This window comes from Vicugna pacos, chromosome 26 (assembly GCF_048564905.1).
Source record: "Vicugna pacos chromosome 26, VicPac4, whole genome shotgun sequence".
Taxonomy (NCBI): Eukaryota; Metazoa; Chordata; class Mammalia; order Artiodactyla; family Camelidae; genus Vicugna; species Vicugna pacos.
In genome coordinates, this window is record NC_133012.1 from 8,871,893 (window position 1) to 8,943,575 (window position 71,683).

Genomic DNA, 71,683 nt, shown 5'->3' on the forward strand with positions numbered 1-71,683 from the left:
ACCAATTAAAAGCAGAGATTGGCAAAGAGGATTTTAAAACATGAGCGAGGGCAGTCTACGAGAAATTCTCTTCAAATTTAGTAATATATGGTGATTAAATGTAAAAGGATGGAAAAATACATCATGCAATAGTTAATTAAAGAAAAACAGAAGGGGCATGTTAATATGAGATGAAATTGGTATCAGAGAAGAGAAAAACAACCAGAAATAGAGAAGGACATTATGTAATGGTAAAAGGGTTGATCCACCAAGAAGTCATAGCAAACCTAAACGTGTATGCACCAAACAAAAGGGCGCTAAACATACAAAGCAAAAACTGAAAGGAGAAATAAATCCACAATTATAGCTGGAGACTCTGCCCCCTCTCTTTCGACAATGGATAGAACAGCTAGACAGAAAAGTAGCAGGGATATAGAAGACCACAACAACAGCACAAATGAACAGGAGCTCACGAACATTTATAGGTGACTCTATTCAGCATAAATAGAACACATTTTTTTCAAGTGCCCACAGAACACGTACCAAGCTCGATCATATCCTGAGCCATAAAACAAACCTCAACAAATTTAAAAAGAATTGAAATCACACAGAGTATGTTATCTGACTATAATGGAATCAGACTAGAAATTAATAACTGGAACCATAACAGGAAATTTTCCAAACATTTGAAAACCAAGTAATACATTTCTCAATAATCAAAGAAGTCTCAAGGGAAATCAAAGTGTACGCTGAACTTAATGACAGTTAAACTACAACATATAAAAATTTGTGGGACACAGCTAGAGCAGTGCTGAGAGGAAAATTCATGGTATTAAAGGCATACAGTAGAAAAGAGGGAACGTCCCAGTAATTGAAGCTTCCAACTCAAGAACCAAGAGAAAGAAGAGCAAAATTCAACCCCAAGCAAGCAGCGGAAGGAATAAGAAAGATATGAGCACAAATCACTGAAGTAGAAAACAGGAAAACAACAGAGAAAATCAGGGAAACAAACTGCGGATGCTTTGAAAGTTCAACAAGATGGACAAACTTCCAGCAAAACTGACAAATTGTAAAAAGAGAGAAGACATGAGTTTCCAATATCAGGAATGAAACAGAGGATCTCACTAGAGATTTCAAGTGGATAGTAAGGGAATACTATCAACAACTTTACACACAAATTTGACAATTCTGGTGAAATGGAACAATTCCTCGGAAAATGCTAACTACCACAATTTCCTCAATATGAAACAGTAAAAATGAGCCATGGAAATGCCTGGGGAAAGACCATCCTGAGCATATAAATTAACAATTTCAAAGCCCCTGAGTTTCGGCATGCTTGGTGAGTCAGGGAGCAGCCAGGTGGGCAGTGTGGGTGGAAAGGAATGAGTAAGCTGAAGAGTATTGGGAAAGGAAGCTGGGGAAGGAGCCAAAAGCCAGATCACATAGGAACTTATATTATATTAGTTTATTATTATTTTTTAAAGTTTTATTATTAATTTTTAAAAAGTTTTTTAAATTAATTTTTAAATGGAGGTACCCAGGACCTCGTGCATGCTAAGCACACCGTCTACCACTGAGCTATACCCTCCCCACAATGGTTTTATTTTAAGTGGCTATTTTTGAATGGAATATTGGCATGATCCGATTTATGATTTGAAAGCATTAGTCCAGCTATCATGTGGAGGCGGGTGTGGAAGCAGGGAGCTGTTGGGGAGGTATGACAGGAGTCAAGAAGACACAATGTTGAGCATCTTTTCACATGTTGATTTGCCATCTGTATGTCTTCCTTGGAGATGTGTCTTTTGCCCATTTTTTAACTGGGTTGTTTGCTTCCTTATTGTTAAAACTCAACAATACAATACAAATACAAACACAGGAGTTCTTTGTGTATTTTGGATATCAGATATTTTCAGATTTTATGCAAATATTTTCCCCTACGCTGGGCTTGTATCATTCTGTTGACCTTTATTATCTTTTTAATGCCCATGGGGTCAGTAGTGACGGCCCCTCTTTTATTTCTGATACTAGTTATTTGTGTCTTCTTGCTTTTTTACTGGTCAACCTGGCTAAGGGTTTGTCAATTTTATTGATCTTTTCAAAGAATCAATTTTTGGCTTTATTGATTTTCTGTTAATTCCCTGCTTTCAATTTCATTGACTACTGCTCTAATTTTTATTATTTCTTCTCCTCTGCTTACTTTGGATTTAATTGGCTCCTCTTTCTCTAGTTTCCTATGGTGGAAGCCAAGAATATTAATTTTAGATGTCTCCTTTTCTAACATTCAATAATATAAGTCAATGCTATAATTTTCCACTGCATCCCACGAAATTTGATGTTATATTTTACTTTCATTTACATTAAAATATTTTGATTTCTCAAGAATATTATAGAATATTTTTGTTATTTAATTGATTTAATTGGTTTAATTCCACTGTGGTCTCAGACCATGTTTTGTATAATGTCTATTCTTTTAAATATGTTAAGGTGTGTTTTTGTGGCCCTGAACACTTGTGTTTCGATGTACGTATGTATGCATGTTTATTAGGGATATACCTGGCGGTAGAATTTGTGGATCACAAAGCAAGTACACATCTGGCTCTAGTAAATACAGATAGACAAGTTTTCCAAAGTGGCTGAAACAATCACACCCCCACCAACAGTGCACAAGACTTCCACCTGCACTACAGCTTTGCCTTTACTCTGTATTACCAGTTTTATACAGATGTGCAGTACATTATTGTGTGAATTTGCATTCTCCGGATGACTGAAGAAGTTAAGCACCTTTTCACGTGCTCATTGGCTATCCGGATTCCTCTTTGGTGAAGTGCTGTATGTCTTTGGTCCATTCCCTCCCCTTTTTATTGCATTGTGTTTTTCTTATTTCATTGTAGGAGTTCTTGCTCCATGCTGGATTATGAATTCTTTGTTAGATAAATCTATTGCTAATCTCCTACTCTCTGGATTTTTTTTTTATTCTCTTAATAGTGTCTTTTGATGAACAGAATTTCTGACTTCTAATGACATCCTGTTTGTCAGTCTTTCCCTTCCTTGTATTCGGTGTTTTCTAGAAGGTGACATCATTATCAACCTGCTTTCACGGAGAAGTTAATGGAGGTGCCTGGCCCTGGAGCCCCCGGGCCTGGAGGAGAGTGAGGCGGGCCTGGGCAGCAGTCACACCCGGGTTCCTGCAAGTGCGCCCAGCAGGTGCGTGACTCTGCGGTCAGTCCCTCAAATTTTGATTCCTAGTCCCGACCCTCCCACGGTCCTAAATGACCTCCCTCGGTTGGTTACTTGCTGTTCAGACTAGTGCAAAACAATTTTAAATGGAGTCTCTGAATTCGGAATTCAGTAACGTAAAGTCAGTCAATTTTCCTTCGCCAGTGAAATACAACTAAACCATCATCCTGCTCAGTGGCAAACACTGGTCCCTGATTCAAGGTACCCAGGCCTGTTTTGCTTAAAAGGGTCTCAATTTTCCTGAATACGTGACTTTGAACGTGCTCCAGTCTTAGTGTTTGGGAAGCAGAAAGCGTCCTGTGACTTACGTAAGAGGGTCTCGGGAGCCTCCCTGGAACTTTCCAGAGGGTTGCGCGCCCGCGGCGGGCGAGCGGAGGGCGAGCGGCCGTTTCCCCGGAGCCGCGGTCCCGCTGGCTTTTAAACCGGGCGTCCGCGAAAACCTGGAGCCAGGATCCCGGGCTTGGACGCGGGACGGCCATCCCCTTTCCCAAATCTCCTTCTCGAGTCTTCGCCGGAGCTCCGGCGGCGGCGCGAAGCGAAAGTGGGAAGCCGCGGGGCCGCCGCCCGCGGGGCCGGCCTCCTCCTCCGCGACGCGGTGAGTGGGGGCCCCTGGGCGTTTTGGACGCGAGGGCCCGCCCGGTGGGAGCGGGGTCTCGGTGCGGAGAGAGGGAAAGAGACTTCGCTGACGCCCGCCGGGCTCCCAGCGGAAGGAAGCCTCTTCTTTGTGCCCAGAAGGGAGTGCGTGTCAGAGGAAGACCGAGCGGTGCTGAGAAGGGACCCAAGTTGGTTTTGGGAGACCTCGGGCAGCGCTTCCCGGGGACGCCGCCGTCTGGGTGCCCAGGGGCACAGGTGGGAGGCAGGGGACGCGCAGGGGCCCCGGCGGGAGCCCGGGGGGCGCGCGGCGTCCCGCCGCCTCCGCCGGGCCTGGCGGGCTTCGCGCCCCTGCGCGCCCGCCGCGGGCTGCGCGGCCCCCGGCCCCGAGCCTGCCTCCGCCGCTGGGGCCCGGGAATGGCTTCCTTGCTCGCGGAGCGTCACTTGTTGCTCCAACTGTGTGCTGAAGTCGGAGCGACTCTGGCTGTCCAGCTGTCCAGCGAACTGTGTGTTGAACGGAGGTAAAAAGGGCCCGGGGAGAGCCCCCCGGCGCGGCGGACTTTCCTGATCGTATACAAACCATTTCTTAAGTGTTCTTGCATCCGATTAGCGCCCTCAGGATAGTACTCATTTTCTGTGAGATAGAGACATAACATTGGCGTGATTTTAAGACATGTTCTGAGGAGCTTTTAATGATCCTTTAATATATAACAAATGCCATGCAAAATGACGCTTTTCTTAACACTACAGCTCCAACAGACCAGCGGCCCTTCCCCCCCACGCCCCCAACCCCCCCCCCACGGCTCCCTGAGATTGTTGGGGGAGAGTATATTCATGTGTGTTGGATTGGTAATTTCATTTGAGGGCTGCGTGCAGTTTTGAGCGTGGCAAGTTGGTCTTCACGACCCCATTCTCCTTGTACATCGTTCTCTCATGATGAGACACTCCAGAAGCTCATGACCACTCGCGTGGGCTTGCCAGTGATGTCACACTACAACCAGGGCATTGTTTCTCCTGCCTGGTCCACGTGGTCTCACAAGGAGGACTCTTAATTGGGTCCTGGCTATCTGCAATGAATAAGCAAGCCACATATTTGCACAATCAAGTGGCAGGGCCACCAATCTAGCCTCAGTTTTGGAACTTTCTCCGTCTCCTGCCCAAAAGCTAAAGGCAGTGTCCAACAGAGGATCATTGAGGTCTGCCCCATTTTTGAAATTGCTGTCCTGAGTCTTTATTTGCTGGGCTTCCTGCTAGATGGCAGTGTGTAACAGGGAATTTAAATACACAATCTCAGCTGTTTCTCTTCCCGTGGCTCATCTTTTATTCTCCAATTAAAAAAGAAAAGTAGGAGGTTTTCAAGTTTTATCTTACAAACAACATTTTTGGAAAAAATTCAGACTAGGGCTAAATTTATGAGATAAAATGAACATAGTGTTTGGACAATGATGTTATTCATATGTGTGTAAGTACTGCTCAGTAGGCAGACATTTCCAACTCATATTTAAATGCTCTCTAAATTTGGAATGTAAAGAGTTGACTTCAGTAAGAAATCCAATACCTAATTCAATTATCAGCATTCTACAATAAACATTTGTAATAGTATTCTTGATCATGTGTTTAAAAAAAATTGGGGGGAGGGTATAGCTCAGTGGTAGAGTGCATGCTTATCATGCACGAAGTCCTGGGTTCATTTCTCCGGTATCCCTGTTAAATTTTTTTTTAGAACTGAGATTATCTTTATTTACAGTGTTTTCCAGATATTTGTTTATTTGAGAATAAGATTTGAGTTTTCAACAGTTAGTGTTGAATTACTCAAAAGGAGAATGAAAAGCAGTCAGTCCTAAACTTGTTTTATGGAAGTATTTCTTGTTTTATATTTACAGAAACCTTAGTTTGCGATAACAGATTGTTTTGATTACTGTCTCTTGATGACTTTTCTTCTTTGGAGACTTTGCTCCTATGCACTGTTCATGGGATCAGAGAGCTTAATTTTGGGATGAAACCTCAGAAGATGTTCTGGTCCAGCCCTTTGTCTTTAGGCATGTGAAGCATTAGGCAGATACTGTCAGTATTACTGAATCAGTTCCCCCACGCACGATTACATAAGCGGTCAAAGCAGTTGAGGGATTTGAATTCAGATCTTTTTGCCAGCAAGGAAGATTGTTACAGAGTAAACAGTAAGCCTTCTTGGAGAAAGAACAGTTACAGAGAACACCTCCCAAGGAAAAAGATGAGAGAGAATCTTGTTTTTGAGAAGCTGGTTCAGCTCTTAGTGTGATACAGAATCTTCACAGTCTTGGGCTCCCTCCTCCATTTAAAAAAACCCATTCTTTTTTTTAATGCTTCTATCTGGGGCTTTATAATCAGTCTTTTTCTGTAGTTGTTTGCTTGTCTGGGTATGTTTTTGTTTAGTTTCTACGTTAAATAGAGCCACTAAGTTAGACTGTATTACTCTTGTGTAATTTGAGTACTTCAGTATGTGCCTGGAATCTAAGAATTTAGGAACAGCACCAGCTTGAGTTCTGCAATAGAAAACGAAGGTGTTTGTGCTACAGCCTCTCTCCCCTCATTAGTCACCGCCATTAATCACCAGTCTTGGTTTACACGGCTGCCAGTGTCCCTTGCTCTCTTATTATTCTTTTTCTCTCCTGAAATGTGTGCTTGGTTGAAGAGGATGACCTTCCCAGATAGAAATCTGCAAGCCAGAGCACTCTTCACTTAAAAATAAATACTCAGCAAAATGTGAAGTCCATTAAAAAAGACAGAGAGACACATTAACACAAATAAACGTGAATAAAGAAAACTGGATGAGAGTGGAAACTGTGGAGCCATCACAACATGCTCATCAGGTGCCCAAGGGACAGTCAAAGGCACTAAGGATGTCTTCTGCAAATTAACAACATTGGTCGACTTTTCAGTGTTCGACAGTTGTTTTATATGCACCCAATAAAGCAGCTTTAGAGAGTTCCCTAAAATCCCCCAGCATTCTCTCTGCTGCTGTGATAGAAGCAAGCACAATGTGCGGCTCTAGGTCTCCTGACTTAGCACTGGGAAGGAGTAAGGCTTCCCAGAGCAGGTAGCCTCGAAAGCTCCGGGAGAATGTCTGGGAGAGTGAAAGAGTTATGGATATTGTAGGCAGGGACCAGAGCACAGAACAGGGAGCTGTATTCTAGGGACAGCCAGAACAAAGGCTATGTGGGCTGGAAGCCAGAGAAGTAGGGGGGGTCCAGAGAGTCTTGTTTTTCTAAGCTGATGAGTTTGATCTTTATCTTGAGCTCTTTGGGAAGCCGTTGACGGATTTTAATTGGAGGGGAGATATCCAGTCTACATTCCAGCAACATCTCTACAGCTGAGTGAAGGATGCCAATGGGTCAATCCGGTAGATAGCCCAGTTATCAGGTTTTGGGGGGTCACCAAGTAGGAATGGATGAGGAGTGTTGGTGAGGACAAATGAAGTTGAAGGAAGTTAAAAATTGCCTGGAGAGTTGTCCAAAGCCCTTAGACCTTCCCATCTGGCTGCCACATCATCTGTCTTTCCCAGGACTGCCCCATTTAAGGGATGCTCTGAGGATCCATACATTATGAAATGAAAACATCTTGGGAGTGCCAGCCTATTTGAGAAATTGCACTTTAACATGAACAATTTAAGTTTGGTGAGTAGACACATTCCTTCCAAAGTTTCTCCCTGGTATAACCTTAAACTCAGCTAAGACAGCCGCTTGTTAACCCCAGTGGCTCACCAGTGACTAGAGGAATGAGCAGAGGAGCCTTCCCGGAGCTCCCTGGCATGTGTCACCTGGGGTTGGTTTCTCATTTTACACTCGGAGGCACAGGGCAGGAATCATCTTCATCCCATTTCTGAGACCCAGCCCCTGTACCCCGGACTGGCCCCGTGTGACCGACTTTTGCAGCTGGCGTCCTCAGGCTGCTCCTTCGCTTGAAGATCCTCCGTCTCTCTTCTGTCCATTTTAATTCAAAGTAAAGTGGGGATCGATGAGCTTCTTCTGGAGTGAAAGTGGGGCAGGTTCTGATGGCACAGCACCTGCAGGAGCATGAGGTGGTCAGGCCCAGCTCCAGACCGCCTCTCTGGGCCGCAGACGGCCAGCCCCCAGCAGTGCACACAGCCCAGCAGTGCGTTTCAGGAGCTCAGTGCTTGGGTCAGGCGGTTTGGCTAGTGAGCCCATTTCAGATGTTGTCTACATGGTGGTCTGAACAGCCACACAGCTCCGCCGGGAAGGAGTGTTCTGGGGCCCTTTCTTAGAGGACTCTGAGATTCACCGTGGGGGCAATGCCGACACAGAAGGGAGCTTTCTCCTTGGAGTCCCATTGGAGTTCCATTGTCTTGAAGCTTGTGGGCCTTCACGGTGCTGTCAGCAAGCCATCTGTCCCATCAGTCGTGGGACTGCTGATCTGATGACAAACTCCTGGGTAATTAATTCCGTACATAGATTGATGTGGCCCACGGCCTGGTTGATGGCTGCATGCTATGAATCGTAATACCGTCTACACTAGTTGCATCCATTCTTTAGTGGTGGGTATTTAACCACAGCTCAGTCCTTGAGACCCTGCTGTGTACTTCTGGCTTGGGGAATATAACCTAAATTGAGATTCTTTGGATGGAAGGGAATTTGTAACCTGAAATTCTTCAATAATAATTCGTACAGCCATGTAAAGACTTAAAAAGACCCCAGGACAGGCCTGTGCCATGTGGTAGCTGTAAAACTATCCCAAACGGTGTCCCCACACTCTCTCTCCATCTTTTTTCCCTTGATTCCTGACTCTTTTGTACCCTTAACAAGACGTCACTGCTCCTTCTCTTTCTTTTCCACTGATTCTGGAGTCAGGTGACCTGATTTCTAGACCCACTTCAGCCTTTAAAAACTATGTTCTTGGGCAAAGCACTAAAACTCACCGAGAGTTGGTGTCCTTGTTTGTGGGAACTGAGAATAATAATAACCACCTTGCCTCTTTTACAAAATGGCTAATAAGATTGAATGGAGTGATAATATCGAAAACCCTTTTGAAAATGCGTAGGCTTTATACTCACTTAGAGTGGTAGTGTTATTTTATTACCCAATCTGGGTTACATTAATTCTAGTTATAACAAATTGCTTTTGCATGTAAAATGAAAAATTGATAATCCCTGTGTTATAAAAGGGAAAGAAATATAATGATAGTTAACGTTTATTCTCTCCTGTGAAGAAACTGAGGCTTTGAAGAATTTAGTACTTTGTCCACATTTACCTTACACATCAATGGCAGGGCCAGGATTGAGGCCCAAAGTGCTGGCTCCCCGTTTTATGTGGTTAATAGCTACTAGCATCTTCTGAGTGGAAGGAAAGGCCCTTTTCAGGTTCTCAGGGACTTTTGTTACTTTTTTCTCTGGGACACCATCTGACAGAGAGCTAGTCTACACAGGTTTTTTTTCTGTGATTTAGCTAGATAAGCTGTGAGTGTTAGTATTATTATCTGATGGCAATTTTACAGCCTTAGGGTTAAAAAATACAAAAAGAATGTGGGAACTTCAGAGTCTAACTAGTTTCTGGTTGCCGTACTTTTAAGTGTTATAATCTTGGGCAAGTTAATTTACTTCCTTCAAATTCATTTTTCTCACCCTTAGAAATGAAGCTAGAAGTTGCTACCTCATGGAGTTGTGGGGAGGACTGAATGAACTCACACGGTGCAAGGCCTGGTACAAGGAAGGGTCATAATAGGTCACTCAGCACGTATTAGTGAGCTCCTTTTCCTGGGCAAAGTGAGTATTTCTCCTTGTGAAGTGCCAGTTGGTCAGGCAGCATCATAATTTATTTGACTTCAACTCCTCTTGGCACTTAAAGCTATAATAAAAATTGTAATAAAATTTAAGAAGGAGGATAGCAAACATTTATTGGATATTTATCATGTGTCAGGCTCTGAAATAAGCGTTGTACCAATTTTATCTCATGTAATTCTCACAGTAACTCTCTGATTACGCACTATTATTATCTACATTTTGGGAATCGATTTATGGGAGAGGCTGAGGAGTTGAGATTTGAATCCCAGGGTGTTGAGCCTAGAGGCCATTCTCTTAGTCACTGTGGATTGCAGGACTTCTGTGGAGGAAAGAAGAAAAATGCACTTTGGGCTGTTTCTCAGTCCAAGAGTCATTTCGTTGCCAAGGGGAAAAAATATCCTGGACTTAAAAGTAAATCAAGACAGATGGCTGAGAGGGAAGCACACCTTTAAGACGAAGATTTTAACCAGAATTCTACATCATGTATATATTTCTCATTATATCCATATTTGAGAGGTGTACAGTCAGATCTTAGGGTCAGGTCCTCAGAGGGCTCCCTTCCTCTGGAATCTTTATCCTTACTCCACTCCGAACTCCACAGGGCCATTTGCTCAAGACATTTGACTTCATAGAACCCTGGGAATAAAAAGCATCCTAGTTCAGAATAGTTCACTTAAAAAACTTTTGGGAAAGATCACCCATTTGGGATAGATGAAAATCTTATTTAAGACATCCCGAGAATCATATTACCCACACCACCCACTGCGTTGGTACACTCACCATAAAAGATGAAACAAATAAACCGAATTCCTTCTGTTGTGGCTGAAGTTCTTTTCCTTGGGGAGAGCTGGGGTCAGTCGATCATTTTCCATTTCTGATCAATGCCTGAGACTTTTATTGATTTTCCCCTAATTTTTACAGGAATGGGTGGACAGTCCAGGCAATTTTCTGCTCCACTCCTCTGCTCCTTTGAAACCTGGATGGTAGGAAATGACTCCATGTCAGTGACCTTTGGGATTCAGGTCTGATGGCAGAGAAGATTAAGTGGGAGCAGAATTTTAGTCCTGGGACCTGACTGTTGATCGGTCACTCTCCTCTAGGGGACGGTATGACCTTGAGCAAGTGCTTTACCTATCTGGTCTTGTTTCCTGATCTAGGAGTGAAGCATTGGGTCTGAATGATCTCAAAGGTTCCTTTTAGTTTTGAAGTTTCAGATTTCTGCACGGTAACCTGTTAAGACTACATTTATGAAATCTGCGCTATGGCTGAACTATTATTCGTTTGTGACAGATTTCTATGGATGCCTTCTGGTTTAAAGAATCTCCAGCTGCTCTGATGATAGTTTAAGAAGACTGCATGCTGTATCCTTTCAGTGCCAAGCCAGGCCCACTCAGAACCTCGGATCTCAGCCCTTCATGGAGGCCGGGCCCCAGCAGGAACGGCGGTGGAGGAAATTGGCACCCAGATGGTTGCTCCATGTGAAGCTGTCGTGGGCTGCGGGCCGACTAAGGAACACCTGGTAACCAGGCGAGCCCTCTGTCAGTCACCCAGGGCCGGGCGGCATGGTGCGGGTTCAGAGGAGGAAGCTTCTGGCGTCTTGCCTGTGCATCACAGCTGCCATCTTTCTGCTGGTCACACTCCAGGTACCAGGAACTTGGGTCATATGGTGCCTTGCCAGCCTCCACCCCTCCTATCTAAGTACTTTACTCTTTTGCTTCATTCTCAGGATCAGGGTTTTCTGTCTAAGGCAGGGAAAATACTTTTTTTTTTCTTTAACAGATGAAACTGGGGTTTAGTGAATGTGTGTGTCAGGCAGAAACAAAATCAGTGAGTTAGGGGATCAGTTTCTGAGCCTTGCCAGGGTCCTGGTTTTAAAAGGACAGAAGGTAGAACTCTGTCTTGCTGGTTCAAAGTTGAATGGTGTCCTCAAAGTCACAATCCCTCCTGGAAGACGGCATTCTCGGAGAACCAGTGACTGTTCTGAGGACAGGCTGGTCCGTTCTGCAGAATACAAACTTCGGCGTTAAGAAATCTGTCTGTGTTAGGGTGAGTGAACTGAAAGGTTTCTTCACTTCTCCTATTCATGTCATTTAGTGGGTTATTCTGAACTTCATTTGCTGATTTCAAACTGAAATAAAGATAAAAATCCAGTGAGAGTTATGGACCCTCCCCAGGGAGGTACAGACTCTGTCCCATGGGTGGGCAGGGGCCCTTTACTGACCCACAGGCAGCAAACCCATAAAGAAGGCAACCCCCTTGGCTGCTGAGAGTGGGGCCTGAGGGCCACACAGGTATGTGCGTCCTCTGTTGACTGGTAGACCAGTTAATACATGAAAATAGGCTTTCTTTTAATTGCTTTATTTGTTGCATAGTCTGACTACTAACGTTTTGTTATGTATGAAACATCAGCCCTGGGGGAGGGTATAGCGCAAGTGGTAGAGCACATGCTTAGCATGCACAAGGTCCTGGGTTCAATCCCCCGGAATCCCTATAAAAAAATAAATAGTAAACCTAATTACCTACTCCCCCCCTCAAAAGAAACAGACCAGCCCCTACCTTTACACTACTCTAACATACTTTTATAATGCTGTATCAACATCAGACCTGAAAGTTTGATGAAAATAAGCATTTTGGGAGAGCAAGTGCCCCTTCCACTCTGCCCACCCTGCCCTCCAGATGATGTTACTGGCAGCCCAGTTCTCCAGGACCCAGACTGTCCTGAAATAAATAAAAATACATGTTTTTCTGGGGGGAGGATATAGCTCAACTGGTAAAGTGCATGCTTAGCATGCACAAGGTCCTAGGTTCAATTCCCAAAACTCCCTCTAAAAATAAATAAATAGACCTAATTACCTCACCCCCAAATAAATAAAATTAAAACAAAAATACATGTTTTTAAGTGGGAGGGAGCCCAGTACTCATGGTCTACTTCACTATCTCCATGCCTAGGGGATATTATTATAAGTAGAAGACGCATGTCATGACCCCTTTAATTGTACTGAAAAGAAACCAGTTGGTAGTTTAGAACTCGTTTTCCTTAGAGTGTAACCTCCAGCAATTGCCAGGTAATACAGGTTTCTTTAAGGGACAGAACCACTTCTGGATTCTGTATATGCCTATGGGATGGAGGAGAGATGTGTTTGTTATGCATTTAGTAGAATAAAACATCCTTGTTGATAGATGTTTTGGAGGCTGTGTCCCTAACCTTAGTCCCAGGGAACTGTGATGTTATTTGGCAAAAGGGATTTGGTGGATGGGATTACAGTGACACCCCTTGAGATGAGACAATTACCCTGAATTATCTGTGCCGGGTCAGTGTAATCACCTGAGTCCTTAAAAGTAGGACTCTTTACTGGCCGTGGTCAGAGAGAGCTGTGGTGACAGAAGAAAGATCAGAGAGATGCAGCACTGCTGGCTATGAAGGTGCAGGTTGAGGGTCACGAGCCAAGAATGTGTTTGGCCCTAAGAGAAAAGCTCAAAAATGAACCCCCCATCAGTTTCCTGAAAGGAACTTAGCCCTGCCGACATCCTGTCGTTAGCCCAGGGAGACCCATTTCAGACTTCTGGCCTCCCAGAATTGTAAGATAATAAATTTGTATCATTTTGAGTTGCTGAGTTTGTGATGATTTGTTAGGGCAGCGACAGAAAACTAGGAAGCGGCTAAAGGAGTGGGAGGCGTGCAGAAGGAAATTAATCAGTCTGACCCTGGTAATAATTGTCGTCTCTTTTAGGTAGTGGTTGAGCTGGGAAAATTTGAAGGGAAGAAGTTTAAAAATTCTAATTTGAAAGATGGACAGGCAAAAATGGAGGGCGAGCATGCACAGCTCCAGCCATTCTTTGAGAAAGAAGGACTGACCCCGAGTAGGCAAAAAACACTGACGACTGAGCGCTACCCCGTGATGCTCTGGTGGTCCCCGCTGACCGGGGACACCAGGAGGCTTGGCCAGTGCGGGGCAGACACTTGCTTCTTCACCATCAACAGGACCTACCTCCATCATCACATGACCAGAGCCGTCCTCTTCTATGGTAAGCTGCGCTTTTGCTTTTTGCCCCTTGTTTGCGGACATCCTGCTTCAAAGCTGATTCACTGCTCTCCCGCCAAGGAGCGGGTGGTGGGGCTGCCCTCGAAAGCAGGGCTCTTTGCCTGAACCATATTTGCATCTACACTGTGACTGTAATGAAACCTGGATATTTGGGTTTTCGAATCGCTTGCGGTGCATTGTTTTTAACCAACTGAATTAGAAGTTCAGTTCATTAATGAGGTCTGTTGAGAAAAATAGAGTGAAGACAGTACACTTTTCGGGCTGCAGCTTTCCAATTCTAACTAAGTAGGTCACATAAGCTGCAGATGGGACTCTGGTGCAGCAGGGTTGACAAAGAAAAGACAGGAAAATGATTCGGGTATCCAGAGCTGACCTAATTAACGAAACTGGAACCTCGAAGGATTATGCAACCGTGAAGCTTTTGTGGACCAGAATATTTTTGACCTTGCTGCCTTTGTAGCTTACTTTTTCTTCTTTTTAGAGACGATTCACTTACTTAATGTAAACACATTTCTGGAGGTAATAATTCAAGACTTTCACCGAGAAATACAGTGAATCCTCTGTCTGGTTTGAGTCGTTTGAGATCACCAGTTCTCTGACACGAAAATTAAGCAGTCACAAGTGAATACATTATTTTTTAAAAACAAAAGTCCATAGAGTTACAGAATTTATTCTTAGAAACCATCACCATAGTGATTTCAAAACACAACTCTGCGTTTTTAAGCAGCTCTCTTGAAGCTTGTCTGTCGTGATGGAGGGGTTGGAGTACCGTGGGGACAGTGAGGGTCGTTCGAGTGAGGAACTGCTTGTGTTTTAGGTGAGTTTCTACATAGAAGTTTTAGTAACTATAGCTACATGGACAGAAAGAGGAAAGTCAGCTACTGAAATGTCTTCCCTGGGAATGTGGATGTTAGCACACCTTGATGAAGGCTGGGGGTCGTGAATAGGAAGACCATGAGGTTGGTCTTCCTCACAGGACGAGTACAGCTCAGCTCTGAGACTGGATCCTGAGTGACTGGCATGGGGCCTGGTACCTGCGCCCCCAGGTGCCGGCTCCTTGTCCCCCTCCACAGATTCCAAAGCACTTTCTTGAATGTGATCTCATTTGCTTTTCAAAACTGCCTTGTGGGTGGGAGTTATATCTGTTTTATTTTATTTTTAATTTTTTCCCCCATTTTTCAGTTCTTTAGGTAGAATTGTCACAATTTGCACATATACAATATATTGCATGTAAATACATATACACAATATGCTGCACATATTTTAAAATTTGCACATAAGTACTGTTCATTGTGTCTAAGAACGTTTAGAGCTTTAGCTTTGTAAACTTACATAGTTATCAAAGGAATAAAGCCAACCACAAAATAAGAATTAATTCAAAAAGATACATACAGCTCGCTATTAACAGCAACATTATTTATAATTGCCAAGATATGGAAGCATCCTAAGTGCACATCAATAGACAGATGGATAAAGAAGATGCAGCAGATACATAATGGAATACAGGAGTTATGTCTATTTTAATGAAGAGGAAACTAAAGCACAGAGTTAAAAGGCTTGTCCTAGGTCACTTACGTGGGTGGTAGGAGCCAGGACTTTCTCCTAGTGAAAGGTGTGGGACAGAATGGTCTGAGTTACATTTCCAACTTTGGAGAAGACATAAAGGAATAATCAGAGGTAGGTCCTATTATTCAGGAAGACGTCTTGAAGGATGTGAGTTAGGAAGGTTTTAGAAGAGACGTGGTGGATACAAGGAGAGAGTGTGGAGGGCTCAGATACAGAAGAATCATGAGTAGAGCAACAAGCATCAGCATTCTGGTAAGCTCTGGGGCCCAATATGTTAATGAAAAGGTTTTAAAAATGTCTCCTAAGTTGCAGGGTCCCTACAGGCACCTGCTGTGGATTGCCAGGTCTCAGAGAGTTGTTGTGGGATGGGTTTAGAATGTATGGTGCAAACACAGCAGACATTGGGGATTTCTCAGTGTCCTCGTGTACCTGCGTATAATGGGACAGGGCTCCCAAGGTGGGTCCTCTCTGGGAGCCTCATGCCTCAGTGTCTCCTCACTTTTTCCAGTTCACCAAGCAAGCATCGGCCAGACCTTAAAGAACCGCATGGTGTTGATCTAAATAGGAGATTCATGCTTATACCCCAAAGCTGATTTATTAGAGTGTTTTCTTCACAGTAACGGGAGTACTGCTGTTCATTATTCAAGGTGCCTCCTCCCAGTGGTCAAGTTAGCCAGAAAATGGAATGAGAATCATAAGGCTGCTTGGTGAGCTTGGAACTAGAGTTAGCATTTTGCTGGTCTTGAGGACTAGATCATGCAGAAAGGACATCGCCTGCTTGGCCTCCTCTGTCCCTAGCAGACTGTTGGTAGTTGTGGTCACTGTCATTATGGGTCCCCACTCTGTGCCGGCCACCAAGGATCCACTTTCCACATGTTCTCTTATTTAAAGTCACACCACGCTGTGTGTCACCCTTGGTGTCATGACCATGTTAGAGATGAGAGAACGGGCTCAGAGAATGGAGCTGACTTGCCCAAGGTCACATAGATGGTGGGTGCCTGGTCACGTACCCAGACGGAACCTCTGATTCTACACTTGTGCCCTGCTTACTGATGTTCCACCACACTGTCTGCACCGGGGGCCAGAGCCAGCGTCTTTCTCCTTTAGAAATGCTGGATGAACAGTGAATCCTGTTACCACCATCTCGCCATCTCCCAGGTTTCACGCAAGCACTGACGCTTTTGTTTACTCATTTCCTTTTAGACACTTCATTCATTCATTCATTCATTCATTCATTCATTCATTCATGGCCTGTGTGGTGAGCAAGCATGATGTCCGGAACGAGATGAACACACATTCTTCCTTTATGCTTCTTCCTGTGCCTTGAAGACCTCGTTCAGGGGGTTAGTCTTCCCCTGACTGACTGACTAGCTGAAGAGCCCCAGCCTTTGTGCTCACTGTCAGGGAATGCACAGTAGTTTTCAGAATTATTCGGTCAGGCCTGGGCGTTCTCTTCCCCGTGTTTCTGGCTTAGCCTCCCCCACCCTTCCTGACCCTCTCTGGTCTTTGAGGGCATGTAGGAATATAAAAAAAAGGAGGAACAGAAGCGGCTGAAAATCTGCACGCCCGTCTCGGGTCAGGCTCCAGAGTCTGAAAGGAAGCGCAAAAGTGATGAGTGCCAAGAGTCGGGCGCCCTCCTGCTGGCTGGCATCAGGAGGCAGGGACAGACTGCACTCCCGTAGCTTCAGCAGTTTGGGCCAGTGGCTCCGCTGGCGCCCATCCAGTCCTTGGCAGATTCTCTGACACCCGCTGAGACCGCCGAGACCACCCGGCAGCTCATTCTTCAGAGCAGACAGCCACACTTCGCATAGGCACCCAAAATAATACCAGGCAGCTTTAATGGATGCCTTCTCTTTGCTTTTAAAAATTAAACAAAACAAAAGCAACTGCAGCTGAAGGGTAAGTACAGCAAAAGATTTCAAAAGTTTTCAAAGAGTTGACATTCACAGCTTGATCCACCGCATCTAGATAAGTTCCAGGGCACAGACGGGAGTGTCCTGCCCTTCGAGAGGTGGGGGTTCGGTGGGGCAGTCACCTGCGTGTTGCACAGGAATGGCCAGCGTCTTTCTGTCTGTCTGTCAGCTAGCTTTGTGTTATATTGCTGCATAGGCTGGAAATCTCCTGAAATATTAAACACTATTAGTGAAAAAAAAATGACCTCTCTGGAGGAAGGAAGTAAACTCCTGGCGCTGAATAACAGAACTGAAGACAAAGCGGAGTGTTTCAGGGAACAATGGTTACCCGGCAGAAGTTAGCTATTGAGAAGGATTAAGAGTAGAACACTGGACCAACTTTACGCTTTGAGTCTGTGTGAAATAGACCATAATACTGCATTTTTTTGAGGAATTCAGTGCTGTGTATGGTATTTGTGATTTGGGAGCATTTGAGAATGTCTCAGGATGTATCCCTCGCCGATATCGGGGCCTGTACCTTATTCATCTGTGCAGCTGGCATCTAAGAAACATTTACTCTGTGTGCAGCCATGTGCTGGGTGCAGGGTTACAGTGGTTCTGGGACCTGGTTCTGTAAGCTGGTCTACAACGTGCTCTGCCCTCAAGGAGCTCGTGAAATGGGTAGATAGGACGCTCCCAGGCAGGGTGGTCAGGGAGGCCTCTCTGAGGACAAAGCATTTGAGACTGAGGCTTGAAAGATGGGAGGAAGGTGGAGGGAGTTCACTTCAGGCCCAGGGAACAGCTGGCACAAGGGAGAGCGGGAAGGAGTTTGATGTGATGGAGGGTCAAGGAGAAGGCCGCTGGGCTAGGTGCCCCGTGGGTGCAGAGGAAGACAGTACAAGATGAGATCTGGATGGGAGATGGGGGCCGGGTGATAAAAAGCTCCCTAAGACAGGTGAGCGGATTGGGTATGTTTGAAGGGCAATGGGGAAAGAAGAGGTTTTTTTTTTTTAAAGTTATCTTTTTATTGGCTCCAATTTCTCTCTTTCCATACTTTTAAAAAATTTATGTATTTATTTTGTGGGGGAGGAGACAATTAGGTTTATCTAGTTGGTTATTTAATGGAGGGACTGGGGATCGAACCCAGGACCTTGTGTATATTAGGCATGTACCCTGCCACTGATCTATATGCCTCCTCTGCTTAGAGCAGAAGGTTTTAAGCAGGGTGCTGTGCTCTGATACTTGTTTTGTTCTGTCCTGATTTATGCTTTAAAAAGATCCCTCTGGCTTCTCCTTGGAGAATGGATTAGAATGTGAAAGAAAAAGCAAGACACTGTTTCTGTTAAACACGGGAAGCGATGTTGCTCCGGATGAAGGTGGGAGCAGTGGAGAAAGAAATGGGTAGATTCGAGTTGGGATTTCAAGGTAGAATTGATGTCCTGGTGTCTTAGTGGGATCTGTTTTCTTTATGCAGGTGTCCAAGGAGAAGCATTCACTGTGCTTATTGACTTAACTCCTTGGCCTCACAGACACTTAGTTCAAACTCACGTTACCAACTTACCACAACTGTGGTGCATGAAAAAACACAAATGCAGGTGTTCCTTTCCTTCTTGATGGGTGAAAAAAAAGTCCATAAATGACTGATCACTAAATATTTTGCTCCCATAGGCATGTAAATATTTAATCCTTAAGGTTATTGATATCTGCGTATTTTACTGTCCTGAGTACAGACGTCTCAATTTGACATCCAGATGACTGGTGACTGTATTTCAGTTCACGTGAGGAGCAGTAATTAAAATCTAAGTGTGCAGGGGTAGTGATCTGACTCACTGCCAAAACTTTAACATCTACAAATGTGAATGCAAATTAATCAGACTCATTCATCTACTGGTGAAGCCATTGGCATTTAATCTGTAAGTCTAGGAGAAAAACATGCAGTATCATTTATATGGGTTACACCCTGTCCCGCCCCTTCTAAGAATCCTGAGTCACCAGGAAAAATTAAAAGGAAAACACAGCATTTTGTTTCCCATCCCATAATGAGGTCCAGGATCTGTGTTCTTTACGAAGCTTCCCGGGAAGCCGTGATGGGGCCAGTCTGGGGGAGAGGAGTACCGGGGACAGCGCTCAGATGATCTCTCCGGTGGCTTCCACCACTAACATTTTATGACTTAATGTGAAATCTCTAAGTTCCATCGTGGGAATCTGTAGATGTGTCTTTGCTTTTGTATCCTGTTGTCACTGATGTACACCTATGATTTATTCGATACTTAGTCTTTGGTAACAGAATATCCAATTATGACATTATGCCTCTGGGAAAATAAAAGCCCCTTTAAAGACATCTGCCTTGTGACAATGTTTCCAAGAATGTTTTATGTTGAGACTGGAAAACTGTAAGTGAAAATGTAGATTTTGATGATTCCTTCAAAGGAATTGTGCAAGTAGGGTGTTCTTTTAGCCACATGGGCACAATTTAGTCTTTTGGGGGTACTTAGTTATTGGACCAGGTGATGCCTGAAGGTATCAGGACCAGGGACCTCTGTTAGACTGTTAAGATTTTCATTATTTAGCTGATGCTGAGCAAAAGCATGGCGCCAGGAGGGACGAGATGGAAGTTTTTCTCTATTGTCTCCACCCAGCAGCACATCGACCTAGAATGCACATCCTCGGGGGACGTGGGAGAAGGAGTCTGCCTGTTGCTGTAAAACGATTGAGTGAGGCTGGCAGGGGAAGGGGGGAGCAGGGGTTCAAGGTCATTTGACTCAGCTGTCTGCTGCTGTGCACACGTTCCTAGATTCCTTTAAAACAATCCCTTTAAATTCCCCATTGATCGATGACTAAAGCTCCTGGTTTCAGACACTCAGGTCTTTGCTACGTGATCAGCTTGCGTGTCCCATTTTCTCTTTACTCTCAAGGCAGTGAAACTCTAGTTTGTATTTTCATACGTGACATCAAGCAGTCTGCAGGCTTCCTGGTTAAGCTGTCCCACAGTTTGAAGTGAAGGCGAATGCTCACACTCTGCTTTCTAAAGTTGCCTACTTTCTGCCTCTAAACTCAGCTTTCCTAACACTCCCTGGCCTGGTCAGCAGTGTAGGGAGAGGAGATGAATGCACAAGGATGAAAGGAGAATTTTTGCTTTTCGTGGCAACCGAGTGACTTCTGCCTTTGCTCATCCTGTACCTTTGACCCCTTAGCCAGTGCTCTGTCTTAAATGACATTTGGTGCCAGGACACCACGAGGCTCATATAAGGAGTTGACTTTCTAGGTCACAGTCTGTGAAAGGATGGTTGGTCATGGCATTGGGGGCATGGTGGTGGTGAGTCTCAGCACATGTGAAAGATTTGCTGGGCTTAAATATGAACTAGATTATTTCTTTTCATTTTTGTTAAGGTCGAGTATTTCTCCTCCTTGTTCTCTGTACTCATACCTCCTCTGGCCAGCATTTTTGTCCTTGTCTCCTCTTCCTCCTCAGTTGCTCCATGCATTTCTGTCATGAACTATAGAAAGTATATATCTCCTTGTAATCTAGGTTCTAGAAAGACTAAAAGGGGCATTTCTCCGTGGATTTCTTCTGTTGTAGCCACCATTTACATGTGGTTCTTGAGCACCTAGTCATATGCCTAGTCTGGAGTGAGACGTACTGTAAGTGTAAAATACTCACTGATTTCGGTGACTTAGTACAAAAATAAGAATAGAGACTATCTTGTTAATGATTTCTACGTTTAGTATTTGTTGAAACGATGTTTTAGATATTGGGGTCAATAAAGTATTTCATTTAAAATTAATTCCACCTGTTCCCATTTGCCATTTTCAAATATGACTACTAAAAACTTAAAATTGTTTTTGTAGCTCTCATTATGTTTTACTGGCTAGCACTGCTCTAGACAATAATAGTAACTAACACTTACTGAGCACTAATATGTTCCAGACACTGCTCTAAGCATCTCTAAGCATGTTACATGTAACTTTTTTTTTTTTGTATTGAAGTATAGTCGGTTTACAATGCTGTGTTAGTTTCTGGTGTACAGCATAGTGATTCAGTTATACATGTATATTTTTTCATATTCTTTTTCATTACAGGCTATTACAAGGTAAAAAATAGAGATAGTTTCCTGTGATATACAGTAGGACCTTGTTGTTTATCTGTTTTATATTTAGTAGTGTGTATCTGCTAATCCGGAACTCCCAGTTTATCCCTCCCCACCTCTTTCCCCCTGGTAACCATAAGTTTGTTCTCTGTGTCTGTGGGTCTGTCTCTGTTTTGTAAATAAGTTCACTTGTGTCCTTTTTTGTTTTTAGATTCCACATGTAAGTGATATCATATGGCATTTTTCTTTCTTTTTCTGGCTCGCTTCACTTAGTATGTCAATCTCCAGGTCCATCCATGTTGCTGCAAACGACATTGTTTTATCCTTTTTCATAACACATGTTTGAGCTTGGGCCTTACATTTACTTGTGTGATTAGTTGATTAATGCCCGGCTTATCCACTGTCTACCTTAAGCCCCGTGAGAACAGGGCATTTCTGATTTTGCTCACTGCTGTGTCTCCAAACCTGGCACAGTGCCTGGCACAGTGCCTGGCACACTGCAAGCCCTCAGTAAGTGCTGAGCATTCCTGAAACCTGGAAGGAGATTCTGTGGCCGGAGCGGCGGCCTGTTCCGTTTCGGGAGGAGAGGGGGCAGCAGAGAGCCGCCAGGGGAGAAACCTCTGGTGTGCCTTTTAGGTTGGAAAAGCCCAGTTTGTCCACTGCTTAATCAGGAGTGGGGAAAGGGAGGGGAAAATGCTCCAGTGGAAACTAAGAAGCAAAAGAACAGATGATCTAGAAGAGAAATGGAGCCAAAGGGAGAATTCGTCGCTGGAGTTTGGTCATGGAGGCTGGAGGGCCAGCTCAGATGGGACTTGGGCAACAGTTAGTGACATATGGCTTTTCAGGGGGCCTCTCTAGGATTGGAAAGATTCCTGCCCCAATAAATCAAAAGGGCATAGTGGTGCAGTGGGGGGTAGTAAAGGAAGAGGAGAAGCCAGTTTCCTGTTGCCACCACAGCTTTGTTTGGGAGCTTATGGCAGGTGGTGGTAGTCCTTCCCCTTGCTATCATATTCATGTGGCTCACCTGAGTTTTAAGCCCTAACTCCCTTGTCTCAAAGACCTATGTTCTTTCCCTGATATTCTGGTGGCTTTCTAAAGATTTTGGCAATGGCCTTTTTTCCATTTGCTGTGCCTGAAGAGACACAGACCCTTTCCAGTTATGTGCCAGGTTGGTAGATTCAGAATTTATTCTAGAAACTATTATCCCTGTTGATGGACTTGTTGGCTCTTGGGAAGACTAGTGTACCATCAATATAAAATATTGCACTTTAATCACTATGAGATGACAGAGGTTCACTAAGCTTGTGGGGATCATTTCATGATGTAAGTCAGGTCATTATGCTGTAGACTTCTACTGTGCGATGTGTCAGTCGTATCTCATTAAAGCTGGAAGAAAAAGAAAGAAAGAAGAAAAAACAGAAAAAATAATGGCAATTCAAGTGACAGTTTATCATCTCTGATTGCCAACAAAGACTCAGAATCTGAAATGTCCAAGGTCTCTGTGGTGCATTTGTGAAGGTCAGAAGTTGCAAGAATTGTCTTCCCGATTTTATATGGATGAATACAAATTTATCATATGATTTTCTTGGTCAACATGTTAATCAAGTGAATACTGATGTAGGAATTAGGATCTCTGCTCATAGATCAGGAGCCAAAGTTAGAATGACTTAGAGCAAGTTAAAGAATTTCTGACCTTGAATAGAACTGCTGGAGAAGGAAGATTTGTGTGAAACCCTGCAAAAGAGTGCTTCTCTGTAAAACCCAGCCTATGCTGTTGTAGGTATTGACACCGGCATGACTTGAACAGCTGGTCCATGCACATCTCTCTGTGATTAGAAAAGCAAGTGTGGGAAGTGGGACAGGAGGTGGAGTCTCAGGGAGGAGGAACAACCACTCTAGAAGGAGAAAACAGTTGAAGTCAGGGGAAGTTCAGGGCTCCTCCTTATCTATGAGCAGAGGAACAAGGCTTGGGACTGAACAATGTCAGTGCTTTGGCAGGGAGAGATGCGAGATTTTATCAATTAGTAAATAAAGCTTAGGAAGAAAATGCATTCTTTTCATTGCAAAACTGGTGAAAAGTGAGTGGTTGTGTGTGTGTGTGTGTGTGTGTGTTTTCTTTTGGGAGGGGATGGAGGGCGATGGGAGATGTCATTTGATCTGTCCATTTTCTCTCCAGGAGTGAATTAGATTATGTCATCTGTGTTGCCTAGTCCCTGTTCCTTAAATATTTGGTTTTGGCAGTTATTAATGACCACAGGGGTCACTCTGTGACACGTCATCCCTCCAGGTGGTCCACAAATAGCAAAATGAGTTCTGAGATCAGTCACCTACCAGACTCACTCACTATGTTTTGAGCATCTATGTGTCAGCCTTGTGTCCAGCACTGTATTTGGTTCTTCAATCCTCAAGGAATTGAAGAAATGACAAACAAATGGATCCTTTTCCCCAACTGAATAAATAGTTGTTAAGGAACTCAGAACACATTTCCCCATTAATCATGACCAGGTTCTAAGACCCTCCCATCAAAACCTTTTGAATTCACACCAAAGCCATATCATAAAACTAATAGTCCAAACCTGAGTTTTGGATCCTAGAAATAGGAGACTTACTGCATGGAGAGTGTAGAAGATCCAGGATAAAGAGAGCGTGCGACATTTGAAGATTTAAGTGTATCTAGAGTTTATAAAATTTAAGATGCTTTCCCACGACTTGACACTAGAGGGCAGTATGTACAGTCAAACCTCATAATGGAAGCGGCTATTGAATTTTTATCATTTCCAGCTTCCCTTTTTTTATGTTCACATATTACCCCTTAATTCTTTTCATTTCATTGCATAAATAAAGGGAAAATGACACTGAAATTATATACCACCATAACAAAAAATATCTTAAGAGGATGAAGAAGTTTGTTAATTTTTACCAAAGTAATGCATAAGCAATTAAAAAAATCAAATAGTATTAAAAGTGTTTTTAAATTAAAAAAAGTTTTTTTCCCTCTCCTTTATACCTCTCTTTCCTGGAATTTGTGTTCATATTTCTAAATAATATGTGCATACTTGTATTTCTCGAGACAATTATAATTTTTTTTAATGACATTCCTCAGACACACATATATATATGTTCCCCCCAAATCTGTCTAATATAGCCAAATTTTATTACATCAGAAATCATTGTCTACTATATAATTATTAGAAATTGAAGTTTTCATTTTGGTACTTTTCACCCAGCTTCAACAATCATCAATCTTCTGTCTCTTTTTTTTAATTTTAATTTTAAAAATTGAAGTATAATCGATTTATAATGCGTTAATTTTTGTTGTCAAGCATAGTGATTTATTTATACACACATATATATTCCAATATTCTCTTATTTGTGTTTGATTATCCCACATTCCTCACCCTCTTATTTTAAATAATTTCTGAACATCATAACATCTCACCAGCATTGTTTACATTATTATGACTATGAAATGTTGCTCAGCATAGAGCCAGGGATTACATTTCCTTTTTTGATACTTTATTTACCTAGAACTAATCATTGTCTTTAAAAAATTGCCTAGTTTTTATTAATTACTTGTCACTAACTTTATTTTAACAGTAGTTCATCAGATACATCACATGCCTACCTGTGTATGTAGAATTTTTATGTGTATCAAACAAATAAATTTTAGGTACGTACGTAAAGTTTAAATAAGTGGTCTGACATATTAGATCGTCTGTCAGTTTTATTTCTCCGCTAGGGAACATTTGTTCTGCACCCTCCTCCTGCTCTAAATTGGACTTGTTACTAATCCTGCTGAATACACTCACCCTGGGTTTTCAAATACCCTGAGGATTTTTTTTTTTTTTTGCTGCTTTATGTTGGATTTCCTGTTTCCTAGGTCTGCTTCCCGCTTTCTTGATTTACTTCCTTGAGTGACTGCAGCCCCCTTCTATTTCCCAAGAAGAGTATAAGGCAAGTTTATCTGCTCTCAGAATTTTGAAGGGTTTGCTCCACTGTATTCTAGAAGTTCGATGTCATTCTGATTCCTTTTCCTTTGTTAGTTTGGCGTATTGTTGTTTTAAAGCCCAAATGAAGGTTTTCTAAAGATTCCCATTCTTGTTAAGTAATGGCACTCTGCAGTTTTTCATTCTGAGATAGAGCCGTTCAGTCAAGCTGAAAGCTGCACATCCTCTTCGGGGTGTCTGCTGAAGAGCAGACTGATAGAAATACTGCTCGGTGGTTCATCCGGGCCTCATTCCAGCTGTGCTGTGGGTTAAAACTACTTCAGCATTTCCCTGTCTCTCTCCTTCATCCTGATTTTGTGTTATTCTATCTTAATTTTCTTACGTACCTTGGATCTGTGAATGTGCTATTTTTCTCATAACGTCATTCACCGATTCTAATCCTCTAACTCCTTTCATGCAAGCGCAGAGCTATCTCTGTGGTGCCATTATGTTTCCCTGAGCACTAGCTCCAAGTTACAGGGGGAGGATTTATTTTCAAGGCTTGGCATCGGAATGGCCTTGGACCATAACACCCAGCGGCTATCCACCGCTCATTATTAGACAGAGGGGACCTGACGATGTGGTAGGAAACCTGAGTGAGACGGCTGTGCGGGATGGCCTTCAGTAACCGGCGGCCGGCCTGAAGGGCCTGGCCAGGCGGATGGCGCTGCCCTGGAGCCCCTGCATGCCAGCTCCGCTCGAAGGTTGCAGGGGACAGGATTGGCTCTGGTGTGTCCCTGGGCCGGCATCTCAGCTATGTACTGGACTTCATTACACACCATCAGACGGGGGAGGCAACCCAATAACTTTCCATTTCCCTGTTGGGAAATAATTCTGGGAAGATGCTTGGCTCTGCTGGTGCAGTGCCAAGAGCGGCTTTACTGGCTAGCAGGGACCAGCGGACACTTGGCACATGGAAATGTACACGCAGGCACACACCCGAGGCTTGAGTCTTACTTCTTCTTTGCCGGATGTATGTCATGTGGGAGACTTCTGGCTTTTCACTTGAGAAATTTCCAGTGTGAATTCATGGAAGCTTCCCTACAGACCTTTTAAAGTCTGGGCTGCTCTCTTCTCCCACGATCACCACCAGTGGGCAGAACTTCCCCTCCTGTGGGTGCTACAGGATCACAAAGCAGGTCCCATCAGTTCAGCATCGGATGCCTTCTATTTGCAGTGCATACCAGTTCTCTGGGTAGCATTGGCATCAAGGAAGAGGTGGAGAACGGAAAAGTGATGGGCAAGATAACATTCTAAAAAAATCAAATATTCAAGGACTGTTTCCCTTCAAGGGTCACTTAGTGATGCAGTGAAGGACGTCTGTTTGAGTCCTCTGGACCCGCCTCAGGTACTCCACCCTTCCATCCTGGAAGTCTCTGCCTCTGTCCCCTAGTCTCTAGACAACTCTAGATGTTTCCTTGAAGGAGGTAAATACAGCGGCAAGCTCAGAGAGGAGACCACCTCCTGAACAGAAGCCCCTTCGCACGCTTTTATTAGATTAGGTTCCCACAGCTGGGGTTACCTCTGCGCTCGAAGGTGTTTATCTTGGGCTGCCCTGTTGCATTATTCAGAGGCACTGAAGTCTACCCCCCTGCCTTTTGTTGTACCTCTGGGCTTCCAGTCTTTGGAGGAGTTCATAGTTATAACAACAACAGAGCAATGTAGAATGGGAGAACATTAGCTATGCTTTTCTTTCGATATTCCCGGAGAAGGAATCTGTACGATTTCCTGTAGTCAAGGACTGCACAAACTCTGAGTGAAATTTGAATTTATGTAGGAATGCGGGTAACATGCTGCTCCCTTAGAATCCTGTAAGCACAGACTTGAGAATGACCGTCGATCTTGGATCTTCCCCGAGCCCCAGGAATCCCCCCAGCAGTATCCCTAAAAGCGTCTGCTCCAGTCTGCCCCGAATCCCTTGAGTGACAGAAGCTCTCACTCTTTAAAATCAACTCTTGAAAGGTGGAGTTTACAGACAACAAATGCACACATTTTAAGTCAGCAACTGGTGACAATATCAGCCAAAGGACAGAGCACTTACCCACTCCGGAAACTTTCCGTGTGCCCCTCTGTCAGTCCTCCTCCCAGCTTCCCGCTCTCTGCCCCCCCCCCCCCCAGGAGACCACTGATCTGATTTCTGTCACCAGAGGTTGGTTTTGCTGGTTTAGAGACTTCATATAAATTGAATTGTCTGCTTTGGGCTCTCCTTTGTCTGGCTTCTGTCTCACAGCACGTATTTGATGCCTCTACTTTCTAATCAAAAAGAGATGGAAGTCCAATTTGTAGCCCACAACATCGACTTACATGACATAAAATAAGACACATGCCTCTCATGCCGTCCTGCAGCTATCGAGGGCCTGGATATGTTTGTCTTGGATGAAACTGTGGCCTTGTGGGGGTGGTGACTAACCGTCCTGAGTCACCCAGGACTCAGGAAGTTCCTCTGGTCTGGAATTTTCACTGGTGAAACTGGGTAAGTCCCAGGCAAATTGGGACAAGTTGGTCACCTAGCCCCTCCAGGAGACATGGTACAGACAGTGGGGCAGCAGGAAGGAGCTTCTAAACAACAGAGGAAGGGCAAGAAGGATGGACATTTTGTGTTTCTTCACCTTGAGGCTCAGCTGCGAGGGACCCAGCTCTGGGAGAATCCTTCTGGAAGCCATCCAGCTGGAGGGTTTGCTGGGTTTTGTGTCACTTACCTGATTCCAACCGGTTTTTTAAAAAAATATTTTTTATAGTTTGGTTTCCTATCTTGTTAAGGACGCATTATGTTTCATTACTTCTCTGCTTTCCAGAATGCTATTTTGAGGGCTCTGACATCGCCAACGTTGAGTGCTTTTACATATCATCAAGGTTATGAAGCACATATTGAAAGCACGAAGATGAACAAATTCAGTTAAAAATTATTGTCATTTCAGGGTGCTTGGTTTGATGGGCTCCAGCTTGATTGTCTTGATATGTTTAATTTTAAAAAATCTAACCACTTTTTCAACTGAATTACAAGGCATTGCTCTAACATGGCTTCTCTGAGCATATGTGCTAATCTCTCGTTTACACAGGAACTAATTTGTTAGCTAGATGTTAGCAGAGCACATTCACCTGTTGATATTCTAGTAAACTGTAATCTGCCAGCTTTCCTTTTGGGGCTGATGAAATTCCTGACAGTTAACTGTGCTGTATGTATTTTCCACGTAAATTCTGAAATACGATACTCTTAAAAGCATGCCGGGTTCCAATGGCAGTCTTTCCTAAGCAGCCCTCTGGATGACACGCCTTTTTTGTTGTTTTTCTTGTTGTTTTGTTTTGTTTTTAATGGAGGTCCTGGGGAATTGAACCAGGACCTCGTGCATGCTAAGCATGTGCTTTACCACTGAGCTGTACCCTCCCCTGCCCACCTGGCAGTGTTGGGCTGTATCTGTGAGCCTTTACGTAATGTACACAGTTTGTGAGACTTTTTCATGCTTCTCTTGAGAGAGGTGTCTCATTTTTCCCCTTTAATTTTTTGATTTTTAAAACTTACCCCAAGTAATGCATGAATATATCAACTGATGCAGTTTAAACAATAAAGAAATCTACTAAGCCAGAAAGGACATTTCACCCTTACTTTCTCAGTCCCTGTCCCAGTTAGATTAGTGGCTATCCTTCCAGAATTTTTATGTGTAATGGAATTCAGCCTGTTTTTTTTTTTTGTCTGTTTTCTTTTTTAAATAGAATCATACTATAGATATATATTGGTTTTTCCATTTAAAAATATGTTTTAAAGACTGTTTTTTCTTGTTAGACTGTATCAGTTTACTTCATTATTTTGAAAGCTATGTTGGTTCAGTAGTGCAGAGATGCCTAAATTTATTTAACGATTCCCCTGTCAATGGGTATGTATGTTGCTGGTTTTCTGTTACATTACCATGAACATACTTGTATGTCTCTGCCCATATGTTTTACTCTTATTTCTCTAGATATTTGAGAATGGAGTTGCTGTGTTAATGGAAAAATTACATTAAATTTTGGTGCCTACTGCCAAATTGGCCTCGACAAGGCTGTACCAGTTTCCCCTCAACGTTTGAATTCTTTTAACATGTGAAACACTTGAAACAAAATGCAAATAGATAATTAAATTTCTCCAGCTCAGACAGCAAGTTGGGAATTTGCTCTGCTTTGAATAAAATCTTATTTGTTGCTTACTTATACTTTTGATTTGTATAAAGGTCAGAAAAAAACTTAAGACACTTGGCTTATTGACTTAACTTGCAAGTTATAATTTCATGGACTTCACATGAGCTCTGGATTCGAATGATTTTTAGTGTTTTTCCATGACTGACTGCTAAGATGTTTCCACGTAATAAACACTGTTGAAAATGTGGTCAGCATGGAACACTCCAGAAGTGCCCTCTGCCTAAAGGTCTTCCATACCGAAACTTAGGTTAAGAGTCTAGTTCTTCAGATGATCGGACTGATTAGCTTTCTACTTCCATATTCCGAATGTAGACAATTTAAAAATTATGAAAACTAAGGAAATTCATATTTATTTAACATACTTGTTAATCGTACATCACTGTTTTTTTCTCTTTCTTTCTTTCTTTCTTTTTTTTTTTTGGTGTTCTCTGTATGTGAGAGTCTAGAAAGAAAACTGGAATCAACATTACTGTTCTAAAATACTTTTTCATTGTCTTAGCTCCTGTTCACCTACCTCTCCCTATTACATTTGACTTTTTCCTAAATAAATCTTAAGTTTTTGATTAAAAAAAAAATCTAATTCTTCAGCATTTCTTCACTATCCCATTTTTGTATTCTCAGAACTCATTAATTCTTTCTCAAATCATTGACTGTAAATTTTTTTTTTGCCAAGAATTAATGACTGGATGCCAAATTGTTGCTAAGACTTCATTATTATTTAAATGAGGTAATAGTATCACTTACTACTTTACCATGAAGTATTAACATAAGTAATTAAAATAAAATTGCTACACTTGTCAGAGTAAATGAGGTAGGAGAAAGGGCCTAAGATCATGTGATTGTCTCACCAATTCATTTTCATTTCTTTCTTCCTAACTTCATGCATTCTTTTATGTTTACAGAAACCTGTTGACCACATTGGGTGGAGATGCTGGTCATGAAATCAAACAGTTAGGACTGTGAACTGAATTTCCTGTTTGCTTGGAATGGGACTGATATCATTTGTAGATGACACTTGTATGAAGGGCTTTCAATGCTTTGACTTAATTTTAAGATTTTTTTTTTAAAGAATTCCCAGTGGTCCCAGTGGAGCGCTATCCCCTTGACAAATACTTGCTATTAACACCCAATTTCTACTTTTACTTGTTGCTCTTTCTCTACCTCTTCTTGCCCAAATAAGCTTAAGCCTGACTTTGGCAAAATAAGACCAAAAATGCATTTGTCTTTATTTTCCCAAATATCTTTGGGTACCTGCTACATCCCAGGCACTATGTTAGGTTCTGTAGGCAAAGATGAACAAGGCATGGGTCCTCGAAAGTCTCCCTGTCTGCTGAGGGGCTAGACAGGTGCTCACATAATGACAAGTGAGAATGATAAATGCTATAGTGCAGGTCCATCCAAAAAGCCAGAGGGTAATTGAATAGGGAGCAACCACCTATATGCATTTGAGTAATTCTATGTTGAATTTTAACTAATGGTTTAACATTTACGTTAATAACCATAAGAGCCCTGGGGCTTATTTTGTTCATCTTTGAAGCCCCAGAGTTTCCAGTTTAATGCTTTCCAAATAGGAGGATTCCTAGAACTTTGCTTTTTAGGGATCGCTGTCCTTCTCTGTCTCCTGTCACCACACATGTTGGCCGCAGTAGAGGGAGTCAGAAAGTGAGATGTAGAAACACCCTAATGTGGCTTTTAGTAACGGAGAGTAAATTCTTCCGAGTGCCTTGAGAAATATCACAAACCCTAAAGAGGGCCACGAGAGTTCCCTGTCAGAGTTCGGCAGAATGTTGCAGGACTTGTCGAAGCTGCTTTGTTAACTGGCCCAGGGGACTGCAGCTCCTGTCTCCCCAGGGAGAGGAGGGCAGTGCTTTGGGTGGCATTGCAAACTGTTTTTCCCGCTCTGCTTTCTTCTTGGTCTTCACAAGACCTAACTCTCCTTCTTAATTCTTACTGTGGAGGAAACTGAATTTCCTTTTCTGTTTAGATTTAGAAACCTTCGAGGACTTGAATGTGCTGTTAAGCTTATTGCAGACAGCTGTGGCAAGGAGGTAGCAATTGTAACAGTTATCTCAAAAATGGAAAGTTGTTTGAGCTTTATGAAACAAATTATTTAATCCAAGGCAGGAAATGAGAACAGAGACTCTGTGAGGTCACTGTGAGTCCAGCTTCAGCTGAGGTGAGTCACAGTAGGTGTGATCTATGAACCGCTGCCATCTCCCACGAAAGCTGTGCTTTGCCCATTGTTTTATAAGCTTGAACATCTTTTGGCCATGGAGAGGTTCATTTCTGATGGCTCTCTGATAAAATCTTTTAGCAACAAGGAAGTCTTCATCTCTCTCAACATTAAAGGTCAAAAACACAGTGAAGAGGACTTGTAATTTGTGATACAACTTAGAATGTGGTCAAATACAGCTTTCCTGTAGACCTTCACCTCCACCTCATCGTTCTTTGCGCCATCTGGTTCATCAGAATTCTGCATATTTTAATTAGCAGCTCAGAGGAGGAATTTTCAACACAGTACCTGAATGAGGAGTGTACTTTTGGTTTCAAGTAATTTGATAGTTCCTTTCTAAAAGGGAGCCTCATTTTCTGATTTTATATTTTCCCTTCTTAAATAGGCTTTTTTTCTGCTTCTACATTCGCACCAGATGGACTAAGAAATAAGAGAAAGGTGGTTCTCAGAGGGGAAAACAGAAGCTTGGCATGGTGGTAACAAGGGGGTAGAACTGTGAAGAAACGTAACATTTTTAGAAAAATCAAGGAGAAAGCAAGAGAAAACTTGCAATGGAACTTGGAATAAAGTCACAGTGAGTTACGCCTCAAGCTTTTGGAATGGGCTTCTGTGTCAATCATAGTCTGATAGGAAAACAAATTATTCTAGGTATTTCAAACAGTAGGAATTTACTACAAGAATGGATTACAAAGGGGTTGAATAGTGGAGCAAAAGAAGGGGAAGAAATTCAGGCGGACATTTCTAGAATGCTGTTAGATATCCGGTTGACGCTCAGGGAAACAGTCTGGATGGAGTGTAAATTTAGGGTCCATCAGTAGCAGTCAAAACTTGAGTGGGGGTGGAACCACAGTAGTCATGTTGGCTTGTTTTAGAATAAATCATTGGAGGAGGAGGAGGGTATAGCTCAGTGGTAGAGTGTGTACCTAGCATGCACAAAGTCCTGGGTTCAATCCCCAGAACCTCCGTCAAAAATAAATAAATAAATAAACCTAACTACCTCCCCCCTCAAAAGAAAAAAAAACAATAAAATAAATCATTGAAAAGGAGTCACTTTGGGGGAAAGTGCTAAAAGGAAGTAATCATCCTCCGGCTCCTCTTCTTGCCCAACCGTATTGGGTGTCATTGTTCAGAGGTTTTAAATCTGAATTTGTACCCTTGGTTTAAGGACTCAGAAAAGGTGCCTCAGGCCTCTGTTTAGTTCAGAGCATGACTTCCAGACTCCCAGTAACCAGGCTTAAGGAGGATGATTGGCAACTTAATTTGGATAGTGGAACCTTTAGACTCAAGAGGACCTTTAGACTTCAGGAGGAGCCTACTTTGGCCTTCCTCAGATGTGCCCCTTCATGCAGGGTGAAGAGTCTACAGACCTAGGTCACAGAGCCCACGCCTCCGCCTTAGACATCATGCTTCACATACCAGGATCCCAAAACGCCCTGCCCCTAAGGCCAAGGTGGAGCCCACTCTCTGAGCCCGCCCTGGCTGCTTCTCTGGCTTGTCCTCTGAAGGGCAAGCCGGGCTCTTAGTATTCACCCCTGGATTTGAGGATTGGCCAGGGGGTGGCTGCAAACGCATGGAATATAAAGGAAAAACTTTGCCCTGGACACTTGTTCAAAACAGCAAGGTGGATTTCATTCGAGTTACTGGAGGAGAAGAGAGAGACTTCAGTATAGAACTGAGCTCCACTCCAAGTACAGCAGACACAGCTGGGGACCGACAGCCAACAAGCAGAGGGAGGGGGGTCAGTGGATGGAAAATTACTAAGAGGTTATCAAGGGTGGGAAGATTCTTGCCAAACTGGCTTAACAACATTGTCTTTTTGGAGGAGAGGAGGTAACTCAGTTTGTATTTATTTATTTATTTAAATGGAAGGACTGGGGATTGAACCCAGGACCACTCAGGACCTCATGCATGCAGAGCACACACTCTACCACTGAGCTATACCCTCTCCCAACAAGATTCTTGCTAAAAGCAGGCCGAGGGCTTAGGCATCAAGTGTGGGGGATGAGGAACTTGATCAGACATCCAGGGTGGGGGATTCTCACTAAACCAGCGGAGCAGAATGCTTTGCTGACACTGGGCTCTGCAGGCCAGGGGAGGGCAGCCGGCCAAGGCTGAGGCACAGGCACAGTGAGAAGAGGGCCTGATTACCGTTTGGTCAGGGAGGGAGACTTTGCCAGGACGGACCTTGGACTTGCAGATAGAGGCGTCCGTGTCCATGTGTGCGGGGCCGCCCACAGTGTGGGTCAGAGCCAGGGGTGGGAGGAATGGGGGCCAGGCAGCCCTGCATTCTAGCCTGCACCTCTGCGGGACCCGAGAGTGCTGAATTGAACCTGGCCTTCCAGCTGCAGGTTCCTTGGAGGGACTGAGAGGCTGATGCCCACGGAGCTGGGGCGGAGGTTACTTGGTGGGGACTCTCAGCAGAGGAGGAGCCTTAGAGGTGACACACTCAGGTGCTTCTGGAGGGAGGGAGGGACAGGGCCCCAAGGAGGGAGAGCAAATGACGCTTCCCCTGTGGTGTCCTGAGTGAAAGGAGGGGAAGGTTTGGGGGGTTAGGTGAGGGAGAGTCTGCAGGTGAGGAAGGAGCCTCGCCCTTCTCCTCTTCTCACCCCACGCCGAGCCCCGAGGAGACTCAGTCATGATTTGTGGCAGAAACTGTTATCCATATTTGCTGTGAACTGTTGCTCTGCACATTAAAAAAAAAATCATGAATGTATGCATATGTAAAGGCAGAAAGATAAAACATTTAACAGCTTGTTAGACTGACTTACAGCCTTTAAATACTGAGGCAGAGGATAGGCAGGACTCTATTTGTACTCTTACCTCTGGCCCTGTGCTGTTAGGAAGGGGACCGCAAAGTCCTTGACTGGCCTGCAGCACAGGCTCAATAAGGGGGCTTGAGGAATTTCCATGCCCGGGGGTAGAATGGACAGACGCCTAATTGAACATGTATTACTGAGAGGGGGTTCCACGTTATAGGACTGATTGAGGGGCAGGTAGAAGGACTCATGCAGGGAGATGATGGGAGGGGAGGGAAGAATGTGGTTGAGAAGTTAGCACAAGAGCATTTGGGTCGAGTGGTCTGCCGGGGTCCCTCTGCAATTTCTAGAGCCAGGCTGTCTGCAGAGACGCACGTGTGACATCTTCAGTTAACCCTCAGAACCTTGGAGAAAACAGATGAACTGCTGGGGTGGTATGGGTGAGTCGAGCAAATGCACGTGAAATGGCTTTAAAAATAGCAACAAACTGTGCAAATGCTAGATGATAGTATTATGTATGAGGCAACCCCTTGGCTTAAATTGTTTCCCCCCCAAAGTTTTAGTTCCCTCTCTTGGGGCACTTTTTACGGGATCACATTTTATGGGACACACTGTTTTACAGTAGAGGTTCTTTCTGAAACCAGAGATGACCTTTGGAGGACACTGTGTTGGAGCATTTCTTTTCCTGAATGAAGAGATGCCACCTCCCAAGTGGACTGGGTTTCAGCTGGGTAATATTTCTGTGGGTGTCTTGGGAGCACCAAGAATAAGTTATTCCACAGAATCAACACTGTAGTGGGGCCAGGGATTCCTCTGGTCCTTTGCCATTAGCCAGTCTGAAAATTCTGGTCCCCACCAGGGTTTATTTTAACTACAGATACATGACTCAAGCTAAACGTTCTTAGTAGAGTGGGGTTGATAATCTGTGTTGCCTTCTGTTTTCACCAGTTTGTGTGGGAATAACAAAAGAAGAGTGTATGCTCCCGCAGAAGAAACGGAGCACGTAAAAGTATCACAAAGTATTGTCACTCCTCTGCTTGTCTGCCATTGCGAATTCAGTCTCCAGAGCCAGCAGTCTGGCACCGTTTGCCAGCATTAATTTTATTCCATTTGCACTCCAAGCTGTGACTCCCTTTACAGTGCACTTTTAGTGCTGCAGATCTGTTTGTCAGCTGTTATTTAAAGGAAGGAAGGAATTTGTCAGCACTCAGCAAACACAAAATAACCCAGAGAAATAAAAGTTTGAATCTGAAGTTGTTAAATGTAAGAGCCAGTGAAGATGAGTATCTAAAACTACTGAACCAGTCACACGCAAGTTGGTCGCATTTTTATGGATTTACCATAGTTGAGTTGATTTTCATTTCTTTAAAGACCCCTAGTTCCAACTCTTGTTATAACGGGCATTGCCCTGGAGTCAGAGGGAGTTAAAGGAGTCAGAGGCACTCAGCTGTCTCCTGCCACATCCAGTACCTTCTAGAAATTGCTCAATATCGGCACTCACATTGGAGGCAGCGATATCCTCAGTAAAGTATTTTCGGTCTGTTATGGTTCTAACTTAGGAATTCTTGAGTATTTACCATCTGAAGTTCTGAGTTTGTGGGGGAACTCGCTGGGCAAAGGGACATACATTTTTTAACCTTCCTCAGAGAATTTTAGTTTGGAAGAATCTGATAAAAACTCTATTTTAATGTGATCATGTGTGTGTGTATCTTAAGGAAGTAAGTAGGAAGTACTCTTTAAAGTAGCAAGTAATGGGAAATGCTTCCGGAAAGTTCGATGCCTTTAACTTTCCTCTATTAAAGAAGCGTTCCCCTACTATTACAGATAGTCCCACTCCTAAAACTAAACAGAACTGAGATAAATGTATGAGAACCTCACACTCTCATTTTAAAAAAGGCATGTTTCTTTTTAGAGCATGTACATAAATAAATGTTTCTTGCTTAGATTCTGCAGGCTTTTCTTTATACTGTAGATTGCATGTGACCCTGAGCTCGCCTCTCCTCCTTCCCAGCATCAAGGTTCCAGGAACAGCTTGGCTAAAGGAATAATGAGCCCGGAAGCCTGCATCTCCTAGTTATAATGAATGGAAGGCTCATTGTAACGGGCACCAGCTTCAGGTCCCATTCCTGTTACCAACACGCGGACCTAGATATTGGCCATGAAAGGTCTAGACATAACCATCTTTAGTGTCTCTTGTACTTCACTAATGTAGATGAGCAATGATGGGAGTCAGGCCCTCTCCGTTCTCCAAAGCACTGGAGGCAGGTTTTGTGTCTTTCTGCTTCTCTGTTCTGCATTTTGGGTCTTTGCCGTGGCAACCACTAGGTGAGGCGGATTGAGTCACCTATGTGCCACCCAGCAGTTAGCAGCGGACGGCCACTGGTGTTTGCGTCACTCACTCAAGGCGTCTGTGTCTGGTCTCCCAATTAATTCTAGACCCGCTTTTGTTTTAACTGTGTCCCCTGCAGTCTCTAATCTTACGTCTTGATCCCTGCCCCTGACTCCTATGGATTGGACTCTGGGTCTTCCTCACCCAGGCAGATGGCTTTGATTCTCTGCTCTGCCTTGGGTGGAAGCTTGACGTCCTAACTCAAGTTTGCAGGTTACGTTCCCATCATTGGCCACTTGACCAGACTAGAACCTTGATGACAGCCACCCATTCAATGCGATGAATTGCTTTCTTCTCATGTTCTCTTTCATGTCCTCATATTTGTCCATGAAGCGTTGCTGACCATCCAGCTCTACATGCCATAACATTTCAGGTGTGTGGAGGCGTGTTCTTTTTGATGCTAAAGGTGCAATACAGCAAATGCCAAGAAAACAATTATATAACCATTTTAGATTTTATTCTTTCATTCCTGATCATTGAGAATAAAAGCTTATTATCAAGACAGTAGTGCCTACTTACTTTAGCAGTTACTCTGTGCTCAGTATGTGTCCTCCAGAATAATCTTATTTGGTCCTTAATGGTTTAAAAACCTTTCGTGATTAATTGATTTCTCATTGATGTCCTGTTGGCACCAAAGAGTATATATTTATCTGAGAGAGTGTGCACTGGCATTACATAATTAACTTTTAGGAATTTGACCAGAGAATGTGGTTTAGTACACTGAAAGCATTTATTTGGTGTGGTTTTTCCCAGTGGATGCTAGAAGATGGATTTTTTTGTATGCTATGCCGTTTTACATGTAAGAAGTCAAAATCACTGGGCCAAAAAATCATCAGTGTCTGGAACACTTTAGAAGTTCTGTATTATGTATTGTGATATTGTCTTAATTCTTCTTTCTCAGTTATGGAAAAAACTTCTTTCTGGTTGGGTCTCCACCCACACGGGCAGGAAACAATGGATTACCACATCCATCATTTCTGTCTGCACGTTATCATGTTTCAAAGGTTTCCCCGGTCAATCCTGAGGAAGCTGGAATCGCTCATAATTATACTCCTGCTATCCCGTCTTTATTTCTTGGTATGCTTGTTAACTCATGACCATCCTGCAGCAGTCTGTAACATGGTGCTGTTATCAGCTCTTAAGTCTTTAAAAGCCTCTGGTCTACCATTTTGACTAAGATTGATTCATTGCACTTTGTTGGAATTGATCATGTTGGATTAAAAAAAAGTCTATCCTGTCTGTTTGTTCTGGCTACTTTTGCATGATTTCACTTTTTTTTCCCTCAGTTAATCAATCTGCCAAGCTGGTTGCATTTCCCTTTTTGGCTTCCTTCTCCTTGCTCTTTTCTTTTTTAAGAACTGTCTTAACTCTTTATTTCTCTTTCCCCATCTTAGGCACCACCTCTGGGAAGAAAAGCCAGTTGCAGGAGGCAGTGGAATAAATTCCCCCCTTAGGATCAGGCTAGACACACCTCCCATTTCCCTTTTGATAAAATGAAAGAGAAGGTCTCTCTCCTTAGGGTTCCTCTCCTGAACAGTTTCTTGGGTGAAAGCTTCGTGACTGGCTGCCTGGCATTTTGCAGACACTGTAATGTGCTTCTTACTTACGGCCTCAAACTCCTCTGTATTCTAATGTTACCAGGTGGACTCCAACATAAACACTGATGTTCTTTTAAGTGGTACCTTCTTTTTATTTATTTATTTGGCGAGGGGGTGGGGTGGGTAATTAGGCTTGTTTATTTATTTAATGGAGGGACTAGGGATTGAACCCAGGACTGCGTACATGCTAAGCACGCGCTCTACCACTGAGCTATACCCTCTGCCCCCAACACTGACATTCTTTTGGACAGACTCACATTTTCGTTTCTTCTCCTAGGTACTGACTTTAACATAGACAGCTTACCTCTGCCTCGGAAGGCCCGTCACGACTGGGCCCTGTTCCATGAGGAGTCTCCGAAAAACAATTACAAGCTGTTTCACAAGCCAATCATCACCTTGTTCAACTACACCGCCACCTTCAGCCGGCATTCCCACTTGCCACTAACCACCCAGTACTTGGAGGGCGTGGAGGTCTTGAAGTCCCGCCGATACCTGGTGCCCTTGCAGTCCAAAAACCACCTGCGGACGAGACTTGCCCCGCTGGTGTACGTGCAGTCCGACTGCGACCCGCCCTCGGACAGGGACAGCTACGTCCGCGAGCTGATGGCTTACATCGAGGTGGATTCCTACGGCGAGTGCCTGCGGAACAGAGACCTCCCTGAGCAGCTGGCGGACCCGGCCTCCATGGACGCCGACGGCTTTTACAGGATCCTTGCCCAGTACAAGTTCATCCTGGCTTTCGAGAACGCGGTGTGCGACGACTACATCACCGAGAAGTTCTGGAGACCGCTGAAGCTGGGCGTGGTCCCCGTGTATCACGGCTCCCCCAGCATCGCGGACTGGCTGCCGAGTAGCAGAAGCGCTATCCTGGTCTCGGCGTTCTCCCACCCCCGGGAGCTGGCCGGGTACATCAGGCAGCTGGACCGCGACGACGGCCGGTACGCGGCCTACATCGAGTGGAAGCTGAGGGGCGAGATCTCCAACCGGCGGCTCCTCGCGGCTCTCGCGGAGCGCACGTGGGGCGTGCACGACCTCAGCCAGCACAACCACATCGACGCCTTTGAGTGTATGGTGTGCACCAAGGTCTGGGACAACATCAGGCTCCAGGAGAAGGTGAGCGAATCCGGGCCTGGCCGCCCTGATGGTCCCGCTGCTCTGCCACCGTCTGCTGCAGCTGCCGCCTCTCTGCTCCTCATTTCTGTCCGAGAGGCCAGGCTCGGCAGAAGGTTGAATATTCCTGTTTTTTTTTAAAAGCTGTTTTTTTGGTGGGGGGCGGGGGAGTGGGTAATTAGATTCATTTATTTATTTTTAATGACAGTACTGGGAATTGAACCCAGGACCTCATGCATGCTAAGCACACACTGTACCACTGAGCTATACCCTCCCCCACATGCGTTCTTTTCTATTGAAGTATAGTCAGAATATACGATATTGTGCAAAAAGCATTTATTGATGAATGATCCTAACCTCAAAGAGGCTGTAATAGGGAGACAACATGTAATAACCAGAAATAAAACTTTACAGAATTGGGATTAAACCTTAAAAAAAAATTAGCTTTACTGAGGTGTAATTGACGCGTGTAAATTGCATGTGTGTAAAGTCTACAGTTTGATTACATCATCACAGTCAGGAGGACAAAGATTTCTGTCCTTCCGCAAGTTTCTTCTTGTCCGTTTGTAATTTCTCCCTTCTCCACTCCCTGCTTCAGGCACCACTCATCTGCTTTTTGTCACTCATGACAAAGAAGCCAAAGCAGTTTTCTAGAATTTTATGTACATGGAATCAGGGAATGTATATTCTTTTGTGTTCTAGCTTTCTTCACTCGCCACGATAATAATGATGTTTGTCCACAACGTGGTGTGTATCAATAGTCTGTTTCTCATTATTGCTGAAGTTTGGGTATACCGAAATTTGCTTATCCATCCACCCGCTTCCAGTTTCTAACTGTTACAAATGGGGCTGCCATGAACATTCATGTACAGAGCTTTGTGTGGATAGATGTTTCATTCCTTTTCCGTAAATACGTAGGAGTGGAATGGCTAGGTCATAGGGTAGATGCACATTCAGCAGTTTGAGAAACTACCAGATTGTTTTCCAGAGTTGTTCCATCTTACATTCCTGCCAGCACTGAATGGGAGTTGCACTCATTAACAATTGGTGTTAGCCAGTCTTCTTACTTTTGCCTTTCTAGTGGGTGTATAGTTGTATCTCACTGCAGTTTAATTTACATTTTCTTAATAACTAATCATGTTGAATATCTTTTAATGGCATATATGCCATCAGTATCTTCTTTGGTGAAATATCTCTTTAAGTCTTCTGCTCATTAAAAAACGATTGGGTTGTTTGTCTTGTTATTCTTGAGTTGTAAGAATTCTTTATATACCTTGAATACAAGTCATTTTGTCAATTAGAAAAGTAACAAATGTTTTCTTTCAGTCTGTGGGTTTTCTTTTCATTTTCTTAACAGTGTCTTATGAAGTGTGAAGTTTTTAATCTTGATGAAGTCTGGCTCATAAATTTCTTCCTTTATCGTTTGTGCTTTTTCTGTCCTGTTTAAAAAAAAATCTTTGTTGAACCCATGGTCACTAAGATTTGCTTCTGTTTTCTTCTAGAAATTTTGCAGTTTTAACTTTTACATTTAGGTCTATGATCCACTTAGAGTTAATTTTTGTAATGTGATACGATGTAAGAGTGGAGGTTTGTCTATTTGGATAGCCAGTTGTAACAGCCCCATTTGCTAAAAGATTATTCTTTCCTCACTGAATTACCTTGGCTTCTTTTTTAAAAAAATCAATTGGCCATATGTGCACGGGTCCTTTCTGGGCTGACCAGTGTGTCTGTATTTGAGTACTGTTGCCTTACACGAAGTCCTGAAATGAGGTAGTGTCAGTCTTCCAGCTTTTTCTTTTTCAAACTTATTTTCACTATTTTAGTTCTTTTGCTTTTCCACATAAATTTTAGATTCAGTTTGTCAATTTCTACAAAAAAAAAATCCTTGATGGGATTTTCATTTCTTTGGGATTGAATCTATATACCAATCTGGAGAGAACTGAGAACAATATTGAGACATTTAATCCATAAGCATGATATATCTGTCCATTTAGGTCTTCTTTAGTTTCTCTAAACAGTATTTTGTAGTTTCTGGTGTACAGATTTTATAATTTATTGGTCAGGTTTATCCCTAAGAGGTTCATAGTTTTTGATACTACAGTAAGTGGTATTTAAAAAAAACCCTGTATATTCTGATTTTTTTATTGCTAGTATATAGAAATAAAATTGATTTTCTATGTTGACCTCGTATACTGCCACCTTGTTAAACTCACTGATTAGTTCTAGTATCTTTTTTGTAGATTTCTTAGGATTTTTCTATGTAAATGATTGTGTCATTTACAAATAAAGACAATTTTACTCATCCCCTGCCCCCCCCTCAATCTATCTTTGCTCTCCCTTCTTCCCCTACTGCACTGTCTAATCTTACTATATGATGGGCCCCCTCAGCCCTACCCCCACCCCCAATTTAATTTACCTTTCTGACTCCTGACTAAAACAAGGTAAATCATGGCAGACGGTGGGGGATTATCGTGAACTTAACTTGACAGTGGATCTAATGGCAGCTGCCTTGCTGAATTTGGTACCTAAAGAGCAGATCAAAACTGTTTCAGTCAACTTTTTATGTTAATATCCATCAACAGGCATCTCTGTCTCATTTACAGTAAACTGTCAGCATATGTAAGTTTTTAAAAGCCATTCAACAAACTATTAGGACTGGCTGTGGGCGTACTTGCCAGAACGTTGAGTTCTATATCATAGGTGAATCCCTCCAGATCCATAAAGGCCTGTTTCGCTTATATTCCGCCCACCTGGTCCAACCCCCTCAAGATACACTCCTACATGTGCTCCAGTTCTTGCCAGTACATCTTTGCCAGGTCCTCCAGGTCCTCGTTTGGCATTTAAGCTATTTCCTCTCTGAGCAGGGACTCTCCTTTTCTCACGTATGTGATGATAAAACAGATGATAGGCTTATTAATTTCATTGGTGATTTACTACCAGCAGTGGGACCTCATTGTCATCAGGTGAGTCATACTTTCTGGGGTCGCTTCTGGTACCAACTGTCTTAAGCTGGGTTCCACAGGAAATGGACATGGAAGGTGAGGCACTTATGCTTTGATTTTATTGGGGAGTGCAGCCCTAGAAAGGGGGTGGGAGGGACGGGTGAGTAAAGCAGTGAAGGGGCGAGAGCCAGTGTGAGGATGTACTGAGCTGCGTGCCTCCAAGTGGGATGTATTGGTTAATTCTTGGGACTCCACCTCTGAGAAGCATATATGTATCTCAGGACCATTCCTTTAGCGCGAGGAGGGGAGAGAATTTATCCATTGGCTCCAATCTCCCGTTGATCAAGTTTGCCCCCTGGGCTTAACTCTTTCGCACTTCCAGGTTGTGCATGTGTGATATGGATGCTCAATAGAGTTTCACAGGCTTGGCTAAATCTCAGGAAAGGAAGTGGGGGTCACATGGGAGGAGGTGAGGCACACGGTTGGAGCGCTGCACAGCTGGAACAAGAGACAGCTGAGGTTGAGAGGTTCAGGTACAGAAGAGGTGTCAGCTGGAGTACAGTGCCCTGGCCTCACCTATGTCCACTCTCCCCTAGTCTATAGACCCCTGTTCAACTTTCTTTGGAGGATGCACCTCAGATCTTGCTGGGGTAGGGAGCTTCAGTTTCCTGTTTGTGCTGAGTGATGAGCTGGGGCTTTAATTGCTTCTTACCAAAAATGGCAAGCAACTCTTCTGTTTTTAGCCCCATCTTTATACTAATTTCCAGAGAGTCTTTATGCCACCAAATTCCTGAATGTCTTGGGGACTCTGGGCTCTGCATTATACATTGAGTTCCTTTATTGCCTCCCCACTGCTTTTTAGAACTCAGCTTTCTCAGGGTCTACCATCAAGTTAAGTTCATGATAATCCCTCACTGTTTGCCCCCCATCTGTTAACTCTGAAACTTCCAAAAATGTGTTGTCGTTGTCTCTCTTATTTTGTTTGTCCCTGTAAATTTGTGCTTTATTAAAAAATTCCTCACTGTCATTTTAGTGATGGTACTAAATCACTACAAGAAATAATAACCTTAAGTTACCAAACGGACACTTGCCAGGAGAGAAAGGGCTACTCTACAGTTTTTTTGGGAACACACTTTTATCTAATATCTAGTAAGTATAAGACCTATTCTTCCTATATGATAAATGTCAGCAGTTAAAAGTCACCCCACAGACATATCTCAGGTCAAAATTTTTCTTCATAAAGATTAAACATGATGTTGTATGTAGTTTGATCTTTTGAAGTTAGAATTATAAATAAGGTATGAAAATGGAGAGGATTTCTAAGAAAAAGGAAAGATTCAGCATGCCATGATTCTAAAAGGCAAGGCAATTTAGAGTTTTCCTATTTGTATCTAAAATAAACAAAGCAGACAGTCTGTCTGTAGGTTAATAGAATTTACTTGGTAGCCAGAGGTATGTGTAGTAATTTCTCATTCTTTTTATATTTTAAATTGAAGATTTAAAGGATCATTTCCAACCTGGTGATTATCAGCTGCCTCATGTTTTCTCTATGTAAGTCATTCATTTCCTTATTTTGATTTTTCTTCTCTTACCTTCTTGAAGTGGTGGTCTGAGAATCATAGAATGTCAGGGTTGAAATAGCTCGGAGATCACCTAATTCAATATCCCTTCAGCTGCTGAATCCTACCATTTCCATTTGACTCTTGTTTTCTGTTACATCTTTCTGTTGAAGTTCCCCTTATGTATGTTGTCTATCTTTTCCACTATATTCTTTGACATATTACTGATAGTTATTTTAAAGTTCCTGCCTGATGGTTCCAACATTTGTGTCATCTTTGAGTCTGGTTCTGTTGATTGCTTTATCTCTTGACAGTTTCTTGAAAAAGTATGTCTCATGATTTTTGATTGGTCGCTGGACATCATGTCTAGAAGTACACAGACTGAGGTAAATACCATTTATGTTCAGAAATGGGCATTTCTTTTTTTCTCTGTTGGGCTGTTAATGTGTGTGGGTTAAGCTGGTCTAGTCAGGGGTAGAGCTGAGTTTGGGTTTGTGTTGCTACTATTATCTTTAGTGTGCCACAGCTTCAAATCTTTCCAGTCGTAATAATTATTTGGTAACTAAGCACTATTACATGTGCTTACAGTGGGACCTGGGGCTAAATAGTCTCTCTCAGCATTTTTCCTGCACCCTCAGCTTCGGTGGTTCCTACATTGCTGTGTCACAGAGGAGGTCTCCCTGTTCTTGCTCCTCCATCAGCAGGAAACTGCAGTTGCTTGTGACTTAGCTGTGGGCTCAGGGTTTGGGCAGGGTGGGTTCTTTGTTGTCTTGGCAGCCTTAGGCTTCGACAGGCTTTGCATTCCTGGACCTCAGCAGTGAAGTTTTTTCAGTTCCTGCCTCTCCTTCATACAGCAGCCAAACTCTGCCTTGTATCTGCAGTTGGTTTGGATGGGAAAGAGTTTCATGTCCCTCCCAGGGTAGGTGGCTTCTGGTATCACTGTAGGATCCACAGCCCCAGATGATTCCCTGCTTCCCCTGAACCGTTAGATAGATGTTTTGCCTCGGGGAAGGGTAGATTTTCTCCTTGGATCTGGGGACAGAAGGTTTGTACTGCTTCCTCAGTGGCTTAAGGCTTTTTCTCTTTATGAGGGAAGGATCTGGGGAGGTGGAATGGGCTTCCTGAGTGTCCCCTGCAGTAGTTGGCCACCCTCCCTGCACTCAGCCAAGGAGCAGGGCTATTTCCAGTCTCCTGCCCCAGCCCCAGTCTTCTTCTGGGCATCTGATGGAGGTCCATGGAAAAGAGCTTTTTCAGTGAATTCGAACTCTTCTGTTATGCCTAGGGCTTCCACCTATTCCAAGCTGACAAGGTAGCCCATACCTTAAGGATTTGATAAAAGTTTAGTTGATCCCTTGTTACCTACTTGTGTGGTGGTCACCCCCTTCTCCTGTGTTCTACCAAAAGTGAAATAGATCCTGTATCCATCTTTCCCTGGAGAGGCTTCTCACTGTGGAATTCAGTTTTCTTTGTTGCTGTGCGATCTCAGTTCCCCGACGGACTCAAGAAAAGTTATGAATTTGTAGATTATCTGACTTTTTCCTTATTGTTAACATAGGAGCCATATTCTCCTTGGAAGCAAAATATTTAATTGTTCTTTAGAAACAGTGTGTTTCTCTGCCCAGGACCTCAGCTGGAAAGGCAATTTGGGATGCTGAAAGTTAGTTACTTCTAAACATGTCATAACTATTTCATCAGACACACTTCCTTCAGGTCATACTGTGGACTATTTCTGGAAGAGCACTAGAGTTAAAAGAGTCCATTTCACAAAATTCTTTTCTCTATGATGTCACCTCAGATGGAACTTAATCCTACACTGTTAAAAGAACTCTTGAGTGGGCAGACAAGGAAAGAGAGCATTATTACTGACTTTCTCATATGGACAGTTATGCAAGGTCAAGGTTGGGAAGCTCCTTGAAGATTATGTGGTCAGTACAACTTCCAGCTGACTGGTGATTCAAGTATCATGAACAAGTCATCAACTAATTTATGTTGGAACATTTCTAAGTGCTGGTGATTTTATTAGTTTTCAGGGGAGAAGACTTTATCTTTTGTTAGTTTTGACAGTTATATTGGTCTTTATATTGAACACAGACTTCCATAGTTCATTCTTGGCTACCTGCTTCTGACTGTAGTTCAGTGGGATACAGCCTTACATCTGTACCTGTCAGTCAATAAAAGTGCGCAATGTCCTCTCCAGAGTTGTTTTGCGGTAATTGCTTTGGGCCCACTTTATTTGGCTCTGCTCGTGCTCCAAATACACTCGTTACTCAGCCATGAACTTTGACTACAGTAACCCCAGTTTTGAACCTGCCTCTGGTGCTTTGAACTTTGGGTTGGTATTTAGAATTCCCAGATCTTAAGTCTTAAAATTTCCTGATGGTTTGGATTTATGTTCAGGCTTTTTTTTTTTTTTTTTGCTCAATTTTGTCTTGGTAAAGAACCCCTAACTCTGGTTCCAGTCTGTTGAAAGCCAAACTCCATGATTATCTGTCAGTGGTTCCCAAGAGAAGGGAGGATTTGGGCAATTCCATCCTTCATGCTCTACCAAGCAAGTTAGTTCACTCTTCCATCTATAGTCACTTCAGATGCTTCAAAAGAAGCTTTATGTTCTTTCAAAGTCATCTCTTTTTCAGGCTAACCACCCCTAGTATCTTCTCATATATTTCCTTTGGGAGTTTTAAGGAAGAGAGGATATGCTTATCCAACCATAGGTAAGCACCCAAATTATTATATTTCAGATTGGTCTTTCTGCTCTGCTTTCTGAATTTGGTATGAATGAAGATTCTAATCATTACCTAACACATTATAAATCCTACTATCTTCACATAACATTTTTTTTTTAGAAAAAGAAATATATGCACATAGGTTAAAGCATCAAGTAGCTCTGCAAAGTTGGTTAAAAAAGAAACCAAACCAAAACCAGTCTTCCACTTCTTTCCCCTTTGTCCTTGCCCAGAAGCAGCCACCTATCACCATACTTAGCTTATTATTTTGGTTTCTGAATCAATATTTCTAAACACATGCTTATACACTAAATTTTTGATATTGGGTGTTCATGTGACCATGATTATGTAACCTATTCAGAGACGAGCCATGTGGTCTGCTGTGGTTTGTTTCCCTTGCCTGTACAGTGTTTTGTTTCCCTCTAGTTAATAATTATCTTCTTATTTGATTATTTTTATATTTGTAAATCACTAATTCAATCCTTGTTCTGTCTTTTTCTCTTGTGTGTTGGCACTTCTGTTTCCTGTATGCCTTGTTTGGGTTGAAGCTAACCCTCTTCTAGCTTCCTGAGAGGGTGGAAGGGGGATGTCTGAAATGTCTTCATTTTACTCTAACATTTAAGCTATAGTTTAGCTGAAAGTAAACGACTACAGTGGACGTCAGCTTTTCTCAGAATTTTGAAGGCATTTTGCTATTGCCTTTAAAAAAACACGTTTAATTTTGAAATGACTTAGATTGACGAAAGAGTTAACAAAGACAGTACAGAGTTCCCAGATAGTTTTCACCTGGCTTTCCCTAATGTTAATGTTTTCCATGACTGTGGCACAACTGTCAACACTGAGAAATTCATATTGACTGTTAATACTGCTATTAACTGAACCACAGACTGTAGTCAGATTTCCCCAGCTTCTCCACTAATATCCTTTGTCTGTTCCAGGATCAGATCCAAGACACCAGATTGTAGTCATCATGTCTGCTTGGTCTCCTCCAGTCTGTGGCAGTTGTTCAGCCTTTCCTTATTTTTAATAACTTTGACACTTTTGAAGAGGACTGGTTAGTGTTTTGCAGAATGCCCCTCAGTAGAATTTGTCAGATGTTTTCTCATGTTAAGACTTGGGTTTTGGATTTGGTAATACTGCAGGGCTGAAGAGGGTCTTCTCACTGTATCGTATCAGGGGATGAATGATATCAACATGACGTATAACTGGTGATGTTAACCTTGGTCCCTTGCTTAAGGTGGTATCTGCCCGATTTTTCCGCCATGAAGTTGCTAATTTTCTCTTTCCACTAAGTGAGTCGCTTGAATCCACACTCAAAGTGAGGAGAGTTAAGCATCACCTTCTTGAGGGAAGAGTAGAAAATAATCTGTGGACATGTTAAAACCACCACAATAATTAATAAATATTTGCGGGGGGGAAGATATTTTGAGGCTATGCAAATATCCCTTTTCTCCTTAAAGTTTTACTTGCTAATGTTAGTCACCATTGCTTTTTAACATCTAGTGTCATTGTCTGGAAATCCAAAACCATCCTAACTTCTGACCCCCAGAATTGATCGTACCCTCTCAGGAAGGCTGTAGAATCTCTCCCTTTCTCCTGTGTTCTGAAACTTCATAAAAGAGACTGTTTTTGTCGTGCTGAGCTCTCAGTGGGCCCTGTCTATCTGAAACTTGGGTCCTTTAATCTGGGGAGAAGATTTAAAATTATTTCCTTGGGTATTTCTTTCCTTTGCTCTTTCTTTTCTGAAACTCTTGGTATTAGTAGATTGGTCCTCTGAGATTGGTCCTCTAGTGTTAAAGAAACAGTCCAGGAGGTTCCAATATGCAGATGCTTTTTCCGTTTCTTTTCCTTTTTCTACTAATTCATGGAATATATCTCGACTTTGTCTTTCAGCCCTTCTAGTGATTGTTTCATTTTTGCTAATATTTATCTTCTAAGATCTTTCTTTTGTTGTTGTTCTCTTAATATTTGCTTTTCTGGCATCTGATTATTTCATTGGTTTTCTTTTATCTCTTAAAATTTTTCTTTCTTTGTCTCTGTCTTTCATGTTGGTAACTTTTCTCAGATGATTTGTGACCTTGGTAACCTGCTCATGCTAGGGTGGTTTGATTGGCAGCTCTGAGAATGAGTGGGGCATACAGGCTGTAAGCTTCATTTCAGGGTGATTTGGCTAGGTGATTTCCTTAGGGAATTCTGAGTTATGTCCTCCTGGACATAACATATTTCCCAGTGACGGACTCTTCATTTTCCTGCTTGTGTTGTAAGGCTTGACTATCAGCATTCTGATAATGGATCGCAGGAAGCAGGCAGGAGGGTCTGAGTATCTGACGCTCGTATATCCCTGAATCCTGTTCATGGTATCACACTACTGCCCTCAGCTTCACCTCATGTTCCCAGATCAGAGATCTTTATTTCACTTCTCCAGAGAATGCACGTCTAGTCTTTTGTCAGGTAAGGGAGACACCTGGCCTTGAGGAGTTGAAAAAGGAATCTGAGTTTCTGACTGCTTTGTAAACACTTTCTCTTAATCCTTCTTTATCTCTTGCCCTCTGTCCCACTTCCAGAAGTATCTGTTGCCTCCTGAGCCTTCCAGGTTCTGCAGTCCAGAGCAGGCTGCTTCTCAGCTCATTCTCCTGCTGCCTCACAATTCAGGTTTTGTTTTGTTTTTAATTTGATAAGTGATTTCACTGTTTTCCCTTCTGCTTTCCAGTCTCTGACATTTTCTTACTCTTCTGCCCTCGTCCATTCTTCCATTTCTTATAGGTTAATATCTTTTAAAAATGATTTTTTATTCTCATAGTAATGGCATTTCAGGAAAAAATGAAATTAGGTGTGTGTGTTCAAGCTGCCATTTGGAATTTGTCTGTCTGTCTGTCCGCTTTCCCCCTTCCTTTCTCCTTCCTTTAGAAAATTATTGGAGGGCCAGATCCTGAGGGGGTCTTACAGGCCACTGTAAGGACTGTGACTTTATCTTGCAGTGGGAAGAGCTGCTGAGTTTAGCCTGAAGGAGATTAAGGGTGGAATCAGGGAGACTAGTTAGGAGTCCATGGAAAGAAACCAGACAAAGCTTGGACCAGCTCAGAGCAGTGCATGTCCCTGGGAAGCATTGTGAAAGCTCGGAGGTCCTGTGCAAATGCTAGGTGTTATTAATGTGTGGTGGAAACTTCTTGGTGTAGGAGACAGAGTGCAGTGGAAATTCATGAAAAACAAGGGGTTAGATGTACCTGTGCCAACAACGCCTGGTGAAAAAGTAACAGAATGACATATATGACATAGGAACGTGTAAGTACATTAAAAATAAGTGCCCAGAAAAGGAGAACACATTTTTTTTTTCACAGAGACATTTAAATACAGAGACCTATATTAAATGCATTAAAATATTTGCCTGTGGGAAGGGTGGTAATGGCAGTGGGATATAGGGGGAAATAAAATGAATAAATAAATGGACTAGCAGACAGTAACCAGAGGGAGGGGACTGCTTTAGAGAGCTGGGGTCAATCTTAGGTACACTGTTTGGGGCAACTTACAAAAATTTTTGGAGCTTCAGCTTCCACCTCTTTCGAACAGGGTGGTCATACCTACTTAGTACCTATTTAGTATGTTTACTGCCATAAATGGGGCGATCTGAGTGACATGCCTGGCAGAGTATCCAGTGCACAGAATATTCTTCATAAATGTCAGATGCTTGCTTTCTCCTTCAGCTGCTCGGCAGTGTAACTGTGGGGACTCTGTGGAGTGAGGGGACTTGCTTTAGGGAATGTGAGGCTTGTGTTAACTCATCTCATATTTTTAAGTCTTTTTGTCCCCTTTTCTCTTAATGCAGGGCTTACCACCCAAAACGTGGCAGGCAGACGTTACCCACCTGAGCTGTCCAGAGCCTACAACGTTTTCTTTCTCAACTCTGGCCCCACGCCGGAGCTCATTGCGAGAGATGTGGATACCGAGCTTCCAACAATCCAAGAAAGAAGCCCAGGCACTAAGGAGGCTGGTCGATAGGAACCAGAACTTCTCAGCTCAAGAGTTTTGGGCTCTAGTATTCAAGGACTAATATCAGAAAGTGTCCGAGTTTTATTTTCTAGGCTGCCTTAATATTTGAATGTAACAGCTGCTCTGTTGCCTGTCCTTAGGGTAAGAATTAATTGCTGCAGTACTCATAATGAGCTCTACCGAATGATAGATTGAATTACCCTCAGGGGTCACTTCTCTACTGTTTATACTAAAAAAGTAAATATTTCTTACGGACAACTGGTCACCTTCAGTATGGACCCACGTACCTGCCACCTTTTGTGGAAATTCGCCTAATGCAGATGAGCGTTTTCCTTGCCGCCAGGAAACCCTGCAAGGAAGGCAGAGCACGTAGCCATGGACGCTTATCCTCACCTGACCGTCTGCATTTATTGGTATTTGGCGAGCCCAGGGTCCTGGTGCCGAGCACGAACGTGCAGTGTGTGAGAACTTGGCAGTGAGAGAGCCCCTCTGGCCGCGTCCAGGGATGTGAGTGGGTCCGGAAGGCTGTGAGAAAGTACTCTTCTAGCTACTCGCATCTAAAGAACATAGCACGTCTCTGCCTTCTCCAGACTCTCAGCCACCTCTCCACTTTTCTTGTTGTCACCTCACCCTGTCTCCTCCCCCTGCTCCTCCCTAACGTGGAACGTCTCGCGAAGACGTGTCTCCTTGTGTGTTTTGATCGGTGAGTACTTCCCAAGGGTCCCTTATTCTGCACAGAGGAGTAGGAAGTCACTGATTCGGGTGGCCCTCCTGTGCGCTTAGATCCCTGGGCGGGCAGAGGTGCCTGCCCGTGGGATCTCCGTCGTGTCGGGGCTGATCTGTCTTTTCTGGGGGTGATGTACGGCCTGCAGCGGTGGGCGGCCCCAGCGGTCTGGGAGCATTCCCCGTCTAACAGAGGTCCAGCTGTCTGTCTGGGGCTTCTGCTGGGGCTACACCAAAGACCAGGCAGAAAACACTGGCTCACATCCTCTTTCCTTGTGAGCGTGGGGAGGCTTGCAGATCACCCCAGAGCCTGTGGCCACCCGATGTGCGATGGCTTTGGTATGTTTTATTGTGGAAAGACATAAGTTCCAGAGGACGGGAGGGGTCCTGGGGACACCTGTCCCTGACTTGGCCTGAGGGGGAATCTTGGGAAAGCGCCCTCCGCCACACCTGCTCTTTGATCCCTGCCAGGGGCAGTGTCTTCCTCCCGTGGCTCTCCCTCCGCTGTGCCAGAGGACTGAGGACTGAGACCACTGCTTTCTCTTGGAAGCAGGAAGGGTCCCATTGCTTCTCCCTTGTGACTGGGTTGCTCCCAATCCCAGCTCTGCCATTAACGGAATGTGATTTTGTACAAGTCTCTTAACCTCCCTGTCCTTAGTTTTTTGTATCAGAAAGAAGTGGCAGGGCTGGTCTTTGAAGTTCTTTTCTGTGTCAGATTCTTTAATTGTTTAAGAAGCTTCATTTCATAGGTGTTTTTACCAAGATAGTAACAAACTAGTGAAGGGCCATCATGTGTTTTTAGCAAGGGAAGCCCACTCTTCATTAGAGGAAGAGGCATACTTATTGGGTAGGATTGGGGATGGAAAGGATTTTATCTCTCTGCCATTTTATCTGGTAATTTCAAAAGGAAAAGGATTGGAAAGGGGGATTGTTTATTAAAGGCCAGATTTTAAGTTGTGTATTAAGTGATGTATTTTTGTTTGTATGCTTGTTTCTTTCTTCTCTTCTCTTCCTTTCCATCCCTTCCCTTTCCTTCCCTTCCCTTCCCTTTCCTTCCCTTCCTTCCCCTCCCCTCCCCTGCCCTCCCCTCCCCCCTCCTTTCTTTTCCCACTCTTAAAAGAAAGCCCAAGATGTGATTTGTGCCTCTGGTGAGATATTATCAGGTAGTTTCTCCTTCATAAATGCCTTAAGCAAATACTCAGTGTTTATATGCTGCATGTATGTCTTAAACCCCAAATTTAAAATTTTTTTTAAGTCTTGTCGGTTTACAACATTGTGTTAGTTTCTGATATACAGCGTAGTGATTATATACAGCATATGTATTCCTTGATATATTCTTTTTCATTATAGGTTATTACAAGGTATTGACTGTGGTTCCCTGTGCTACACAGTAGGAGCTCTGCTTTCTAAGTTCCATGTGCAGCTCTCCATGTGTTTCATCTGTGTTGACCCCATTGTATCACACCTTTTTCTTAGCCTCAGTGTCTCTATTATTGAAATATGATTGAGAAAGTGTCCCACCTCACGGGGCTGTTGTGAGGGTGACTCGTGCTGTGAGGGACTTCCTTCAGGGCAACTTTCTGGTTAGGGCTTCAGGACCCTTTACTTAGATTATTCCCAAATACTTATTTTCAAAGTAGTGTGTCGAGACGGGTTAGAAACATTTTCAGAGATGTTGAAGAAAATGATGACTGATGCTAGTTAACAGTCTTCACTTTTTCATCTGAAAATATAGGCAACGTTGGCCTTTGACCACGTAGCAAGTGCAGTATTTCAGAACCTGAACGCTGACTTATAGGCGGTGTATGATGTCTTGTCTTATGGTTAAATCTTTAAGCCATTTTGAGTTTATTTTTGTGTATGGAATGAGGGAGTGTTCTAATTTCATTGATTTGCATGCTGCTGTCCAGTTTTCCCAGCACCACTTGCTGAAGAGACTGTCTTTCCTCCATTGTATATTCTCGCCTCCTTTGTCGAAGATTAATTGACTGTAGGCATGTGGGTTGATTTCTGGGTTCTCTTTTCTGTTCTACTGATCCATATGTGTCTGTTTTTGTGCCAGTGCCACACTGTTTTGATTACTGTAGCTCTGTAATCTTATCTGAAGTCTGGGAGGGTTATTCCTCTAGCTTTGTTCCTTTTTTCAATATTGCTTTGGCAATTCTGGGTCTTTCATGATTCCATATAAATTTCAGGATTATTTGTTCCAGTTCTGTGAAAAATGTCCTGGGTAATTTGATAGGGATTACATTAAACCTGTAGCTTGCTTTAAGGTAGTATAGCCACTTTAACAATATTAATTCTTCCAAGCCAGAAGCATGGGATATCTTTTCATTTCTTTAAATCATCTTTAATTTCTTTAATCAATGTTTTATAGTTCTCCACGTATAAGTCTTTCAGAGAGCAATTTTTAAAATTAAATTATTTTTTCAGTTGAAGAGTTCCATAAGTGAAAATGGAATTTCCAATGGATTACTTTAAAATTATTGATCACTTGAAAACTGAGGTAAGATAAAAGACAATCAGAGCTTTCAATGAGGGAAAAAGAAGCCTTTGGTTTTTTCCAATGGAAAAACAAGAAAAAAGGTGTATGAAAAAACAAGAAAAATATTTTTAAAATGTATCAAGGAAATGATCATTATTTGGGTCACTCAGAATGTCAGGCAGCCTGAAATTTATTGAAGTGTCCAGTACTTTGTAATGGAACATTTAATATGTGCCAGGAATTATTCTGGGCCCCAGTGATACAGCAATAAATGGAACTGACAAAACCGCTGGCACCTTGGAGCTTACATTCTAGTTCTAGCAGGGGAGTGGAAATGGGAATACTCTAGCAAAATAGAAGTCACTTCCAGGGGGTCTTTATTTCTTTACTCTGTAAGAGCCCCATAAGATGGAATTTACTTCCTGAGTTTCTGCTACTCTCTTCGAAACACGAGGTGTGATATAAATGGGTTCTGTTGATAGAACGTGTTAAATATGCTGTATTGGCAAGATGTGTTCAAAGCACTGGGAGGTCACGTTTGAAGTGAGTTGGCCAGTCTAGAAGCCAAGCGCTTCTCAAGTTCTTTTCATCTTTTGCTCCATTGTTCTATTCCCGTTCCCCAGAAGAAGAGTCATTTCTTCAGTCAACATCGTGTGACTTCCAGCAAGAGTGAGAAGTGACTTGGGAGTGGGAACAGCCGCGGGGAGCTCACTGGGCGAGCGGTTCTGCTGTGTGGCTCAACCCCTGAGTAAAGAGCTGGGGCGAGTCAACGGTCACTTCATTGTGGCACCTGAAGGTGTCTGCTCTTACAAGCTGCATTCAGTCATCGCGTGCATAGCTGACACACCACTAGTAGGACTCCTTTCACCACTGCAATAATATTACCTGCTAGTCTGGGGGAATGCCGGTCACTTAGGTGAACATCTTTCAGTCACGAAGCATAATCACAGACGCCTTCCCCCTCCTGTTTTCATGGTCTGCATCCCAGCTTCAGTATTAGCCTGGAGCAGTTTTCTCTCTGTAAGGCAATTCAAACCAAGACAAACTCCTTTGACTAGTTAGGCCCCTAATGTTCTTAGATTTTTATCAGAATAACTAGAAAGGGAGATAAAAACCTTTTGGAGATAGGAAAGGTGGAAGCTCGTAGTAAAAGAAATGTGATGTTACTTTAACAGAGTGAAGCAGGACAAAGCCCTGATAACACAGCTCATCCAGTGCTGTGACACCAGTAATCGACAGGTCCAAGTTTCAAACCCAAGATTGTTTTATTTGTGTAAACTTTTTCCGCCATGCTCCGTTTTCTCCCATGGGGAGAGCTGGAGATTGCTGTAATTCTTTGCAGTACTCCTGAAAAAATAAAATGTCCCTTTATCCCACTGACAGGGAAGAATTCAGTTCTGCTCTTAGTTTTAAGATAAATGTGAAATTCTTTACTAGGGGAAGGGAGCCTACTTATAAGTCAATGTGTGTCTTCAGAAACTTTCTTGTGATGTTGGAATTATAAATAATTTGGTTTGAATGTTGAGAAATTAAACACTTGGAAAAGCCTATAAGTTGGCCTCAAAAGATATTCCCATCTTTGAGAAGGCCTCCATTTGATGGTTTCACATCTGATTTGTTTTCAGAGGCTCATGCAACTCTGTGCACACAAATGCTTCCACTACCCTGAAGTGAGGGCTGGCAGAGCAGAGCTCACAGAGGACTGCTGGGGAGTGGAGCTCATAACAAAAACTCAGAAAAAAAATGTAGTAAAACTGTGTTATGGAAAACGAGCTTTAAAGGTCGAAGAAAATAGGGTATGATGTCATTTCCCTGTTGCCTACTTATGCCCATCTCCGCCCTCCCCACACACATCCCAGGTCTGAGAAACAAAGACAGCAGTCAGCAGGGCTGTGATTCTTTCTAATTTGAGGCTTATCCAGAATTTCCTTTAATTTTGCAATTATAGGTAATGACACGGTTCCCAAAATTCATATTCTGCCCCCATCTTTTGGAAAAGCAACACCTCCAAGTAAACTTTATTATAAGAGGCTTTCACATTTTCAGAAAGTTTGCGGGCGATCGGGGGAATGAGAATGACAAGAAACAGAAGGTTTGGGCAATGAAGAAGACGTGAAAAATGCACCTTCTGGGGAGATGTAAAAAGAGCATCAGGTTGGCGACGCTGCAGCTGCTGCTCACGGTCATGGTTCCAGAGAAGAAGCCTTTCTTTCCACGGGTTTCTTTACAGAGGCCAACACCTCAGTTTCGGTTTCAGGAAATCCCCAAACAGGAAATGAGATGTTGTAGGCTTTGGGCTTTGGGGACAGACTCATGAGAGAGATACATTTCAACAATCTAAAAGTTGCTCTTCTTGGCTTCGGAAGCCGGGTAGCCTAGCCAAAGTGAGGCAGTCTTCCTCCTTCTGCCTGCGGTGGGCTCAGGTGCCCGCAGCCACACCACCCATCACCTCAGAATCAGTGTTTCATAAACACGATCCTCACCTCGACACAGGAGCTCTGCTCGGGCTGCAGAGACAGCCCTTTAGCAAACTGGAGGGTCATTCATGAACGGTTTGGAAAACCAGGAGAAAACAACCCCTCATCTTGCGTGGACGAGAAGGAATCTGATTTGGCAGGAGCGAGGCGGGGACTGCTGTCGAACTTGGGTTTGAACAGTCTGATCTCAGTGCTGGCAGCCTCTGCGATGACCTTGGAAAATACCTCGTGTCAGCGTGATCAGAACCTCCAGACAAAACATGTGAGTTCAGCCAGACATTTGAGTTTCCAACTGCCTGTTTGCCATCATAGAGAGACTGTCTTCATCGCGTTGGACTTCAGTTTGAGCCTCAAAAAAGCTGTTAAGATGGGGTCCCTCTCTACCCCCATTCTCTCCCTTTTGAACACCCCCACAAACAAATGATGGGGCCATGACTGGACAATGCAGCTACATCAAGCTATTGTACGGTTCACATCTTACCTAGAATACAGTGGAGGTGGATTTAGGTGAATTTGGAGATGACTGGAGAGAGATGCTAAGACTGGCAACTTAACCATGTTACCAGGATTTACAAATCTTCTTCAGTGCTGTTCTCCGCATTCGTGCTAGCTGCTCCCAGTTAAACAGAGAACTTGGTCTCAGGCAGCGTCCAGCTTCTCTCAGGTTTACGTGTGTCACAGATTCCTGCAGGGCACTGCCCACTCAGGTAATTGGTTAATCGGAAGTAGCATTAATTGTTTGATGTCTGTTATACAGGAGGAGAGGGTGGTTCCAGGGTAAACATGAGAACAGCCAGAGGTGAGTGGCAGCATCTCCCATGGACTCTAGGCATTCCAAGTGAGCTTGGCAATTATCTAAGAAAGAAAGGAGCGACATGTGGTTTTTTTTTCCCCAGTGGGGGATTTCATTGTCCATTTGGGTCCCTCTGTTTACTGCATCTCAGAGAAACCATGACAACCACATTTGTCTCTATTTCCTCTCCCCTAGATGCTTCTGTTCCATCTGTTCGGTATTCACCAATGAAGTCAACATTTTGTCTCTCTTCTCATTATAAATAAAAGTTCAATTATGCGAGTTCATTTTTTTTTAAAGTAAAAGAAAATAAAAATTAAAAGGTGGTGCCTGGCTTGATAAATTGTTCAGTACCTTCTCTACACTTCCTCTGTCTTGATGTTCACTGACATGTGACATGTTCATTTATTTGATTTGTCATAAATTGTCTGTGCAGTATGCAGAGATGTAACATCCCAGGAAAACAAAATGGAAAAACCCTGCTTTGCAGATGTATATCCTTGTGATGAAGAAAACGCCTCCTCTGTTTGCAGTCATAGTGGTGCATGTCTTGATCTAACGGTATTTCTTTTACTTCCAAAATCTCAGGTAGTGGCAACCAGGAGCACCTGTCTCCTTCCAAGCCCTTTTACAAGCTCTTAGGGTCAGGTGGCTCTTTGATGTGCACTGCACAAGGAAGAGGTAACAAAGAGAAAGAAATACATGGCTCAACTTCAGTGGGACACCAGTGGGACCTCTTTCTGTGGTGTAGGGGGTCCTTTTGCATTGGAGTCCCACTGATGGAGTAGTCCAGGACAGTGCCTCCCCAGGCCCAGGAGTCCTGCCTTGCGTCTTGGGTTGCCTTTGCTGTTAACGACCTCTGTGGCCTCGAGCAAAGCATTTTACCTCACTGTGAACCCCCGTTCCTTCATATGTAAAGTGAGGTAGAACTGGATGACATGTAAGGCCCCAAAGAGCTTTAAAATGGTACTTTTCTGTTTCACGACTAAACACTAAACACTGGCTAAAGGTTTTGTGAGTTTCTCTCTCTTACCCCATCTGCACAGTTCTAGCCTAGGTCCTCTTCTTTCCTCGCTCTGTGACCTTTCTCATCCACCTGGTCCACTTCACATTTTCAACTGTCATTAATTTACTTATGACAAAACATTTTAAAAAATGGACTTTACCGCATTATAATCACATACACTACAGTGCACCCATTTCAAGTTCAGTGAATTCTTTCCCATGTATACAGCTCTATATCCTCCACCCCAGTTAAGATATAGGACGTGTACGTCACCCCAGTAAGTCCCCTTGTTCTCCTTTGTAGTCAGTACTCCCTTATTCACAGCCCTAGACACTCACTGATACGTATTCTGACACCAAACATTTCTTTTTCTCCTCGAAGCCATGTTTCTGATCGTGATCAAGTATGTATGTTCAACTGCCCACTGGGAAACTTGACTTAGAAGCAGTCCAGACCCCTCGACCTCAACGAAATGAAAGTCAAGATCTTTCCTCCGTAAATCTGTCTAATCACCAACATCGCACACTTGGGCATCATCTGTATTCCTTCTCTGCCTTCTCTTCCCCTGTTAACCCATCCCACTTAGCAATTCTAATGTATTTACATCAGTCCCTTCCTTCTGCCAACCGCAGTCTAGTCCCACCAAGTTCAGGAGCTCCGTGGAGCTCTTGCAAGGTCACACGCCACATCCTTCCACCTCGCAGCTCAGATGACCTGTGCGTAGCCTTTTCCCAATATATTTATATGGTGTCAGCTTTGTGGTCTGATCACTTTGGGGCCTTTCTCTCAATAAAACTTCTCTCTTGTATGTCAAACTCTACCTAGCTTAGCATCCTTTAATTTAATATCCACTCATCTCCTTTGGGATAATGACTCCTTTAAATTTAAAAAAAATTTTTTTGTATATATATATATTTTTAAATTGAAGTACAGTTACAATGTGTCAATCTCTGCTGTATGACTCTTCTAATATAACCCTTCCCTGACTTTCCAAGCTCACTTCTTACCTTTCCCGCATTAATATGACCCTGAGCTCTGCTATACTGAACTCATTATATGTTGCCTGAATACTCATTGCTTTCTTCATACCACTGCATCTTTGTGTACACTGTTTTATTTCCTCTGCTTGGAGTATCTGATGAATCGCTATTTATCCTTCAAGACTCAGCTCAAATTATTTCCTCCGTGAAGCCTTCCCTAATACTCTCAAAGGTGATTATTATGTCTTCTTCTTTTCTTTCATGACACCTTGTGCATTTCTCCTTTGTGATCACCAAGATGGCACTCCAGTGGAGACAAGGCAGGAACAGTGCAACCCATTCCTCAAAATGGTCTGAACCGTTGACAGGTTAAGCTCACGTGTACATACTTACACACGTGCACATCTGCACACCTACAGGGAATGGGGAAGAACACAGGGAAGGTTCTTTAACTTTTGGTTCTACCTTCTGGCTCAATTAAGAGTTGTAATGAGGAGGTGGGCTTTGGGAGTGACTCTCCTGCCACATTTCATTAGCTTCGCCTTCTCTGGTTTCTTTCAGCTGATCTGAGACTTCGTATGTTTTGTTGCCTACTCAGAGTCCTGCTGCTTCTCTGCAGGTGAGAGTCCCTGCACTGCCAGGCCGTCTGCTGGACACCACCCCAGGGAGAGGGAAAAGGCCCCCCCCAGTGTTCTAGACAGTGCGGTGCTGCAGTCCCACAGGCAGGTTCTGCCAGTTGTCTTGCTGTAATATCATGTCTCCTGCTCCCTTGTCTTAGCCTGGTCTGGTACGCACCTGCCGTCAGGAGGGAGAACCTGTCCTGCAGTGTCTGTGACAGGACATACTACACAGTAATTTTCATGATCTGTTTATGTGTTTGTCTCCTGCAGACTGTCTTGAAGGTCAGCTGGTGTTTTTGTTTTTTGTTGTTTCACTTTTTGTATATATTCCTAGTGCCCAGCACAGTGCCTGGCAGAATCAATAAATGAATGAATCTCATTTATGAATCTGAATCCCACCTATACACACTTACATTACCAAAGTTAATGATGTCTAAGTAGCATATTCTGCCTTAATTAAAAGCCTGTTCACGAGTAAATTAAAAGGTGTTTGAGTATCTACAAATGTGTTTGATTTAAAACATTTCCCACTTAAAATTAGCAATAAATGTAGGCCATATTTTCACGTACTGTTACTTCTATTTTTCCTTAGTTGAAGTGTAGTCAGTTTATAATGCTGTGTTAATTTCTGATGTACAGTTAGTGATCCAGTTATACATATATGTGTATTTCTTTTTATATTCTTTCTCATTATAGGCTATTACAAGGTATTGAATATAGTTCCCTGTGCTATGCAGTAGGACCTTGCTGTTTATCTGCTTTGGTGACAATTTTTCTTAGCGTTCCAATTATACAAGAACTTCTACCAAAGTTCAGTAGGTATTCTGTGAGAATCATTCCACACTTAGATGTAGTTTTGATGTATTTGTGGGAGAGGATGAATGCAGCCTCCTTCTATCTTGAAGCCCCTCTCATGTGCTGATACTTCTAATTCAAGTCCTTATAATTTAAAACAGAAGTTAAAGCCAAGCATAGATAATTAATTTGGATAATTAATTTGCCAAGTTTTTGTGTTGGTGGTAGACATATAGATATAATATATAGTAATAAGAAATATTTGGGGAGGCTAGGGTACATTAAGAGAGAAGACAATAAGCACTCAGAAAATGCAACCAAAGAGCATACACTTAGTTCTTTAGCACGTTTAAAAGAGGAAGCTAAGTGTCAGTTCAGAGTGCTGAGTGCGGAAGGTCAAGGTGGAGCTCCTTTTTTTCCCTAGGGGATGGGAAAGCCTGGGTGGTCTCTTGTTTCTGTACAGATGGTGACAGGCCCAGGGGAAAGGACACCTGGAAGTCAGCTGGCTTTTGATAAATGTTTGTTGAAGAATAGGTTATATTGCTAAGTGTCGGAAAGTTGGGTAAAGCAATCAAGAAGTCCTTCGGAGCTATGTATGCCTTTGAAATGCCAACAATGTACAGTAAGTTCAGATTTTATGGAGAGATCATACTTCCTTGCCAGGAACTAAAATCTCTTGGAAACTCTCTGACTAGCCTGCCTCATGATGACCTTTGCTTGCTTTGAGTAACTCTGACATTTATGGGGGCCGTCTGTGTTCTCTGCATTTATTTAACGTGTGTCTGTATATTGCTTAGGATGGTCCCAAGTTGCATCTCATCCCCTAGATTATCTTGTCTTAGGGGGTTTGTGTCTGTCTTTGCATTCTCTATAGCTCAATATGTATCTACTACGTTCCAAACATTTTTGCATATGGCTGTCATGTGATTCAAGTCTCAAAACAACTTTGTAAGTGAAAATACTATTACTCTGTTTTTTGCAGATGGGAAAACAGAGGCAGCATGTCAAGTAACTTATCCAAATTTACACAGCGACTTAAGTGGCTGAGTCTAGATTTCTTTTCTTTTTTTTTCAATTGAAATATAGTCAGTTTACAATGTTGTGTCAATTTCTGATGTACAGCCCAATAGTTCAGTCATTCATGTACATACATATATTTGTTTTCATATTCTTTTTCATTATAGGTTACTACAAGATATTGAAAATAGTTTCTTGTGCTCTACAGTATAAACTTGTTTATCTAAGAGCCCAGATGTAGATCAAATTTCATGATCATTCTGCAATATACTTTTTAAAGGAACAGAATTATTCCAAAGGATGTACTTAGAGATCCCTTAGCTGACAAAATAAAATGGACAGGCAGCATTTTTTTGGTCATGGAGCTGGTGTATTGTTCATGACATCTGAATATTATGTCTGTTCCGTGCTGGCCATTCATGGAGGGTTGAATCTACTTTTAACTGATGCTTGAGAGATGGGTTTGTTGGCTGACACTGTGAACCAAACCCTTAGATGCTGAAAGATGATGGTCTAGAAGTTTATCTAAAACAATGAGGTCAGTACTGCAGAGAGGAAACTTAGCTCACAGTTAGGCATTTTGAGTGCCACTCAGAGTTTTCTCTTTTCCTTTCCCCTGCGTTGAATGGTGGGCTGTTGTTTTAAAATGTATCAAATACCAAGTGCTGTCATGGCCTCATTACTGTCTTCTTTTCCCTTTTCACTCCCTACTGTTCCCCTCCGTCAGGATGACACCTCTTCCAGGCACCCACAGATTTCATCCCTTGAACATGGAGTATAAAAAACATTAAAATACACCACACGTGCCCATTAATTGTTAGGCGAAAATCGCCCAGAACATTGATCTCAGACTTTATCTTTTAAACGATATAAATCAAATTTATCTCCCTTTCAAGCTTCTTTGAGTTTTAGTGTCTCAATCCCCCCTTTGGTAGCATTGCCCTCTTCATCCGGATAACTTAATAAAAAGATGAAATTACTCCATATACATTTTCAGTTGCACCTCTCTTGCTAACTTGAGTTGACGTCAGCAGAGTCTTCTTTCCTGAATCAACTGCAAGTATGTTTTTAATACAGACTCTCTTAGTCCATAAGAAATCTGTTGGAGCAACAGAATACTCAGGAAAAAGATACTCTTTTGGCTAAGCCATGATTCTCAATTGCACTAGACAGTTCCACATTAAATCTTTATTATAATAAAATAAAATAAATAGAATAAATTGAGCCCCTTATTTTTCAGCTCTATTTATTCCTGGGACCCATATCAGGGGTCAAAAATATAAAAATATCATAAAGCCAGACCATCATGAAATTATCTTTAGATGTAAAGTAACTGATCTATGTATGAAGGTAAATTGTACTGATCACTTTTGCTGAGCAAAGGATTTGCCGATTGTCTTGGGGATAATTTGGTAACTGCTATCTTAGGTGGTTTTCTGTCCTTTTGATGTGTGTCTGTAGTCTCTAAAACACCTTAGTGTTTAGCTGGAATATCCATTCCTGTGGCTCTGAAGCAGAGCTAATTTGCTTTTCTGCATCACAGCCTTCATCTGTGTTTTTGTTTTGCCTCAGCAAGTGAAGGGAAAAGATCAGGGCATTAATCTCTCCCTCCATTAGAAGGACGCATTTCCGCTTTCATCCAATTAGTTGCTGTAATTTGAAGCTTTTGGTGCCTGTCGGTCAGGTGGGAGGCTGGCAGCAGCAAGGGCCTGGGAAGCTTTCAGAAGGCTCACTGTGAGCTGGGTTATGTGTTTCACCCAGAAGATCAAGTGTCAGGCCTGCTCACCCCGGCCTGATCCTCAGATCCTTACATATTCATTAACCATCCATATGTGCTCGCTCAGGGAGGTTACAGCGAGGCTTCAGACCGAGTTTCTGTAAACCTCAAGGCACATGGAACCAAGGCTGCCACTAGTGAGTTCGGGTCTCTTAGCACACCTTGTTTTTGGGGGCACAGGGCTTGCGCAATTGCCTTCTTTCTCCCTTTTAAAACATAAGAGTGTCGATACCTGAAAATTGTAATTTGACTCCATTCATTCAGTGTTAGTGATCTCTGATATTAGCAGGGCAAAAGGAACCTCTTATTTCTGGAAGCCTGAAAAGGCTCCTGTAAATTCCCAGCACCACGGGGTGATGATTTGCACAGGCAAAGGGCTTGTGCGCATTTTCACGTCTCTCTGCCACTTCCCACGTCTCTTTGCCACTTCCCACAATACGAATGAAGAACACTTGTACTTTTTAAAATAAGGCCAGATAGTCTCTGAAAACTTTAGCCTGATACTCCAGATGATGTGTATGAAAGAGATTCTGTTCCAAAATTTTTGGAGTTGGATATTTCCTTTACTAGAATGATCTCCCATTTTCCCTAGGACAAATTCCAGCATCAAGAAGCTGTTTGTGGGAAAAAAAAAAAGCTGTTTGTGAGAAATAACTGCACAAGGAAAATCCCTTCCACTCAAAGAGAAAACTCATGGACTTGAAATATCTGATCAGTTACTACTGAGGGCAAGGATGGGCTTGGTGATAAACCTGGCCTCTGGCTCTTATATTTTACTTCTTTGGTTTCCTCATTTGTAAAATAAAAGGGTTATTATGTACATGGTCATTGTTAATACCCCTTTCGGTTTTCAAGTTCAGTGTTTGGTGAGGCAGCATATTTCAGTTGATAACTGGCAAATATGAAGCTTGTATATTGCCACGATTACTGGTTTTACTCATGGCAGACACAGCTAGTTAACTTTTCCTGCTGACCTTGGAATTCCAATGCCTTGGAATCCTTCTCATCACAGAGTTTCAACCATCCGCCCTCCGTCAGATGAAGACAAAACTTAACATGCCATTCCAGGTATAATGAACCAGATGCAGTGACGAGGCAGAGGACTGGACAGAGATCTGGTCCTGTGACCGCTTTTACAGTTCCCTGTAACCCTCGAGAAGGCAATTAAACATTTTAAAATTAGATTTGACATAGATTTTTATGTGAAAATACGTTTTCATTTCTCTAGAATAAATGCCCAGACGTGCAGTTGCTGGGTCATATGGTAGTTGCATTTTTAGTTTTTAAAGAAATTAGCAAACTGCTTTTTTCAGAGTGGCTGTAACATTCCCACCAAACACATATGAGTCAGCCAGTATTCCTGCACGTTCTCCAGCGTTTATTGCTTTCACTGTTTCTACTTTTCACCATCCTAAATAGGTGTGTAAGTGATATTTGATGGTGGACTTAATCTGTGTTTCTCTAATGGCTAATAATGTTGAACATCTTTTCATGGGATTTTTACTGTCTCTGTATCTTTTTCTAGGAAATGTCTCTTTATGTCTTTAGCCCGTATTCTAATTGTATTGTTTCCTTTTTTATTGTTGAATTTTGAGAGTTTTAAATATATTTTAGGGACTAGTCCTTTGTTGGATGAGTAGTTTGCAAACATTTTCTCCCACTCTGTAGCTTGTCTTTACCCCTTTAACAGGGTCTTTTGCAAAGCAAAAGGTTTGATTTTGAATGTATTATTTTATGACTCTATTTTTCATTGTATGTTATTTTTCCTTTCAGGAAACCATGTTTTGGTGTTAAGCCTGGAAACTCTTTGCCTGGCCCTAGATCTCAAAGGCTTTCTCTTATTTTTTTCCTAAAAATGTTGTAGTTTTACATTTGACATTTAAATCTGTGTTTTATTTTAATTTTTATATAAAGTATCAGACTTAGATCAAGTTTCCTTTTTTTTTTGCCTGTGGTGTCCAGTTGCTCCAGTACCGTCTGTTAAAAAGGCTCTTTCCTCCACTGCGTTACCTTTACATCTGTGTCAAAACCCAGCTGGGCATACTCGTGTGAGTTTACATCTGGGTTCTCTGTTCTATTTGATTGATCTGTGCGTTCCTACTTCCGAGACTCCACAGGTGCACATTTTAGATCTTTTCTTATAGTCCAACAGGTCCTTGAGTCTCTGTGCATTTTTTTCTTTTCAGTCTACTTTCTCTGTTGTTCAGATTAGGTAATTTGTATTGTCCTGTCTTCCAGTTCACTGATTCTTTCCTTCATCCTCTCCATGCTTCACATTCAGCCTCTTCACTGAGCTTTTTCTTTCTTTGGCTATTATATATTTGAGTTCCAAAATTTCCATTTGGTTTTCCTTTAAATCTTCTATTTCTTTCCTGAAACTTTACATTCCTTTGTTGAGACTTTCTATTTTTCACTTGTTTCGAGCATATTTATATTGCTTGTTGAAAAACAATTAAAAAAAAACTTTTCCAGAAAATTCTAACATCTCTGCCATGTTGATATTTGCATCCACTGATTGCTTCTTTCACTCAGTTTGAGATCTTCCTGGTTCTGAATCTGATGAATGATTTTTGATTCAAACCTAGGCATTTTGAAGTTATGTTTTAAGACTCTGGACCTTCTTTAAACCTTTTGTTTTAGCTGAATTTTCTGATACTATTCCAGCAGGGGGAGGGGAGGTATGTGCCACTTTATTACTGTTAATTTTTCTTTAAATATTTAGTAACATTCACAGGTGAAGCCATCTGATCTGGGGCTTCTCTTTTCTTCTTGGGAAGTTTTGATCACTGATTCAGCGTCCTTATTACTTGTTATGAGCTGAATTGTGTCCCCACAAAAGTCATATGTTGAAGCCTAACTCCTAATATCTGAGAATGTAACCAAATTTGCAGCTCGAGCCTTCAGAGTAGTCATTAAGTTAAAATGGGGTCGTTAGGGTGATTCTGTTCAACATGACTGTTATTTTTATAAGAAGAGATGAGGACACACACAGAGGCTCCACACACATGCACGTGCAAAGGACACTGTGAGGACACAGCAAGAAGGTGGCCATCTGCAAGCCAAGGAGAGAAACCTCAGGAAAAAACAAAACCTGCCAACACCTCGATCTTGGGCGTCTCGCTTCCAGAACTGTCAGAAAACAAACTGTTGTGGGAGCCGCACCGTCCGTGGTATTGTGTTGTGGCAGCCCTACGTGTGGCTACTCAGATTGTCTGTTTCTTCCTAATTCAGTGTCGGTAGGTTGTACAGTTCTGGGGGTTCATCCATTTCACCTCGGTTATCCGATTTCTTAATAGGCCATTGTTTATTTTTGTAAAATTGGTAGTAACAACTCCCCTTTCATTTCTGATTTTGGTGTCGGTGATTCTTGACTAGAGTAGAGGGTTATTGTCTAATAGTTTTCGACCTTGCTAGGCTGTCCCTTCCTAATTCTTTGGTATTTTCTAGTTGCCTGCATCCTCAGTTCCAAGTCTGGTGTTTATTAGGAAAAAAGAAACCCCAGGGAACTCCTCGGTGTCACTTCTCAGGTACTCAGTTCCCTAGCAGGTGGCGTTTCTCTCCGTCTTTCAGAGTCTTTTTATGCTTGTTTTATATATTGTGTGAAGGATGTTTAGTTGTACTTTTCAGAAATCATATGGAAAAGTACGTCTACTCTGCTCTGCTTCCTGGACCCAGAAGTCTCAATTAATTTTTACAGTTACTTGGGAAATGCAGAGATGGTACTAGGTTATCTCTGAAATCCCTCCCTGGTCCGTTGATCTTCAGATAGATTTTCTAGCTTTAAAAATGACTAAATCCTAATTAAGCAAACAAAGCTACTCTTCCGTTTAGATGGGCAGTAATAGATTAAGACTCATCGCTTACATCAAACCAAAGGCAGAGGCTTCATCGTCCTACGCTGCCTTTAGTTTCCCCCAGAGCTTGCCACGATCGGGGGTGGAGCTCAGGGGTTAGCTTTCCCCTGTTTTCTTTCTCTCACTGCTGGTGAGTGTGCTCTTTGGCTAAATATTTTTGCTGACCTTTCCTAATACTCTCATTACCCTGTTGTCCAACAGCCCAACTGCTGGCGTTAGAGGTTCTGGAGAGGGTGCCTGCACTGGAGCCCGCCCTCCCCACCCTCCTTTCCCTTTTGACTTGTCATTGCCTCAGCCTCCCTGCCTTGTCCCTGCCATGTCCCCGCGGAGGGCCGCTGTTGGGTAGGATGACTTTTTTAGTTCTTTCCTCACTTCAGGAATAGTTCTGTATTCCACTGTGATTGCTATGACTTCGTCTGTCATTTTCCTGTTGCCTGGTCAAGAGGTGACATAGACCTTTCTTAGGTCTCAAGTCTGAGAGTATTCTCCCAAGCTCCCTGAATCCCTTTCTGTGTTGTCTTCAAACCTCCCCATCGCAGAGACTCAGTGATGGGCTCGAGCTGGCTCTTCCTGGCTCATGAGAGCCAGCTGTCAAATTTCTAGGAATTTTGTCAGCTGGTTGTTAAAAACAATCACTATGAAAAGTCAAATTGTATAATCGTACAATTAAATAAGTTGCTTAAGAACAAAGGTTAAAAACGCTCAAAATTTTGATCACTCCTTGATTATTTTACTACAGTTTTCTATTCCCTATACGCCTGGGGTTATTTACACCTGTTTTAACTGTATGGTAGAAGTCCTGCAGAGTGGCGGGCTACTGCACAGCTTCCCGACTTCCCAGGCAGTGGTGTCACCTTGACAGCCTGAAACTGGTCGTGGTGGGAGTATTTATAACACGGAAGTTGGAAAACGCCACAAATCTGGGCTGGATTTATTATTTTGTACCTAGACTTAAGAAAACAGTGGAGAATGTTACTAATGCAGGTTAAACTTAAAATTGCATCATGTCTGTACCCGTTACATTATAAATAGTCTACAAATTGAAGAAACAGTCTTCCAGTATTCGAAACTGTTACCCAGTTCCACAAAGAAGTCATTCTCATGTCACTGATGAATGAGTGATGTCCTGACATGTTTGTGTTGTTTTGTTGTTGTTTTATTCATTACCGTAAACAAAAATACCAACCGACATTCATGCCAGAACTACATTCATGCCATCAATGACATGGAGCTTTGCTAAACTGCTTACTAAGCAAATATTTTTTTCATAGGCTGTTTTGGTCAAAACATTGCTAGATTGTAAGTATGGGTTAGCAACCAACATGAATACGGCAAAATAAGTGAAAGGATTCTGTGGGAATAAATTTCTATGCAGAATTGACAACAAAACATGGTATTGTGGTTCATAAGTCATGTGCTAAACACCCTTTATATGAGTAAAATTTACTCACGTCTTTTTTTTCCTGGAGATTCAGTGGTTGAACTTTTATCAGTATTGTTCTGCAAAGACACTAATCCTTATCAAGGTATTTCTAACATTCTATTTTAAAGGGATCCGTTCACAACAAGAAGATGCACTTCAGGCAAAAGATACGTGTGAAAAAGTTTGCTCACTTGATTGAATTATTCTCAAAGCCCTCAAATGTAATCAATGAATCCACCAGCAGGTGTCACTGTGGGGTAGGGTCACAGTCCTAAGGGCTCCAGTTTTGCGCTTCCTAGAAAAATATTGGCGTTGAATTGCTTCCAATTAAGTTACACCCAGAACAACTCCTGAAGTCTCTTTACAGAGAGACATGTCACACCCAGGTCCTTTGGAAACAGGCAGCACAGGAGCAGAGGCACAATCTGCTGGCTCTGTTTGCCTGTTTTCTGTTTTTTTTTTTTGGTTTGTTTTGTATTTTTAACCCTGCTGTTACGTATTTGTTCAGAAAGCCTACACCACCTCTGTTTAGCTCTAGCCCTGTCTGTGGCCTTGCTACTCACAGTGTGATGCCTGGACCAGCACCTCCGGCATTGCCTGGGAGCATGTTAGAGGTGCAGCGTCCCAGGCCCTGCCCCGGACCTGCTGAACAAGGACCTGCATCAATATCACCAGGGATCCTCACACACATTCCTGTGAGGGCGAGAAGCACTGCTGTGAGTGACCCATGTGTTGGCAGTTACCATGACACTATGAACGAGATGGAAAAATAACTTTCAGCCTCATTGGACCAGAGAATGAAGTTAGTGGGAAAGAGGGGTGCTGTTTCCTAAGAGAGATGCCTGATATGTTCCTTCGTGCATGTCGGATCACCTATCCTTTTTCTTTTCTTTTCTTTTTTTTTTTAAATTCTGGACAGAAGAACCTTTCTGGATCCTTGTCCGCATAACCTGGCCTTGGCTGACTTCGCCAGTGTTGTATCTTTTGCCACCTCCCTTCCACATTCTGTATTTCAGCCACACTAAATTACCTGGCATTGTGACCTTCAAACTCCGACCTGATCTCTCTCTCCATTGCTCAACGTGGCTTCCTCTTGCTCTTAGGACAGAGACCAAAATCTGCCGTGGTTTCCAAGGGCTCCTCAGATCCAGCCCTGTCTTGCTTGAGGTCTCGCTCCTCAGCACCTCTCTCCTCCTTAGACTCAATGTTTTAGCCTCAGTCTCTCTATTTCTTTTTCTCTCTCTCTCTTTCTCGATTCTGAGCCTTGGTCCATTCTGTCCCCTCTCCTACCCGCCCAGAATGCTCTACCTGCTACCCCACCTCATCTACTGCCAGACTGATCACTTTCTTGAAAGAACGCGGGAAGGCTTTTCTAAGCCCCTCACCTGCATGAATGTCCTTTGTCACATGACCCTCTGCGTTTCCATTTCACAGCGCTCCTCATGTTCGCCGTGACTCTTCCGTAGATGTGTCTCTTCCCCGGGAGACTGCTTCTCTGTAAACAAAGGGAGTATGTCTGTCTTGTTCGTACAAGGACCCTGCCGTGACCGTCACCGGCCTGCATGGTCTGGCTCTTGATCCCTCAGCACCTTCTGCCCTTCTTGCCTTCCCCGTCCCTGCTTCTCCTTGCTCCTCCCCAAACATACCAGGGACCTTTTGCTGCTGATTCTTCTTTTCTTAGACCTCTAAGTCTTCTCACCCAACCCTAGCAGAGTTTCTAGAGGCAGACCTCATGGGAGGTTTGGTGATGGGCCCCGGTTTAGGTCTTGTACCACACCTGCCTTTCAGTGGGTTGCTTGTCCGCTGATGAAGAGGAAATAGGTGATCCGTGTCGTAGACGTCTTACAAAGGTGTGACTCGGAGCCAAATTCCCTTTCTGCACGGACATCAGGTTGCTGAGGTCTGCTTCTGCACACGCTCAGCTGAAGATGACGTGGGAGAGACTGGAGAAGAGGTTGCCGCTGTCCTTGGGGAATAACGAGCGGGGGCCGAGGAGACCTGGGGGACCAGGGGACTGAGTAACAGTGAGGGTTGTTTATTATTATTTGGTTTATCAAAGTCTGAGAAATGTCTGAGACCTTCTCCTTCCTCATTACTCATGAGTTTACAAAAATAATATTATTGATGCAGGAGGGAGGCAAAAGTGAAGCCAAACAATTCAAGTTGGGCTTTTTCTCAGCATGAAAAAAAAGCTATTGTTTTGAGAACACACGTGGGTCTCCATTCCTTCCTTAAGTCGGCTCCCCGCTTAGAGAGCACCTGCTCTATGTGACGTCTTGCGTTTTTCTGAGCCGACTACAACTACAATGCACACGCACCAGACCGCTAGCCCCTGACAACTTTATCCTTCAAATCCTTACAGAGTAAGCTGTCTGCTCCTGCAGGAAACCTTCCATAATTTATTCCCTGTGAAGCGTTCCTCACTCTTTCCCTGCCTTGGTGTGTATGGTTTTATTCACGTGATTTAGTCTAATACATAGTTAATTCAGTTACACAAATATTCGTCAGGTGTCTACACTGTTCCAGAAAACGTGCTAGGTGCTGGCAGGATGGATGTGAAAAGCCATCATGCCTCCCCGTAAGGGTGTCCACTCTCCACGGACAAGACAGAACGAAAATCTCACACACATGTATACATATTCTGTTTCATTGCAAGCCATTGAATATAGTTCCCTGTGCTACACAGTAGGGCCTTTTTATCTATTTTGTAAATAGTAGTTTGTATCTGCCAATCCCAGACCCCCAATTTAATAGCCTCTCCTTTCACAGCCCTTGGGAGAATTAGGTTTTGTCCAAGAAAAGTCACCTGTTTCTTTGCTTTCTGAAAACATACTTGAAAATAATCCTTTACCACCCTCAGACCCTCAAAATGTCCGATATTTCAAACTTTTCCCTAGATAAATATGACTGGTCGACAGCAGTACGACCTCCCCATCCTTTCCACTCTGAAGAACGTGTGTATTTCCAAAAATTTGCTGTGTGATTCTTAGAGTTGGGAGAGGGCGGGACCTGAGTGGGGATGACAGGACCCGTGATGCAGGACCCTGACGGGCGGTGCGTTGCCGGAGCAGCTCCGAAGGTGGGCAGGTGGGCAGTCCCTGGGGCGCT

At 43.0% G+C, this 71,683-nt stretch overlaps 1 protein-coding gene across 30 annotated transcripts; it reads left to right on the top strand.

Annotated features, from left to right (window-relative positions):
• Nucleotides 1–3,053: 3,053 nt before the first annotated feature.
• FUT10 (fucosyltransferase 10) lies at nucleotides 3,054–57,385 on the top strand. 30 transcript variants are annotated; one of them, XR_012064422.1, is made up of 8 exons: nucleotides 3,727–3,811; nucleotides 10,871–11,223; nucleotides 13,312–13,606; nucleotides 38,582–39,417; nucleotides 43,390–43,505; nucleotides 43,853–43,907; nucleotides 49,815–49,920; nucleotides 50,462–50,698. XR_012064422.1 is itself a non-coding variant. In XM_072950306.1 (5 exons), exons 2-5 carry the CDS (start codon nucleotides 11,046–11,048, stop codon nucleotides 50,684–50,686), a joined length of 1,410 nt encoding a protein of 469 aa, XP_072806407.1. In that variant the 5' UTR covers nucleotides 3,054–3,183; nucleotides 10,954–11,045; the 3' UTR covers nucleotides 50,687–57,385. The 30 variants fall into 30 exon arrangements, 14 of the variants coding, with proteins under 14 accessions (XP_072806407.1, XP_072806403.1, XP_031547366.1 ...); XR_012064412.1 differs by lacking the exons at nucleotides 43,390–43,505; nucleotides 43,853–43,907; nucleotides 49,815–49,920 and adding exons at nucleotides 53,782–53,854; nucleotides 54,457–57,385 and having other exon boundaries at nucleotides 50,462–51,328; XR_012064423.1 differs by lacking the exon at nucleotides 49,815–49,920 and having other exon boundaries at nucleotides 50,462–50,538.
• Nucleotides 57,386–71,683: the final 14,298 nt, after the last annotated feature.

Coding starts and splice junctions, on each gene's coding strand:
- FUT10 (XM_072950302.1), top strand. CDS start 11,143: ATGGTGCGGGTTCAGAGGAGGAAGCTTCTGGCGTCTTGCCTGTGCATC. Junction 11,224..13,311: donor TTCTGCTGGTCACACTCCAG/GTACCAGGAACT, acceptor CGTCTCTTTTAG/GTAGTGGTTGAGCTGGGAAA. Junction 39,418..50,461: donor ACATCAGGCTCCAGGAGAAG/GTGAGCGAATCC, acceptor CTCTTAATGCAG/GGCTTACCACCCAAAACGTG.